Genomic DNA, 59,762 nt, shown 5'->3' on the forward strand with positions numbered 1-59,762 from the left:
TGCAGTACGTGGGCTTTAGCTGTAATCCTGGTATCCGATGTAAGGGAGATGAATCGATGGTGTATTTCACCTGTCGAGATCGTATCATTCGTTTATCTGACATGCGTGGCATATTTATGGTAGGAAAAATACGTACTGGGCATAGGAATCTTATCCAAAAAGTTCCACCATGCAGCACTATGATACATAGCCGGGAAGTGACACCCGAAGAACCAACAACTTCGGGTAATGTGGCATTGGGTTCAACTGGACAGGTAGGCTTCTGCTGGTAGCGCCGACAGCTTATCTGACGTGAGAGCTGCACGTTATCGCGCGGCGCGACTCGGTATCGCCGGGCAAACACTAGGCGTCGTTTAAATCCTGATACCATTCCGATTGTGGTAAGCTGTCGGAAAGATTGGTGCGAGCAGCGCGCCGCCCCGCGGCCGCTGCCAGCCAGAAGCTCGGCCGCTCAGAGGCGGCCGTCTGCCGACGCGAGCAGCGAGGTGCGCGCGCGCCGCAGCTCTCGGCGCCGCTCGGCGGTCCGTGACCTTGACCGGAGCTGACCTCCGCGACTGGGTGCGGTATCATCGAGTGCACAGGTAAGCCGGGGGTGGGAGAGCCGTGTGCCGAGCATGTCTCGCTGCAAGTCGCCAGCAGGTGCTGCTGCTGCTCCGTCGTCGTCGCAGTCGAAAGTGTCCCTGCGGCTGTGATCCACGGTGTGACCTTGAGGCAGTTGACCTTTGGCGTAGACCTCGACGATTCTCTCAAAGCCCACGGAGGGTGACGAGTGAGTTATTGCTGCACCTTTTGCCTAGTAGCATGATTCCTACTAGTGTCACGTTGTAAGAGCATTTGCAGCTACGTGAGATGTTTGCTGTTTTTCCCAGATACATTCGCTGCAGTCACAGGATGGCAAGAAGTTTGGCTGACCGAAACCGTATGCATGTTAACTTCAAATCGCTTGTGATATGGCTAGATATAGGAGAATTCTAAGACAACATGTAATTCAAAGTTGCTGGGCTGTTACTAGGAATATAAAACTGGATTGCATACTACTGGATTGACCATGTTACTGGACATTTCGAAGGCGTTGTGCCTCCCATTCGATTGGCGAAAACTATTTTCAGCGCTTAGCAGGGTCTTCATGTGTTTGCATCCTAAGCAAACTTAATGGCATACGTGAGAATGCATCAGGCTGGCTTTACTTTTCTCTTGCATCTGTTCTCCCGAAGCGGTTCATCCTCTTCTAACGTTCGTTACCACCGAGGCCAGTTTTTTGCAAGTGCTGGCGTGCGATCTTTTTGGTTCGGTGATTCGCACATTTTTTTTGGCACGCAGTATTACCGTTCCGCGGTTGTTAGGATTCATCAGTTAGGACATAGGCTAAAGGAGACAGACATCACATATGCTGCAAATCACAAGCATGTGGTGATAACGTGAAAAGCACCCCGTGTTGCGAAAGTGCCGTCTAGTTGCCCGACAGAACCAATCACGCGGCACTGAGCCACGCGCGCTATGTCGGTGTTTGCCTAATTCGGGATCTGGCATTTTCCTGGAGTATATCACGCAACTATATCTTCGATGTACGCAACCATTTCGTGGTTCGATGTGGGAGGGTTAAAATGCACATTGCGAAAATATCAGTGGTGAAGTTATAAGAATCATACTTGAAGTGAAGTACATCGGACCACTCCATGTTATGCGCTTGTTACGTCACTTACGTAAAATGTCTCGTCATACTTTTTTTAACTCGTCATTCAAGTTTTTTAACTCCAGCATTACTTGGAGGTTTGCAATATGCGCACTTTTTTGTTGAAGTGACTACTCTTCCCATAGATTAAACTTCTTTCCTTCGCCTTTCAAAATAGGTGCGGAGCGTCACACCTGCGACTGAGGCGTATCGGCATGCGTCACGCTCTTGGAAAGAGCATCAAGACTGATGTGTCCGTTCTAGCACGCGGAATATCACCTAGCGCCACGGCTGCTGCTTCCTTTCACAAGTTTCGACAACCATCCATTTGAACGCCGGAAGCAAAGTGGCATGCATACGAAAGAAAAGCATACCCTCCGGAGGGAATGTGGTGCCGGGCTCTAGGATAGAGCCATCACCAACTTTGTGTTTGAAGGAGCGGGGTTATATTTGGAGATGTTATGTTTAAAACAACAAATACTAAAATGTTTTGAGCCATGCAGTAAACTATACTTACATTCTATGCTAGGAGCTATTATTATGACCATATTGCCTTTCAGTGTATGAGGTGAAGGCTAAGAGATCCATGAAAGGTCAACCTTTAACTGACCTTTTGGTTTATTGAAGGTTGAATATTGTCAGAATAAAAGTTTCAATAAGAATCCACAATGTCCAACTTTGATAACAAATCAAAATGCTAAGAACAGAACCTGAAAAGTTATATGCAATGGTTGATATATATATATATATATATATATATATATATATATATATCAAAGTTAAGGGTTATCTTAGGGTCCGTTCCTTCAAATACACTGGCAGGGCATGGAAGTGGCTGGGATGGTGAGTTCTGAAATTTCTTCTGATACTCTCAACGCCTGATTCGAAAACTGAACGGGCTGAGATAATCTCATTCAAACTCAAGTGCAGAAGTACAGTGTACCTAGCAAGGTTTTGGATTTTATTGGGAAGCTCTGCATTATATCAACTCGAAACACGCTAGTGGATGCCTATAAACTTGATGCATCTTGTGCATATTGTAAATATAATTTGCTATGTATTCAAATTAATATAATTTGCTGTGATACATCCAAACAGCGGTAAGCAAAACATACACTCAAACACACACACACACACACACACACACACACACACACACACACACACACACCACACACACACACACACACACAGGTAGGAAGCGTGATGGAAACACCACATAAGACGCCCCAAATCCAACTGCACCTTGCTATCATGACGAGTTTTTTTGTTGTTCCCAGCGTTACAAGCAGACTCGTATGGATAAAAAGGCAATCATCCATTTATTGTGATCGATTTCTTACGTTTTATCTTTTTTAGAAATAGTCAATTCGGTTTTTCGGTTTGATTTTGAATTCAGGGGATGCTGTTCATGTTAACGCCACATCGATAATGGTAGCACCATGCACCTGTGGCGATAAATCCTGCCCAAATAACCAAAGGGCAGGGTTTATGGGTTAATCTGCGCCTTACGCCCACCTGCTTATCCACTGCATGAGGACATCGAGCAGCATTGAGCTAGCCAGACAAGCGTGCTCTTCACTGATACCGCAGGGGAGGTGACGTGTGATGCAGCGAGGGGACTTAGCTCGTAACTGAACACCCGCCATTGCCGGTCAAGGGTGCTCGATAACGTCTATGACGAGCATCTTCAACGTCTCCAAGACCAATGTACAAACCAATGTGGTCTAACTTCATTCACGCAGTTCTGTGGAAGTCAAAGCTCTGGACGTATTATCGCGGCACGCTTAAATGGTATCCAGCGGACTTCAGGCGGCTGTTTCTCAGTGACTACCACCGGAGGGAGCCCACCTGTTTGTGAGACAGGACCGGTTGTGGTGCACGACGCGCGCGCTGTGCGCTTGCCGTGCCGTGCCGTCTCGTGGTTCTGGCGTCACGTTACGCCTCCGGTGGCCAAGGAAAAGGCGCCTCCGTGAAACAACGCCCCCACAGAACTCTTGCAATGCTACCGCTGGCGCGCTGTCAGTGATGTAGTGATGCATAGTTTTGATAAAGTTTGGTGGAATCCATGCGTCATCATTACCGGCGTCACCGCGGTACCGCGCTGCGTCGTCGGCGCCGCGGCCATCGCGTGCAGCCACAACACCCACGTTCCCTGATGACGCAATTCGCTGTTCAGCGCAGCGCCACATCGACCACCGTACGCCGCCGGCGCCTTGCGGACAGCACTTCCCAGCTGTCTGCAGCCGTTATGGAGGGCGTGTCAGCCGGCCGGCGCCGATGCCCCCGGGGCTCCTGGCGGCACCGCGCCGGCACCTCTCTCGCGCGTCGACCGTCGCCGGCCGCCTGATACGCTGCGATAGCGGCATATCCCATGACGGGCGGCGCGATATTCGTCATGACAAAGCGCTCGGTAAATAGTCGAGGCATGCGTGGAGGGAGCACTGCCGGCGGTACAGTGTGCCCGGCGCGGCTGCCGAAGGAGCCGCAGCGTGGCTGGGGGCGCAATATGGCGAGGTGGCCTGAAGCGGTCTCGAGTGAGAGGGTTGTACCAAGGCCTAGCGGCGTAGTTTCGTCGAGCTGTACTGGCCGGACGACTTTTGACAGTGTGGTCTTCTCAGCTGCATAGCCATTCTTGCAAACTTGTCAGCTCCATCCCTCGGCTCGATTCTCTGTAGAATGACCATAAAATAGTCGACAATGTCGCGGAAGCATTTGTGAATGATAATGACAAGGATTTTGTGCAAGACATAGATGCTGGTTTTGTTTGACACGCACCCGGCTGGCCGGTTGGATAGTCTTCGCTCGGGTGCGGGTCAATTTGACCCCCGCTGAGATATCGAGAGCTAAGAGAGCTAGAGACACCAAATTTATAGGGTGTATTGACCTGTACGTGAACTATCTTAGTTCAGACTTTCAGGTTTTTAGGTCATGACCTTCGAGTCAAAGAAGGTCAAACTAGGTCAAAGTTCAGATTTGTTTCCAAAGGTCCCCTAGAACCTAGGCAACTGTTCTAACTAAAAAGTTACACGCTCTGGTAAGGTCCCTGTTTGACCTTTAAAAGCCGTGGTGACCAAAATGATATGAGACTGCCTTTAGTTTTGCATTTGGATAAGCGACAAAGAGTACGCTAGGCAGTATGTTCCTAAAAACAAAGTGTTGACCTGGGTCATTCTAGGTCAGTGACCCATGCTGACCTTATAAAAAGTTCATGGAAGGTGTATAATGTGGTTCCTAATATCAATATATTCGAAATGAGTACCAGAACCCACCCCACACAGCAAGCCCGAGAGTAACAAAACTGGTTGGTTTTGACCTTAGTCTGGCCTTTATACCTGACTCTAGGTCAATGTTATTTGTTTATTCAGTCGTTGTGTTGCCTAAGGAGGTATTTTAGATATGTATGGCTTCGTCTAACACTCAGTTGTTCGAGCGGATTGAACGTTTTCCTAGATATTGCTTTCGCTGAAACCATGGCCTGACTTTGACCTTCCATAGGTCAGCGGCCTTGCAAGGTACATCTAAATTTGTAATGCCCGACGATCCGCTATTTAATTGCCTACAGCTATGCAACATTTTGCGCGGCTACGCCGCACCGTTCGGAAACCATTCAGGGAAAACCTTGGGAGGGGGTCAATTCGACCCCCACCCGAGCGCGTGTTAATTAATGGCCAGCAGGCAGTTATGCCCTCTAGAAGTAAACTTATCGCCATCCATTTATCGCAGTTCCGTGCTACTGTTGGCAACTAGAAATACATTGCGTCAACAGTTTACGATGTCGAATTGCGGGTGTTTACAAGCGGCACGACCAGGCGTTAATTCCCGTAACATTCCAATTGAGGCTGGGTATATATAACCCCCCATTCCCCTGGCGTGCTCGGGTCAGGTTGCCACATTGTCAAACAGATGGAGATCGCTTGTTCAAACCACGTCCAAATCTCGATCCCGGCATTATAACGACCTGGGACAAGCTCAGACGGACGGAGGATGCGTCGGACGACCGCTGGCGCTGGCGCACGCGCCTCGCAACGCGTGCATCCGGTCAGGCACTTACGGGTGCAAGGCTAGTTATCCGCCAGTTTTGGGGGCGTTTTTAGGATTGATGTCAGAGCTCGGCTATCGTAGCAGGCAAAGACTCGAAGGAACCAACTGCACGTCGCGAGCGAATGCTCGGCGTACAAGTAATGGGTGATGCTTACACTGTTCGAACCATGGGTGCGTCTGTTATCGACGGGAAATTGGCCGATGTCACTTTTTCCGAAACTGACCACATGCAATATGCTATGACTCAAACTGAGAAAGGTTAGGTAATAAAAACTGTGTAGGCATGCAGCCGAGTTCATTGTGGTTACATCACCACTCACAAAGTTTGCGTATTTTTCATAATACCCAGAAGTAAAATGTTCCAAAATGTGTGGCTTCTTAGCTGACAATTGCGATGACTCGCCAGATTCAAGGGCAGACACTATAGCCTTACGCCCGAACACTAAACACCGGTGTATCTCTGTCCGCCAGACACCTTAAAAAAACGGATATGGAATGCAATGATAATGCCTATGTGAGGGGGTTCCCAATACATCGTTCAGGTATGTGTTGGTGTTATTCAAGTGGCCATAATGCTCATTTCTGTCACTTTTGAGTGCATTTGCGAGGAACATCATGCATATAGATAAGACAATACTAATATTGCCTTGCCTTGCCTTGCCATATTGTCTTATATTAATGCCTTATTCCTTGAAGAATAACAAGAAGAACTTCCATTCTTATGGTTATTCTTCGAGGAATAAAGCTATTAGTATTGTCTTATCCGTAGTACTAACTTCTGTTCTCACCTCGCTTATCTCGCACCGCAAAAGGTGTTGTACACGTGCATGTTATCTGAATAAAACAGGGATGTAGCTTCGCATAATAATTGGGAGGGGAAAGAGCGAGCAAGGAAAATTGCAAGGCAACCTCAAAAATACGCAAAAAAGTCGATGGGGCACTGAAGCCACCGACTGATTAGGAAACTACAGCCCTGGACAGGAGACATGAGAAGCAAAAGTAACATAACAATGGCATATTCAAGCTCCGAAATGAGATCACCCCAGATATGATTGTCATTGACCGGCGGCCCCGACTTGTAGCGGCTCAGTATGAACATGCAGCCGAACGCGGATACCTGGGGTTGTCCGTAAAGAATGCATGCTTTCTGTCGTGTAAAAATAATGCTGTTTTTGTCCCACTGCACGTGCACGCGTTCTTGGTGGAAATCAAGCGCGTCCGCGTGTGTTACACTCGATCGTGCCAGCGGCCATTCGCTTCACGACATTGCATTTGCTCGGTTCCACAGTTAGCAGCTAGTCCATGCGCTTCAGAGAACATCATCCAATCAGGGCCTGCCCCCTCCCCCCCCCCCCCCCCCCCCTAACGTCTCTAAATCACGGCCCGGCCGCCTGCCGCCTCGCGCCGCCGACCCAGCCCGCCTACGCGGCGCGCGAGTGCTCCGAACGAGCACGCGCGTGACAGATGGCGCTGGCGACGCTGACGCAAAGGAGCCGGCGCCGGCGGCGACCGACTGCGGGTCAGAGGTCAGGCCGCTGCCAATGCCCGCGGGGCAGGTTACTGAGCCGTCTGGGCTCGGTCACTGGCGTCGCCGCCGGACAGCCGCTGGACAGGTGAATTGATGGCGGTCGCGCCGGCCGGTGTCGAATTGCCAGGATCAGGAAATAAGTACTGCAATGCGCTCTGCCGCGGACAGATGTCCATTTGGGGTGCCACAACAGACGGCGGCTATGATCAGTATCAGTATCGAAGGAATTTGGGCTACGTAAAATCGATGGTCTCCGATGACATGGTGGACCGGCGCGTCCAATGTTTCCGACATTTCACAAACTGATAGTGCCATAGTACTAGTGCATATGTCATATGTCACTACGCACGATGTTACAGTTTAGATGACTGTCAGAGAGAAACGCGGTTAAAACTAGTGTTTTTTAGTTTTACTACTCGCTATATTCTAAGATGGCTTGGTGCTCGTAGCAATGTAAGGCATGAATCATACGATGGAAATAGGATGACATTGAAATAATTGTATACGCTTTAGTCATTAAGCAAGAGGGCCCTGTCACTGAATTGTCCTTCACGCACCTTCGTCACATAGTCCGAAAATTCATTTTGAAATACCTCTTATGGAACAACTGCAACTATTTCACTATTATAAGATCATCTTCATTCAAAAGTCGTTACATTGTTTCGATAGCTTTGATTGCAATATTGTAATTTTTACCAAATCAGTCTCCTTGCCACTGGATGATGTGTAACGATTGGCACACGGCGGCCTATATTGTTCACTTGCTCTGGCAAGTTTTAAAAAGGGATGGATTCGACTGGGAGTCGACAGTCGCCAATCCAGCACTCTCTCGCCCCTCTCGCCCTCTATGATCCAGTCGTCAATCCAGCACTATCTCGCCCCTCTCGCCCTCTATGAATCAGTCGCCAGTATCGAGTTCTCTGGATGCCAATGAGGCAGATTTGCTCGCTCCGCACCACGCAAGGCGGTCCGATCTGGACCGAAGCATAATGAAAGCCGTCGCCTCTCGCTACGTTTTTTCAGAACTTATGGGATTGCGGGGGTTTACCACCGGCGATTCTCGAGTTATTCGTGGCCAAATCGCAGTTTCGCGGTATTATGTAAGGTGTGTCGCATAAATTAAAGACTTGACTCTGAATTCACAAAAGTTTAGAAGCGTTTTGTCATATTACAGAACATGGACATCGCAAAATGCATGTTCCCTCGTATTCCTGACTCAACAAGTTTACTTTGGTCTGATAAGCGAACTGAACAGGAAACCAAAACTACAAGAGAAGAGAAAGTGGACAAAGTGGACCAAATATGGGAAGAGACCATTTTGTTGGCATGTCTTCTGGGTAGGCTGGGCCATATTTCTGCTCAGCCACCTCACGATTCGATTTGCAAGACTGCCCCCAGTTTGATTCTAAACATGCACTGCATTCTGCAAGAACCAGGACATTCTCTTTCCGGAGGGGACTACAGCGCGGGCCGGCTTGCTCTCAGGACATTGAATTCGCACATACGTTTGGATTTTAATAATAAACCACATGGTGGATAAGCATTGTTTTCTTGTGTGGCTACTCGTTTCAGCCCTTTCCAACAGCTGTACTTACGCTTTTTCAAGTGACGCATGCCGGTAAAAGTGTCAAGCAGTTATTTTAGCGCCATTCTATGACGCCACGCGGAAAGCTGGTTCCCTAGTTCTTTTCATTTGGATGAAACGAAGGTCAGCTGAATTTCATTCAATACATGACAACTACATAGAAAAATGCATCACTAAACCAATAATTCATGACCCTCGTATTTCAGCCTGCACTGCCACCGATGCGGTACTTTAGTCACGCGATGCTCGTATGCCCTCGGCCGGTCGCTCCACGCAGTTCCCAGGGGCATGCGTTTGGGTGAGATGAAAATTTCCAGGGCTCTCAAAGTCGATTGCTGGTATTCCTTTGGGAAGAGTAGCGTTGAATTTGCTGCGCATTTGGTAGGCAGATCAAACATACTTAACACAGACCAAAGCCAACGAATCTATGGCATGCGCTATGGTTGGGGTGAACTTTCGCACACGAACGCGGCGAGCTACACTAATACGGTATTGCACGATTCTTGTGGTGTGCGTGTGTGCGTGTGTGTGTGGTGTGTGTGTGTGTATGTGTGTATGCGTTTGTGTGTGTGTGTGTGGTGTGTGTGCGTGTGCGTGTGCGTGTGCGTGTGCGTGTGCGTGTGCGTGTGCGTGTGCGTGTGCGTGTGCTGTGTGTGTGTGTGTGTGTGTGTTGTGTGTGTGTGTGTGTGTGTGTGTGTGTGTGTGTGTGTGTGTGTGTGTGTGTGTGTGTGTGTGTGTGTGTGTGTGTGTGTGTGTGTGTGTGTCAAAAGCCTTGCATGCTGGTATCGCGGGGAAATTTAGACCTGCACCCCGCTTTCTCACCGGCAAATCCTCGAATGGCTACGCTTGAAGCAAGCACAATGTCGACACAGCTGCCGAGACGGACGTCCAGAGTTTGAAAAGACAGGAGACAGGTTATCACACATCGTTAACGGCGGGGCAACGACGGTGGAGTGTCGTCCGCTCGATAGCAGACATTCGGACGGGCCAATGCTGTGTTATCCATATCTTAAATGTAGCTCCTTTCTTCACTGATGCTGGATTGCCACCTGACGAGCACTGATGCTGAGAGATAACGAGTACGGACTTCATGGCAATCCCACTGAAAAGTTGCTTACAAATGTGCAGTGCCTACAGCCTTGCAGTGCGTGAAACTTACGGCACATATATTGATCATATAGATGGAATCTTGAAGCTTTGGGTGGGAATCAAGGCATTTCTTAACACGCGCCCGGGTGACCGGTTGGATGTCCTTCGCTCGGGTGGAGGGTCAATTTGATCCCCGAGATCTCGGGAACTAAGAGACCTAGATAAACAAAATTTACAGGGTGTCTTGACCTGTACGTGAACTCACTTAGGGCGAAGTCTGAGGTTCATAGGTGTTTGAACGTTTGGGGCAAAAAAGGTAAAACAAGGTCAAATTCCAGGCTGGTCCTACAAAGGGCCCCTAGAAAGAACCTAGACAACTGTTCTAAGCAAAAGCTCACACACTCATTTGGGTCAGTGACCTTGTTGGACCTTTTGAAGGTCATGGTAGCCAATTTCACACAAGACCGCTTCGATTTTTGCATTTGGATAAACGACAAATATTACGCTAGGCAGTATGTTCCTGACAAAAAAATGTTGACCTGGATCATTCTAGATCAGTGACCTATTCTGACCTTTAAAAAGTCTAGGAAGGTATATAATTTGGCTCCTGTTATCAATAAATTCGAAATGAGCACCAGGAACTATCCCATACAGCAAGCGTCAGAGAATTAAGACAGTTTGGTTATAACCTTGGTCTGACCCTCGTATTTGACCTTAGGTCGATGTAATTTGTTCATTCCATTGTTGTGTTGTCTTAGAAAGTACCTCAGAGATGTATGGTTTCGCCCAACACTTCGTTGTTTTATCAGATTGAACGATTCTCTAGAAATTGACTTCGCTGAAACCATCGCCTGACTTTGATCTACCATAGGTCAGTGACCGTATAAGGCACGTATCAATTTTTGATGCCTGACGACTTGTTATTCAATCGTCTACAGCTATGCAGAATTTGGCGCGGCCACACCGCGCCGTTCGGAAACCACTTCGGAGAAACCCTCGTGGGACATCAATTGGACCCCTACAAGAGTTAACGGGTCAAAAAGTTAACGTGTTAAAAAATGCAGGCTGATGGCGTCCCCCAGACGTAACGCGCGCTCACAATCCAGACGGCACAGCAAGCCAGGCTAAAACGATCATGCCGCTGATTTGTATACATAGCATCGCCCAGTGCTGTTTATCTGGGTAAATGTAGGCAAGCCCAGAGGCGGACATATTTTTGACCTGTTTGTTTGGTCTAGGGTCCGCTGCAAAGACGTCCCCAGATTTCTATAGAAATGAAAACAAAGCTCGCAGCGGAGGCCATAGCAAGGCCATGTTCAACACATGCCAAAGAGAGTATGTCCTTCTGACGTGCATTCAGGACAAATGGCATCCTGAACATCAGCCATACGTTCTTCACTGATTCACTAAAATGAGCAGATGTCGTTGTTTCCACCCCACCGAGCAAGGTCATCTCTATCCTCTCCATGGGTCCCTGGCCCCATTACCATCAACAATCAGGACCATATAGTTTTGTTTTCTTCTGCTGCCGTCTGGGTCCTTCCACTGCACTGTGGGTAGCGCGGACAAGTGCGTGACACGCGCTACTGGCCACCGTTCCCCAGATAATCGCCTCAAACCCTCAAGTCAGTCATTCACCTGTTGCAGCCAGTCTGGACCAACTGTAGATGCCGCCTGACGAATAAATAGCATGTTCTTCGCAATGTAGCAGGGTGCCGATTTTTCCCTCTTGAGCCGAAATAATGCATCAAAACCCATTTCAATACGCGTGGTGCAGCCCATTGCATATTTACGTAGGCATTTTTATAGCATGACATATCATGTGGAACATGGTTAACATGGTTGCACCTCGATCTGGCAGGAGGTTACCAACTTTGAAGTTCTGTGATCTTCCGTAACGCTATCTGAAACCTCAGAGACAACTTTACAAGAGACGATAGGGATGCATTTGTGGGCAACTGTGCACACCACATATACATAAAAAGCTAAAACATTGAGGTTATTTTACAAAATACTAGAAGTGTAGCTGCTTTCCAATTAACGGAAAGCTTCCACCCACGCTCAGAGTTAGTCAGCTTCGCACACGATGCACGGAAAGTGGAGCTGGATGACTCGAGGTGCAGGAAGAGCATTTTGACATCTTGATAGCTTTGAACAGCACCGGTGGATGCCCGTGACGCGGTGTGGCGGTCGGTGGCCAATCAGCTTCGAAATTGGCGCTTTCGCATACGCCAGTAGTGGCCAATCATGGAACAGAAGTTTGAAACGGACCAGAGCCGATGCGACAGTCCTCCGCAGATAGGCTATGTGGATGACATCATGCAAATGTGCTCAAACCATAGTGTGCGGTATTTGAGTGGTAATGGCCTGACTGACATGTTTTGATTTACTTAAAGTTTGATGGAATTTGGAGAAAAACTGGCTTCTCAGTCAGACCACGATGCATCTATCATAATTATACGCGAGCAGTTACATTTTTACCAAATGAACAGAGTTTTTCCTTTTAATAGACAAATTTGTCGCCGTCTGGTGAAGAAGACTGCCATTCTAAATCTGTCGTTGGTGATCCTAAGTGGCGTTATGCTAAACGTCTAATGGGATCAGGGTTCCTTACTGGGCTTCTCGCTGCTACTGCCCCTGGGTGCCATGCGGAAGTGGCAGAGACATTGGAGACGAGCCGGTGCGGCAGTGTCACAGGAAGGGCTCTCGCTCTGGGAAGTGCATGGACACCGGCTGAATTCCCATGGACAGGTGTGCATCAATTAGCTGAGAGTGTCAGCGTCATTGTCTTGTGTTTCCGATGTTCGTAAGTTTTATATGTAGTTATTTGTGAGGGTCTGGCTCCACGGCCCGCGCTCTTCATGATTTTGCGTTTTATGAATTATTTTTTTAAAAGATTTCGTCTTTATAAGAATGCCCTTTTCGAGTTTTTTTTTTGTGTCCTCAGCATGCTTTTTCACGTTTGTGGTCACGTTTGCCAGTATCTACATGCCTGGCATCCGATGGCAACTTTAACGAGAAGCTTTGACGGGTTGTCCAGCCCATAGCGAGCAAATCATAATTGCTTGTCGTAGATCCGTCTCCGCCTTTTTAATTACTTGTCATGGTCGATCGCCTCCGCCTCCTGCGGCTGTTGCTTCTGTGGCGCGCTGACAGCGTGGGCGGCACGCTCAGCGAGCCTGCTGGGCGCGTACGACACCTGTTGCATCGGGACCAGAGATGGCGAATACCATACACGCGCGGGAGTGTGTGGCAGCCTCGCGCGGGAGCCGGACCCGAACACGCACAGCGTTCACTTCCGGATGTGCGTCGACGAATTCTACAAGCCCTTCACCGTCATGTCCTACAAATTACGGAAACAGTGCACGGATATGCGTTATCTCATCTCCCCAGGAGAGCGTTTAACCGCCCCGCTGGAGTTCCTCGCTGCTGGCGGTTCGATGAGGGCGGTGGATGAATTTTACCGTACCAGATCCGCCACCATCCGGAAGATCATCCGTAATTCGGGTGATGACCGATCATCCTAGTCATCCTTGATCATCAAATCATCAATTATTTATGTCATTTATGTATAATGATAGTCATCATCCGAACCACCTGTGATTATTAAGCATACCCCGTTGTTGCATTGATACCAGCGGTGTACCTTCCTATTCAGCTGGGGGCTCCAGCTCCCCCCTCCCCCCGACCCTTCCAGAAGCTTAAGGCTTTTTGAGAATACCTTTCCACATATAATACCTTCGAGAATACCAATACCTTTCCGGCATGCAATTGATCGCGTCCAAATTTTCAGCACTCATGAGGGCGTCTATTATGTGTGTTTTGAGGCCAGAGAAGTGTCCCTAGCTTTTCTGGTTTCGGAGCAGCGATGGATTTTGAGGAATGCTGCGCGGCGATCTACGGCCGGCACGAATCGACGCGCCCCAGCCAACGATGCGGCGAAGCGCGTGCTGCGGGCCGATAATGCTACAATAACGGAGCCATATATCATAAGATATCCCCAAAACACGTAAAAATATATATAATTGCCCTCAAACTGGAGTAAGGGACAGGTCTGTTCAGTTTTTGTGCCTGCTCGAAACATGGCCTCGTATGTATGATGTCATCGAGCTGAAAAGGCAATTTTCAGGGAAAAATTGCCTTTGACCTAGCATAATGGGGTCCATAATTGACCGAACAACGCAAAACTAATATCAGTCGCGATATCCCGTTAAGAACAATCCGCCCGTGCTTTTTGTTTGGCTTTATTGTGATTAGTGTGAAAAGGTCAAGCAGAGATTACACTGTTCGACCCCATCTATCGATCCCCTTAACAGTTCGCGTTATGAAAAATGGCGGATCAGGGCGAGGGTAAATAGCAGGAAATGGTACAGGTCTTGGAAGAACAAGCTTGTTCGCGCCACCTGAGCGTAGGTACAATCTTTTTTCATTCACCAGCTCCCCCCATCCGTTAAGCGCAACTACGCCGCTGAGAGATATCTACGCCCGACCTACAGTGTCTTTTTTGCGGATTCACTTTTTCAGCCATTTTATGAATGTTTCCTGACAAACTATGTTCTTGTCTGGCATTGCCTCAAGTCGTGAAAGCCCTGGAAATTTGGAGAAACGATAGTCTTTGAGCAAATTGAATCGTCAGACCGATCAGTGCATGTCCCATTTTCCATAAATATAGCACACCTGCAGATTAAGACGCGTACCTTGCAGAATTTTGCTATCTTAAACTGGAACTTTTTTGCTGCAGTGCAGCTACATAACAACTCTGTGCTGTTCACGGAGTCACCAAACGTATAGACTTGATGGACACAACGGCGGCTCACCTAGCACACAACAGTCTCCAACATGGAAAACTAGATGAATGAATACGCAAAGGTTTCCGTCGCAACAAAGCGAAATAGGTATCACAACTGGTCAACGTATGCCAGCCATGAAAATGAAGATGATACCGAAGCGTTTAAACGGAAAGACGCTTTCCATGCCATTCTCTTTTCCAAACTTCTGCCTTCCTGGACGCTTTTTCATGTTTTCGTCTTTGCCAACACACACTTTGCAGTTTCGTTATTCTGAGAACGCGTTATCGCTTTTTTGACCAAGCTTTTTCAATTTGTTTTAAGTTTAGAGAGTCTTCAGTTTAGCGTGGAGCCAGCTCTGTGTTTTTCTGTGGAACGAAAAGTTATTTTGATGCTGAGGAAACGCAAAAGTATGAACAATCGTGTTCAGATTATGAAAAAAGCGTCTCCAGGAGCCAGTGCCTAAAACGGATATGTTGAGAAGCGAAGAAATGCAAATAATGTGATGCTGACACCTTTTCGAATGTGTTGCTTTCGCGTGCTTTTTATAGACATGGTTATCAATTGCACGTAATTCCTGTTGGCTCTTACGTCTTTTCGTGTATCTGATAACCAAATAACGCATAAAAGCTTAGCTATAATCATTGCCTGCAGATCATAGCATTTCTTGGTAAAACCGGCTATTAAAAATTAGCTGATGACGAATTTCCTGTTAATATCCTATCACTATGCCTAACCGTACCTTTCCTGAGAAAACATGCTGCTCGACGCAATCAGTTGTGTGCATGCAAACAAACCGATAAAAGCCACCCTGAAGCTTGCGTTGCATGGCGTGAGCAAAGGGCTGCCTGACCAAGAGGATGTCTAGTTCTAAAATCATGTGACCTGGGCCGGTTTTTGTCCGACAATTTACCGAAAGCATGTCTTTATGTACATCAAAAATATCTTAAACTGCCGCACATCGTTATATTCAGTCCAGCATCACAAGTTTCTGAAATAAAGCGCTTCAGTTCAAGGACAAATGATTTTAGAACACTCGAGCTTTCTCCGTCAGTTGCCAAATCTTGCATAAAAATACGTTTTTTGGAGCTGTGCGTACTTTACGTGAAGCAACCCGGTCCTATATTTCAGTTCTAATCTTATTTCGCTCTTGGATTGCACAAGAATTTCATGGGACGAAAATCTCATACCTGGCGCGGACTAGGACCTTTAGCTATTGATATGAGGGTCTTAATTGTAAGCCCCGGCCAGGGTGCGCTGCGCTGTCGTAAAATCTAACTGCATAAATCTGAGACTAGCAGAATGCGTAAAGGCGAGTTGAAGATGTGACGTTAATGATGATTGTAACCTTGCTCTGCAGATACTTGATGTGAGCATGACGCTCAGCGAGGTGCTGCAAGACGTCGCCCAAGGACTGGGAGGACTGGCTTCGTGGACGTTCGAGAAGTTCTGGGAAGCATGGCACTTCTTCTGGATTTGGCTGGGTTTTCAAAAGCCAGGTAAGCGCTGCATCTAGAGGTCATGTCTGCTAGCGGTGATAATGACGTTGAGCCCGAGGTGAAACACATCACGTTTTGAGATCTTATCTCATTAACGTCTCGTTCCCATCATGGATGCACTTGGGACTAAAAAAAAACGGAAGCAAATCTCTGCAGTGTTCGCCAGGCGACTATGCTTTACCCAAACATTTAATTTGTGTTACGTGCAATCACCTACAGAAATTGAAAGCTTCGTGAAAAGGCAGTCATGCAAGTTAATTTTTTTCAGCTAGCACTGTCAAATAGAAGCATGATCTTCATAGTCAACAGCTAGTGCTGACAGCGCATTGCATTAAAATCCCGTTGTAATTTTGCCCGACGCAACCTTAAAAAAAAAACTAGAGGCATTCAGGGCCACCTAACATTTGAGGTTCATCTGCATATTCGGGTTTGAAATCAAAGACCTTGCAATCATCACACCACAGCGAAACGGCCTGCCTGCGTTGCACAATTTCACAACTGAACCGTCTCAAGCTGTGCGATGGATGAATCTGATCTTCATACGGAGGATGCCGCTCAGTGGCAATGGTGGGAGGTCCTTTTGCTCAAACTAGGCGTCTGAATGTGTGCTCTATTTGAGTGTATCACAGTTTTAGACCCACTGTCGTTGTCACGTTGTTGAGGCGTTGAGGCGTGGTAAAAGCATCTTTTGTGATGCCTCGTGTCAAGCGGATCTTAGCGGCACGTTGCTTGGCAACAGAACAGACAGACAGAGATGTAGAGTATAAGCACGACGTCACCAACCTGGAGGGGGGGGGGGGGGAGGTACGAGGGTCTCGGACGCGGAGAATTGCGATGTATAGCCAAATCGTGTCTGAGTCACGAAAAATAACTGTCCAGGAGGCAGCACCAACAGGTAGATACTGAACAGGCGAACTTACCTCATGCTCTGCCATGCACCGCGCACTGAGCCGGAAAAACTGCTGCATGTAGCGGTCAAGAACAGGTATAGTGATTCCAATCACATCGAGTGTTCAGGTTGGAGCAAAATAGTGACAGGTCAAACCTGTGGTTGTATTGGTGTTTTTCGAAAGCAACGATTGTTATAACACTTCTTTAAGCTCACACCTGAGGTATGGTCGGTTTTTTCCAAATGCAATAACTGTATGCAACACTTTATAAACGTATCAGCCGCTTGTATGATATTGCTCACAAAAAAACGCGTGGCTTATAGTCATGCAGTGCTGTTTGGTTCGGGGCATGTGGATGTTAAAGGCTGGTCACAAAAGGACATCAATCAATTATTCACATAAGTTGTTTTTATGCCAGCGTGGGATGAAGGATAGACCACTCTAATTGTTAACCAATGTTGCGATGTAACCTTCACAGAACGCTGTATTACAACTTTTGTTGATGCGGTGGCCACGAACACTAAGCTCATGCCGAAATGAGAAGCTAAAGCTTAACGATTTTAATACGTCAGCGTTGGGTGTGCCATGCTCAGAAGAGGTTGCTAGAATAAGGTACTGTGTTTTATTATTGTAATGCCAACAAGGCTGTGACGATTCATAACCAGGTTTTTGAGGCAGAAAAGATGGCAAGAACACATCAAGCGAGAACTTCTGGTGGTGTGGGGAATAGACATACCGAACAAGGGGAACAACCAAATCGTTACGCGAGATCTTCTGCCAGGAGCTTTTGGTGCCAGCGTCCAAAAATAAGACTGTTCCAGTCACAGGAATAAGGTGTTTGATGTCCTTACGCCACGTGAATCCGCCCCGATAGAATTAGATCAAAAATTGCACAATGCTGTTGAAAAAGGGATGTTTCGTCATAGCAGAAACTAGAACAACTACAGAAGCTTGGTATCGAAATATTTTCCGACTATCCATACTGATAACTGACGCCACCTTTGTTCATGCATAAAAACGCCCATGAAATAGCGTACTTGCTGATGCACGTGACATCGGCCGTCAGAAAAAAAGAAAACCTTCATCAGTTGCTAAAAGGCTGATCTCAGACAAATTTTCGCTGCAGTACCTCTAATGTAATTACCAAGCACCTCTACATATGTCATCTTCCTATTTGCACGCATTTTACGTGTTACTGGCGTCTTTTTCATTATTAAAGATCTTCGATGCTTTGTAGGGAACATGACATTGTTTTCGAAGTCTTTTGACGTGACCCATATAACAGCTAAATACTCAAGGTCATTTCTCCGTTGGACCAGGATCCGCCTTTTTCAGCCCATGCGCATCATACCTTACTAAACAGTACTTGGTCTTGATGCAAGCAATCCGCAATTAGCTCAACTCAGTCAGACATCGGCCGGGTAAAATAATGAGAAAACTGTAAAAACGAGACGGTCTTTGACGCCCCAAAGCTTTTTCCGGAATGGTTTCCGAACGGCGCGGCGTAGCTGCGCCAAAGTATGCATAGCTGTAGAGCATTGAATAGCGGATCGTTTGGTAATAACAATTTAGATGCACCTTGTAAGGTCGCTTGCCTACGGCAGGTCAAAGTCAGGTCATGTATTCAGCGAAATCATTTTGTACGTAATCGTTTAATCTGATGCAACAACGAAGTGTTAGTCAAAACCACACATCTCTGAGATACTTTCTTAGGTAACACAACGATTGAATGAGCAAATTATGTTGACTTAGGGTCAAGTGCGGAGGTCAGACTTAGGTCAAAACTAGCCCGTTTCATTTTAGTAGGGCTTGCTGTATGGGTTGGCTTCTGGTGCTCATTTCAAATTTATTGGCAACAGGAACCGCATTATAAATGTTCCACGAACTTCTTAAAAGTCAGAATAGGTCACTGACCTAAAATGACTCAGGTCAACGTTTTGTTTTTAGAGACATATGCTTGACGTAATATTTGTCGGTTATTCGAACGCAAAACTCAAACCGGTCTTGCACGACTTTAATTACCGTTACCTTTGAAAGGTCATATAAGTTCATTGATCTTAAATAAATCTGTAATATTTTGGTTAGAGCAGATATCTAGGTTCTGTGGGCATTTTGGACACCAGCCTGAAGCTTGCCCTTGTTTGACCTTACTCGATCCGAAGGCCATGACCTAGGAACCTCAAGCTTTGACATAAGGGAGCCCACGTACAGGCCAATGCACTCTGTGAATTGGGTTTCCCTAGCTCTCTTAGTTTCTGAGATCTCACGGGGGATCAAACTGACCCCTAACCAACCGGCCACCCGGGCGCGTGTTAAGAACAGTTCGGTCGGGCTCAGACATTCAGCAACACTTCGCCATTCAGCCAAGTCCAGAACGTTTCAGCTTCAACGGTGGGGAACATAGCTCATCAAATCAAAGGAGTCCAGCATGGTCTCGCGCAAAGAATTGATGAAACCCGCATAAAACCCCATATACGTAACCCCATATACGCCTATATAGCGGTTAAATATCAGTAAGATGATAACGTTTGTCTGTAGTGATGATGATTGGGGTTATAGGGCGCGCCGACTTCTCAGGTCATTTTGCGCCCACACGTTGGTCGGTAAAAGACGTTGGACAGTAAAAGCTCCGGAGGTGGATGAAAGCCGGACAAGTCAGACAGAAACTTGTGCTGCGTGAATGTCATTGCACTGCCATCCCGAATTCGGTCTTGAGAACCTGCAATCACCACCTCGATCAATAGTCGGTTAGCAAACAATAAGCCGCGGCCGGCGGCGGCGCGCCAAGCACGTGACGGCCTCCCCCTAGCTGCTGTTGGTCGGCTTCCGCAATAAGGGAGAAGCGGTGCCTCCGGCCTTTCCCCAGAGGCCGATGTCACCGCTGCGCCTGTTCGCGGCCTGCCGCTATGGCTGGCTGCTCATACAGCATCGTTCATTAAAATCCGCGTCCAACAAGTGTCCTCGCCATTTGTAGCGCCAACGCCGCTAGCTCGGTGTACCGTAAACGCACGCCCAATGTCGACCACTTGCACCCATAACCCAGACACAGATCAACGCACCCTCACGCATTATATCATATTTGTCAGGTCGTGAAGTCCATGCATTTCCGGTGGGCAGCTTACAGCTGCTATTGGTGCTGGCGGGTGCTGCGATGACCCGGTGGACTGTTTCAGCGGGGTAATGGTGATTGCAGCATGACGCGGCGCTTTCTGTCCTGACCGTGACGTCATGGCAGGCTCTGTCCCGACCGTGACCACGGCGGGCTCTGTCCTGACCGTGACGTCATGGCCGGCTCTGTCCTGACCGTGACGTTGTGGCCGGCTCTGTCCTGACCGTGACGTTGTGGCCGGCTCTGTCCTGACCGTGATGTTGTGGCCGGCTCTGTCCTGACCGTGACGTTGTGGCCGGCTTCATCCTGACCGTGACGTCACGGCCGGCTCTGTCCTGACCGTGACGTCATGGCCGGCTCTGTCCTGACTGTGACGTCATAGCCGGCCCTGTCCTGACCGTAACGTCATGGACGGCCCTGTCCTGACCGTGACGTTGTGGACGGCTTCATCCTGACCGTGACGTCATGGCCGGCTCCATCCTGACCGTGGCTACAGCGGGCTCCATCCTGACTGTGACCTGGCCTCTTTGCCCCGCAGCGCTGGCCGGGCCCGACCGGCGCGAGCTGCTGGAGTGGGTGCGGCTGCACCTGCCGACCGCGCCGCCAGCCAACTTCGGCGCCGACTGGGCCGACGGCGTGGCGCTGTTGCGGCTGGTCGGGGCGGTGTCGCCCGCCGCCGAGCCGCCGGCGCCCGCCGCCGACCGGCCCATCGAGAACGTCAACAGCGCCCTGCGCCTGGCCCGCCTCGACCTCCACGTGCTGCCGGTCAGTCGCCGCCCGCAGAGATTCGTGGGTTCGCGGCGCCGCCGAGGAGCGGGTCGAGCGCGGCTTTGCATTGGCGGGAGTCATCTGTGAGCTGTATGTATTTGCTTTTTTTTTGCGCAATGATGCCTGAAATCAATATGCTTTATTGTAGTTCACAGCGAAGGGCGCTTTCGAGGGAGAAATATCGTTTAGTTGCAAACGGCCCAGAAGATAAGTCAATAGTTCGTTGATCCATGCCATGTGACATTCATTGTGTGATGTTGAGCCCATCGCATTGTTTCGGATTGGCGCCGCACGTATTTCGGTCAGGTCAGTGATCTCTTGAGCCCGTTAGTTAGGATTGACTGCACTGCTTGGTGCCTGCGCCGGCAGTTTCATTACTTCGAGTCATCGGTTAAAGTTCCGCGGTATCCACAAAAGCCCTTTGTTAAAAGAGACCCACCGACAATTTATGCGGTAGGGTCGCACGCCTCAGATCAAAAGACTATGGCGAATTGCCAATCGAGGACGCTATAGCACCCTTGCCGTATTCTAGAGATCAATGTATGCAGAAGGTCACCTCGTCGCAATGGCGAGCTGAACCCATCAACACGCACTGTGCTTTCAGGGCAGTGGTAGGGATGTAAGCATCAGGAAAAAGCCGAGGCCATGAAGATTTGATGACGTGAAATGTTTCGAAAATACGAATACTCCACAAAGCTTGCCTGAATATTATTTTCGATCACTTTTACGTAGCATGTTTTTTATTGTTAATCGGCGTGTTTCACCTTGATCGACCACCTTGATTAACGTGCAAACTTTGTGCTTGTCACCACTCAATATACGCATTATGTTTATATCGCGTATATTGCGTGTATCTCTTTTAACAATATACATAATATTTTCATTAAGTGCGGGTCCGGTTATCCCAACATTATCAGTTCGCTTCATATTTTAAAACATTGCGTGCAGTAAATCCTCTGAAAACGTGTTCCTGTCCAGTGACAAGATCCCGCTGAAATACACGCACCGGAGTATTCACCAGACAACGCGACGCAAGGAAGGCTGTTAAAATGAGCAGACACACTGCATCAAGCATGTAAACTTCTCATGTACTCGAAGGGTATGTTCCACATTTGAAGATGCCGAGGCAAGCATCAGATCTAATGAAATAAGCTCACTTATTACTATTGGCATACTTATAAGTGGAAAAGATTGTTCTAGACAACAGAATTTCTCTGGCTAGTAAATACGCTTCTCAATACGTCCTTGTTTGATTACGTCATCCTGCCTTGCACGCCATTGATTGGGAGCTGACTGAAGGCCGTTTATCTGGCAGTCGTTCTCACGAACGTTAGATATAAACCACTCAAAAATGAAACTTTTGGCCTTGATCGTCGTATGGGTTATGGAATGGCTGTATTTGCATGCCGTTATTCTGGCGTCATGGAGGCCTGGGTGGCCTTGAAAAAGTCTTCTCGAAATGGTCTGCACGTCTTCGCGGGCCTGTAGCTCACAAATTCGAGCGGATTAGGTCTTACGAGGGGCGGGCTGTGATATGCACAGAATGATCCTCAAGCTGGCTATTTCAGTTCAAAGCCTCAGACAAACGCAGAACACTCGCTTTAAAGTAAGTTCTAGCAAACATTTGTTCATGTCCATTGCGATATAAGCATGAGACTTTAACTTTCGCAATCACAATATACCATATTTTCTTAGCTTTCCGATGGTTCAAGCTCACATTTTTCTGTCAACATTTCAGATCATTGGGTGTCTGTGTAAGCGTTTGTGAGGGAGCATTCACTCAGCATTGTGTTGAGATATACGCATGCGTGAAATATGACAGATATTTGATGACGAACATGCGTCGAAGGCATCTGCCGTCGTGTCGTTTAACTCTGACGGCGAATGACACGCGTCCATCAGGATCACGTTTGGTAGCGACAGACCCTGATCGTGCATCTGCGGGTGCGGGACAGACCCTGATCGTGCGGGTGCATCTGGAAGGCCCCCGTTATGTCGGCATATCTCGTCGGGGGTCCCCTGTAACCTTGTCGGTGGACTGTCATAGTGAAAATCATGTGTTAAGGGCTCTTTTGCTGTGTCGACAGACCCTGACGGTGACGGACGTGGTGTCGGGCCGGGCAGAGGAGAAGCTAGCCACCTACATCGATGCGTTGCGCGAGGCGAGCGGCCGTCTCCGCCGTCGCCTCTCGCTGACGCAGGAGGCGCCGCTGGCCGCCGAGGAGCGGCCTGCTGACGGCGGCGCCTCGGCGGCCGGTGCCGGCCTGCAGGCTGCGCGGCGCGGTCGGACGGCGCAGTTCAGCGTGCACCTCGCACGCGCCGGCCGGCTGGACGTGCTGGTCGAGATGCGCTCCGCCGCCGGCGACTACTTCAGCCAGCGCCTGACGTCGCGCTCGCCCCCGCGGCGCGAGCTGGACGACGACGCGCTGCTGCCTGCGGCCGGCAGCGCTCGGCCGCGCTCCAACATTCCGGTCGGCTACGTGGTGACGGGAAGGACGGTGCTGCTCAGCTACCGGCCGCCGGCCGTCGGTCCGCTCAGTGTTGCTGTCGTCTGCGGCGGTCAGCATGTGGACGGTAGCCCGTTCCAGGTGGACGTGGAGGAGGAGGAGCGGGCGGAGACGGAGCCCGGCGCACACCGCACACCACTGCGTGTTCTCTCCACTGTCCGGGAGACGTCTGTTGAAGTGGAGGAGACCCCGGTGGACCAGCCCTCAGCTGGTGGTTCAGTCGACTCTCGCCGTCACAGTGACGACGAAACGCATGACATAGCCGGTGGCCAGAAAGTGGAGCTTTTGGCATTCACGCCGGCTGTCGAGAGCAGCACCGAAGAGATCGTCGCCATGGAAGAACAAGAAGCGGGTCCCACTGCGACTGAAAGACCCAAGGAGGTTTCGCGTAACGATCTGGAGTGGAAACCGCCCGGATTTGAGGGGATTACGACCGACAAAGCAATTGATCGGCGACCTACCGACGCTGTGGCGTCCCGAGACGACAACGCTGATGAAGGCACCGCGTCTGAATGCGAAAATTCAAGGCGGCGCTTAATGGATGACAGCATGCGAAGCCCAGCAGACAGCTCGGGCACCGAGTCGGAGACCCGCACACACCTGCCCCGTGCGGAACAGGTCGATGCACAACTTATAGACATCGACAGTCCACCATCAAAGCACGTGGCGGCCGGGCAACAGCCGGCCGATGGGCACGACGAGCCGCCGCGTTCCCTCAGCCCTTTCCCAAATGGAGCGGCACGTAATGAGGCTAATAAAGCGATGCGCTCCGGTCGCATCGACCCCGCCAACAATAATGAACGTATGACCGGGAAGACAGTGGCGTCGCGCGGAGACAAGGCCTCTGAGGAGGTGATCGGGTCACCTCGTAATAGAACACCCCCGCCCTCGCCATCCTCAAACAGAGGAGCCATCGATCCGCGAAAATCCAGCGACGCGCCGCGCCCAGAGACGACGCGCATAGGTGATAAACGTCACCACAAAGCAACAGTCACTGCGTTCGCTGGTGCCGAGGCGCGCGACTCCAGGGCGCCCGAAGAGAACATCGAGCCCTCGCTGGTAGCGTCCGTTATTTCTGACAGCAACGCCGACCCGAACTCAATGGATAAGCCATCACCGGCCTGCAATGAAGCTGCCGTGTCGTCGGAGCGAGAGGATACATTTCACGGGAGTCCCATCGGGAGCGACGATTGGAAGGCGACTCATCGAGTCTCGAAGCCTTCCGCGCCGGGCAGAAAAATCAGCTGGCAAGAACGTCTCGATGTCGCGTGCTGCTTTGATGACAGCCACCCCGCAGACTTCGTGTCGGGGGAAGAAAGCCTTCCGTGTACTCCCTCGCCGTCGCAATACACGCCCAAGCCACCCCTGGTGCGCATGAACACAGCTGATGAACCAATCGTAGCCACGGTTCCCAACTGTGAATCACAAAGAGAGGTCGACATCCATCAAAGACGAAAAGTTTCCCGACAGGAGGGTAAGCGATTTGTTCGAGGTTCAAGCCGTTCAGAAAGCATTTGCAGCCAAGGGAGCGCGGATGACTTAAGTCCTGACGGCATGCTCTCAGCTGTGAAGTTTGCGGAGGAGAGGAAAATATCTGACGACCAAGCTTTCATCTCGGACGAGTTCGAGGTAGTAAAACCATTTGATCGGGCACAGGAAGTTCTCGGACCGAAACAGGACGATGACCATCACGTGAAGGAGCGAAGGCATACCGATCATCCAAGTGAACCGCAGACCCGAAAGATCAGCTTCATCGAAAGGGTAGAGGTGATCCCGGTTCCGCCTGCCTCACCGCTGAACTTGAAGAAGGGAGAAGGATTTGACAGACATCCCAAGCTGGTGATCCAGGATTCCATTGATGAACCTGCGGATTGGATCCACGTTCCCCTTTCAGAGTCAAAGAAGGAGATGCAAGTGCTTGGAAAAGTACACGAGGAAGACATTGGTGAGTCGGAGATGAGCCAGCCTGAGGAGCGGGATCACAATACAGTGGCGTTTCCCGACGATGGCTGCGTTGTCATCCGTGAAGAGCCTGAGCGTACATTTCCGCTCGAAGACAACAACAAGCAGGCAAAAGGCACGGAAGCAGCGCCGGCACAGTGGAGTGAGGGCGGGGAAGAGCGCTCGCATCCAACGCCAATGTCGCAAAAGGAATCATGTGAAGGAGGACAGGGCAGCCAGCATGGTGATGAGTGTGTGGTAGGGCCGATCATCTCCATGTCAGAAAACGCTGCAACTAAAAACGAACAAACGACACCTTTACACGACTCGCACGCCGCACGGAACACTACCGAACCTGCGACTGAGGCTGCTAAGATTGTGGAGACAAGCAAGCACGTGCAAGGGAATAGGATACTCTCCATCTCGTCGACCAGCTCGGACAGCAGCGATTCCGAGCTTCCGAAACCGAAGGAAGTGAGTGAAAGGTCGAGCATGGAGAACGCCGTAACGTGCACTAGGAGGCGTGCGTCAGTGGCAGAACTTGAACGCTCGGGCTCGAGCTCAAGTGAAGAACAAACTGGACCAATGCATGGGAGCATGCCTGAAAGTTGCCCAACAAAGACACGACACGCCGATAAGTCTGGGGACTCAGATTCAGAAGCAAATATATCAAGCCAGAGCCAGAGAGTTGACAGAGATATGTGCGTGTCTGAAGCGCGGACGAGTGCACCTGTCGCTGACAGTTCGTCACAGGAACAGGAAGTGGAAGCCATCTCATGTACCGCCACATTGCTGCAAGCTGACCTGAGTGACGAGGAGGTTGCCGTTGAAGAATTTTTACCATACACCCCCGGTGACGTGACGGAAGTGGCTGAAATAATGAAACCCGACCACCGGGCGGGAACCGGAGTGGGTTCTTCCGTGACGTCATCTGAGGCTGAAGACTTGACGATACCACAGCTTCCGGAACAAAGAGACATCCTACCCGTCTGTGCAAGATCTGCCGATCACGTGCCTGATGAGGATGTCTTCACGCACGAAGATACAGTCGTCCTCCCAGTGCTCGCACGGACACACGAGAGGACTCAGCCTACCGAGGTCACTGATGTTGAGCAGCATGGGGTAAGAGCACCGAACTCAGACGCGTCACATCCACCGCGAGGACATCAGCAGGAGATCACAGCAGACCACGGAAGTGACTCGATCACTGCCACCGCGCCCACTCAGGACTGCATACCTTGTGTCAAGCAGGTGATTGGGAACGTCCCGGTGTTCTCGGCCGCGTCTGAGCTACCTGGTGCGGTAGCCAGTCCAGCTAGCGCGGTCACCGGGTCTGACAAGCATGCAACGGCTGGTCCGCCGCTCAGTCAGAAAGCGGAAAACTTGACACGAGCCCAGCCTGTCACTGACGCGACTCGCCCCACCAGGAAGTACAGCGACTCGTATTCCAATTTCGAGACGCCCAAGGAGTCCAAATACCGGTTGCATGACTCACAGGCACGTAGCAAGGTGTACCTGGGACTGCCGCAGACGCGTCGTCGCGCTGCACAGGCGGTGTTCACCAGCCTCCTGCCGTGCCTCGTTGACACTGACGAGAGGGACCGGTCAGTCGATGCGGACAGGTCCGAAAAGGACAGATCCGACAGCGTTGCGGCTCCTCCTGACACCCAAGAGATTGTTCCAAGCATGCATACCTCTACTGATGACGGTGAACAGACGGGGCGGGAGAGCCAAGTACAGCCAACGGAGGCTGGGATGAAGCGTGCAGATCTGGAGGCCCCATCAGACGCAGTCCTGGAAAAAGGGGTGGTGGAGCTCAGGCTGGCAGGGCCGGATGAAATTGGCAACCAAAACGAGTCGGAACCATACAAGGATAGCCCATATACCGAAAGGCATGTTGGTCGTGCCGAAGCTCCTCCTGTGGTAGGGATGGCGGCAGCCGCGGAGATTGGGAGTACTGACGACGCTATTAATGAGGGCTCAGAAGTCCAGGGCCGCATGAGGGAGCCACCCGGGCAAGCCTTCGGTACGAAAGCGCAAGAGGAAGCACTGCAGACCACTGAGCAGAGCTTCGATGACTCACGCTCGCAGAACATGACTGACTCTGGCTCTTCAGGGAGTGACATCATTACTGACAGCGTCGAACCATTGGTAGGCCCGGCTCCAGTCGATGTTGGGAAGGGGCGGGCCGGTGAAGATCCCAAGGGAAATTTTGTGAAATGTAAGGAAGACAGCATGGCAGTAACAGTGAATATTTTATCTGAGACACCTGAGTATCACAGCGAGGGTCCATCGCCCAATGAAGACCTTGCATATACCAAACCCAAAACGTCGGTTTGCGCAACGCCGCCTATTTGCGAAAGTGAAATTTTGCCGATGTTGCTGGAATGGAACGTAATTCCTGTTGAGGCCGATGACATTTACACTTCTGACCTACCAAAAGACCTGTTGCCCAAGTCGAAACCCCCGGAGAGAACGTCCACTTCGGAGGAGATTCTGGAAATTCAAGATTTTGTTTCGACGGAAGCTGCACCGAACAGTGATTTGTCTCTAAAAGGTGAGGACACCGGAAGTGGCGATCGCCATCCCAAGCCCACTAGCCCAACAAGTGGCAAAGCTCCGTCTCCGACCGAGACGCCGATCGACTCGGCCCTGGACGAATCCGTCTCAGACCGGGTCCACATGTGGGACGAGGTCATCGAGGCTGGCCTGTACCCAACACCAACGGCAGACTTGCGCGAGAGGATCCAGCAGCTGCATCCGGACTCATCAGACCGCGACACTTCGGCTGATCCGGGTGGCTCCGTCAGGCCACCAACCAGCTCCGGATTCCAAGAACCTGGACAAAAACATTTGGACCAGCTGAATGGGTCCCAAAATAAGCCCCAGGAACCAGAAATGACAGATCCGGTACCATCGAAGCACCCTTCAAACGCAGACAATCGCATTCCAAACCAGCACTGCTACGCACAACCCGCACCAGTGCTCAGCAGCGAAAACCCTGCAGTTGCTCGCGCAGCGCCTGCGCGTCTGATCAGTGGTATAGACAGCGAGGAGGCAGCTGAAGCCGGTGCACCAGGAGGAAGTGATGCGTTTGTGGAAACCTTAGTCGATATCAATCCGCGCGAGTGCAAGGGGGCTGAGGTCCTGGAGGGTTCAGGTCCAGAATTAGCGGGCGTCGAGAAGGAAGAAAGCATGCAACCGAATGAGGACGTTCACGCAAAAGCGGATTTTTCTGGAAGCTGCGGTGACCGGTCACGCTCGGGTTGGGAGCCTCGGGGCCTCGCTGAGACAAGTTGGGAGCAATCCCTTGAAAACAGCGCCAGAGAAAGCATGTCGAAAAGACGGGTATCGATAGACCGCAGGGTGGGAAAGTTCAACATCACGTGCATCTTGCGTCCCACTGAGGCGCAGTGTCCCGGCTCTGAGAAGACATGTTCCGCCTCTCCGCCAAAGCGCCACAAGAGATGGCTCAATCTGGAAAACTACACGATCATGTCGCCCCCTATGCCATCCGCGAAGGCACGGGACGCCCCCGTTGATGAAGACTCGAGTCTGACGTCGAAGACTACTGTTTATATGTCTCCGAGGACGCCTCCGAACGCGAGAAAGGAGTTGGTGGCTCTGAAGTGTGTCAAGAACAGCGAGGATAACAGCAGCTTGACGTACCTCCCAGAAATGAAAGACCTGACGCCGGAGATAACAGAAGATGAAGAAAACGTTCATTTAGGAAAGGACACCGGGCCAAAGGGTGAACATGCCAAGAATGTGTCGCACATAGCGGAGAACAAGCACGCAAGCAAGGAAGCTCACCCCAACAGCAGGTTATCACGCAGCGCTGATGCGGAGAGAGGAAATGAAATTCCGTCCAGCGAGATTGAGCTCAACAGCAAGCCAAAACCAGTATCGAATTTTCCTGGTCCAGCGGCATCTAACCAGGAAGGAAGGGCTCCGTTCACCAGCAGGCAAAACACTGCAGATATGAGTGATTTGCAGACGCTCCGAAAATTAAACCAACCGAGGAGTAGCGCAAATTTAGAGCAACGCAAGCAAATGCTGAAGATGGGGAGTGCATCGGACGTCCGAGTAAAAGGTAAACCGGTCACATCACCTTCCGTGGCTCAGAACTCGAACCTCGTTATGTAAAAGCGGACCAAATGTTTGCTTTCAGCCACCAAATGATAACACTCGAAAGAAGGTGAATGTTTCTGGAGTTTGCTGAAGAAACTTACAAGATTCATGTATATATATATATATATATATATATATATATATATATATATATATATATATATATATATACATGAATCTTGTAAGTTGCTTCAACAAAGTCCAGAAACCGTATGCAAAGGCGCTCGGATCTGTACACCGACTGTCGCATAGTGCCCATTCGTGCTTGCGCAAACGTACATGAGCACCGCACGTACTGCAGCTGACATCGTCCTGTGCGTGACGGAGTCTTTCTGACCGCAGCGGTGCCGGCTGTGGCCGTCGGAGGGCATGTCGGCCGACTCCGCGCCATGTTCGAGCAGATGACGGAGTCGGCGCAGAGCCGCGCCCCGCCGCGTGACGGCGCGTCTCTGTACGAGTCGAGGCGCAAGTTCCAGAGCATGATGAACGTGCGGCCGGAGGTGACCTGCGGCAACGACGCGGCCGACCACTTGAAGTCATCGAAGGAGAGGAGCAAGAGCTCGTCGGCGCTGAACCGGGCCGATGACGACTTCACGTCGTCCGCCGCGCACCGCCGGCCTGGCGGGCCACCAGGCCTCCTCAATCGGGACGCGTCCAAAAGCAGCGGCGCACTGTCGTCTCCCGACGTGGCCGGCGAGGCGGCTCTGGCCGAGCACGTGACACTCGACGAGCGCTCGCAGTCGTCACGCGCGCTGGACCGGCTCTCGAAGGACGGGGCAGAGGCACGCCTGGACGCCATCCGGCGCTACTTTGAGGGAATTCGTGATGGCGACATCGCCTCAGGCGACGACACGGAGCTGCTGCTGACGATGGGGCGGCCGGGACCGGGCTTCAGTCGCTCGCTGCCGCGGCTGGACGCCGCCGAGCGGCCGCGCCCCGCGCTTTTCAGCGTCTTCACCGGCAACATCGCCGAGCCGGCGGGCGGCTCACCGCCGGCGCGCGCCGCCGCCGAGCGCGCCGGCAGCTGCAGCAGCTTGGTGGAGCTGGCGCGCCAGCTGCGGCGGCGCGCGGCCGGCGGCGCGCTCTCGCTCGGCGCGCTCTCTGTGCCGCCGCCGCCGCCGACCGAGGCGGCCGAGCAGGGCCCGGCACCGCGATGACGGCGTCGTCCTGTTCGGGCCCGGCTTGTGCCAGGGTACTGTCGATGCCGTCAAACCGCTTCCAGGTGGGTGTCGATTTCAGGTCACGCGCCCCCCGACAGCGCACGCTTCAGCGCTGTATTATGTTGGAAACAGCTCGCGACTCTCAAGAAATGGAGAGAGAAAGAGAGAGAGAGAGAGAGAGAGAGAGAGGAGAGAGAGAGAGAGAGAGAGAGAGAGAGAGAGAGAGAGAGAGAGAGAGAGAGAGATAGAGAGAGAGAGAGAGAGAGAGAGAGAGAGAGAGAGAGAGGAGAGAGAGAGAGAGAGAGAGAGAGAGAGAGAGAGAGAGAGAGAGAGAGAGAGAGAGAGAGAGAGAGAGAGAGGAGAGAGAGAGAGAGAGAGAGAGAGAGAGAGAGAGAGAGAGAGAGAGAGAGAGAGGAGAGAGAGAGAGAGAGAGAGAGAGAGAGAGAGAGAGAGAGAGAGAGAGAGAGAGAGAGAGAGAGAGAGAGAGAGAGAGAGAGAGAGAGAGAGAGAGAGAGAGAGAGAGAGAGAGAGAGAGAGAGAGAGAGAGAGAGAGAGAGAGAGAGAGGAGAGAGAGAGAGAGAGGAGAGAGAGAGAGAGAGAGAGAGAGAGAGAGAGAGAGAGAGAGAGAGAGAGAGAGAGAGAGAGAGAGAGAGAGAGAGAGAGAGAGATGAGCGCCGCCGTGCGCAATTATTTCACATACGCGCCACGCCTTCCGCGTAGACGTCCGGCGTAAACATAACGTATCCGCCGACCCGGAAATGAGGAAATTGTGCGTTAAAGCAAACATAAACATCTCAGTTGGTCGTGCATGGGGACATCGCCGGGAATCAAAATGGGAGCATCGACAGTCATGACACGGCTTACTTTATTCACCGTCGGCATCACTTTGACATCTTCTGGTGAAAGGTTCGCCTTCGGAGGGTTTTACCGTAGCAACTGCTCAAAATGTCCTTTGTGTGCATCGCACACTACGCGACAAACACATAATCATGAGGGCGTAGATACACGAGGCCACACAGCAGACTCGTCGCACATCTAGTTGTGTTCGGTGTATCCGTAAATATTGTACTGGCTCCAGAGCGCGCATGTCAATGACCTTCAGCACCCTTGCTATCTTTCGACCGCAGTCGATTATAGAGAACAATTTGACTAACTATGGGTGCGCGTAAATACTGATATACGGTCGTAGCTGCGTGTGGAAATTGTCTTACGCCATTACTGGTGAACCACTATGAAATCTTCAGATGCTTCATTTTGGCCCCTTTTAGCAGCATTTCGTTACGCATATTTTCCTTTCATATCTTCTCACGCTTGTATTATGAGACATGGGCCGAACTTGGCACCCATGGAACACCCATGCATTACCTATGGGATATAGCAATGTCCAACAAATAACCGATATAACTTAATAAAATAGCCGATATATTTTAATAAAATAGCCGGTATACTTTACCACGGAGGCGGATCTGTTTCACCGTCATGCGCCTATTCGTCATTTGACATTTGCGAATTTCGTTCTAGGTGACCAAAATAATAAAATATCACTCACGAAAAAAGAGAACATGCAATGCAACAATCATGCATGCAATGACGCATGACGAAGCAAAGATACTTCCAGGATGAATGTACCGACTGTTTTGACAGAGCTTACAACATTTCATCGATTTCGCCCCTGTTTGTCCAAGTTCGCGTGCATTCCATATTTTGCACGAAATTGGGTCGTTACTAGATAACGATTGAACTAGCATAACTAATCATTTGACTGCATCGTTCATTATTTTCTATTGCATCTTAAATAATTCTTCCCACACATCGTCTTAAATTAGGTACCTATTGGGTGACAACAAATCCTATGGTGAAAAGTGTTGAAATTTTCTGTGGCGGACTGATCATTCCGCTCTGGGTACTGCCAAGATGCTGTGGCCCCAGGAAATCATAATGGACATTTGCGAATGACTCGTGCATGGTATATTTTATTTTCCTTGTCCTTTGCGCTGCTATTCGCCGCGGCTGACAGTGGTGCAAACCAATATCGTGTGGGAGGCCGCATTTAGCTGGCGGGGGTGTATCTGCAAACAAGTTCGCATGACAAACTGCGAAAGAATCGGAACTAGGAGCTGCTCAAACACACGAAATGGGCGTGAGAATAGAGAGCGTACCGCCGTGACTGGCACGTGACTGACACGGCTACGCCATCGGAGCTGACCTGACCTTTGACGAGCACGGCCGCGTAGCCCATACGGCGCGTGTGATGAGCTGGACAATTGTTATTAGCCTAATGACCGCAGTCGGACACGCTGCAGGAGTCGGATTCTCAGCCACTCAGACCGGCATGGCTCCCTCAGCACACACATAACGGGGCGCCCAGGCGGACTCAATCACGCGTTATTGGCGCCGCGCGCCGCGACGGCCGCCGCCACTCGACGTAATGGGTCGGGCTGCTCTGGTCACAACGGAGATCGGCGGCGCCGTCTGCGGCGCAATCCTCGTTGCATGATGAGACGCCGATCTCGGGGGTGCATGTCCGGCGTCACCTGATACATGCAACCAGGCTTCGTTGCAGAGTGCATCCCGGTTTACTGTCAGGGTGAGGACACCCACGCTATCCGTCTCCTGTCTGCAGCAGTAAGCGTCATTGTCGCGTTTTTGGAGCTCCCACCCTTTGCATCTCGATCAAACGGATATATATATATATATATATATATATATATATACATATACACACACACACACACACACACACATATATATATATATATATATATATATACATATCTTTTGGAATATTCTGGCAGAATTCTTTCTTTGATACATGCTTGATTAAAAATAACTGCTGACTCAGCATAAACGAGCTTTTTGATGCATCGTTCTAGTTTCCGGGCCTTTGACTTTGCGTCATCGCTTAGATTAAAGATGGTTCGCACAAAATTACTCATATATTCATCACTCCTTCCATTCTAACGTTTCGAGATCTTATCTCATCTTCGGAGAAGACTAAACTGTACAAGAAATAAGTTTTGAGTTTTAAAGGTTGAAAAAATTGTGCACTACTGTTGGAAAACATCTTTTAGTACGGAGAACATAAATGAAGCACAACTAATTGAAGTAAGACGGATTGCTATTTTCATCTTCATACATGTAAGAAACACTCATAATGGGAACATCACAAAGACACAATGGGAACACTATTGTCACAATCACATCGGAAGTGCTTGTGACATTGTGACTTGTGACTTGTGTCACAATCACATTCCGATGTGATTGTGACAATAGTGTTCCCATTGTGTCTTTGTGATGTTCCCATTATGAGTGTTTCTTACATGTATGAAGATGAAAATAGCAATCCGTCTTACTTCAATTAGTTGTGCTTCATTTATGTTCTCCGTACTAAAAGATGTTTTCCAACAGTAGTGCACAATTTTTTCAACCTTTAAAACTCAAAACTTATTTCTTGTACAGTTTAGTCTTCTCCGAAGATGAGATAAGATCTCGAAACGTTAGAATGGAAGGAGTGATGAATATATGAGTAATTTTGTGCGAACCATCTTTAATCTAAGCGATGACGCAAAGTCAAAGGCCCGGAAACTAGAACGATGCATCAAAAAGCTCGTTAATGCTGAGTCAGCAGTTATTTTTAATCAAACATATATATATATATATACATATATATATATATATATATGCAGAAATGAACTCCCTAGTCGTGGTAGGTATGATCAGGGGATGCCCATAAGCCATACCCCAAAGGTCGTACGCGGCGGCTGAGAATACCTGTTTCAGGCCTAAAATATGAGCGCGGCGTCACGTGGGAAAAACATCCCAATAAAGAACGCTGGTGCGCTCGAATGGGAAAATGCTTCTGATCTATCTGTTCTGTATGCCAATAACTACAATGATGCATCTATCATGCGCGCAGCGTTGTCCCAGGGATAAGGCCATGCTCTGCTGAGCGATTTGAAGGTGCGCCCACTGCCGCTGGACTGTTCCAGGCAGTGTCTAACAGTCTATAGTCTAACAGTCAGGCTGCTTCATGGACGATACGTCAGAAAAGAGTCCTCAGAAATCCTTGCCAAATAATAGGGCGTCGGGATGTAACCGCAGTGAGCAGACTGTGGTCCGGGAGCTGGCAATGCGCGTTTTAGGCGTGTGCTCAGTATACCATTGCCTCCGTCAACTTATGAGTAAGTTTTTTCCGGTAGCTTTAGTGCACCACTTGCAGATGTATCTATACATATGTACATACGTACAAGTTGATATATATATACAGTTATGCATAAATCTGCATAAATGTATGCATATATATATATATATATATATATATATATATATATATATTCAAGGGCAACTACACATTTAATCGGTTTCTTGCGCATTTGCTCGGCTGTTCTAATTAAATTATTTGTTGCTTTCAGAAAGTTATGAATCAGCTCGCCTATCATCACTTAGTTTAGTTTCAGCTTGATTACGTTTTAAGGATATTATTTCCCCATTCTCAAAGAAATGCAAGACAGCTGGAGGAAAAACATTCGCATATGACGAAAGGCGACGCATGCTCTACGAGACACGATCAAAGATGAACCATTGTGAACAATTATGCATCTGAATATCAAGTCAAGTTACAAAACGCATACAAACACACGTGCATATGAAAGTTGTTTTCACTGTGTGTGAGCAAAACACACGCTTCAGGCATGTATAAAACCTGATACATGTTGCAGGTTCCTAAGTTGAAGAATGCTCGTCTCCGGCTGAGAGTTGTTTTCCATTGTTTTCTTTCTGTTTGCCTCATCAATCTTATACATACTGTGTGGTCTCTACTAGTCTCTCTTCTCGCTATCTCTCTCTCTCTCTATCCTCGATAGCTCTCTCTATCTCTCTCTCTCTCTCCTCTCTCTCTCTTCTCTTCTCTCCCTTCTCTCTCTCTCTCTCTTCTTCTCCTCTCTCTCTCTCTCTCTCTCTCTCTCTCTCTCTCCTCTCTCTCTCGAGTCTATTTAGCAGGTTACCGGTCACGGTGCATAACTCCGGTGGCCGCCTCTTTGATAGACGACCAGTGTCAATCCCTTGACCAAGCTCACAAGGAATTTTGCTCAGGTGCTTTCCCAAAAAATGTTATAAAATCGGGCCAATTGCAGAGTCTTTTCCAAAACAAAATAAATGAATTTCGCAAGATGCCATCCCCCAATGGTGAAAAATCTACCATCAGGTGTGAATGGTACTGAACTGGGCATCCTCAATAATAAACGACAAATGTTGATATTCTAAATATTCAGTCCCATGCCCCATTCACAGCTATACATACGACGCATGTTGCTGGGCAAGGTACCTATGGAAATTGGTCATGTCTTTTCTACATACCTCGACGAACGTATGTATGTAGTAGCTTATATTCACAAACTCACACTGCCCACCTTAGGAATGTTTCATTGAAATAGACCTACACTTACCAGCTCCTCACAATCTCGCCTGCAAAGCACACAACAGGACACGAACCCAGATGATTCGTAATGCTCAATGCTGTACTGGACATTTTAAGACAAATCACGCTACTCTGACAAGACGAAGGTTATACGAGAATATAATGATAACGTCGCTAGTTTTTAATCGACCACTGCATTAAACGTTTTGTCGGTATGTTAATTACGCAAGCTGTTGAGGGCATTCGCGGGGAGCATTATGCCTATAGATAAAATAGTAGTAGTAGCCTTATTTCTCGTAGAAAAAAAACAGAAGAACGAAGAGATAGATGCTTTGATATTTCGGCAACACGCCTTTATCGAAACGAATGTTTCGTCGTTTCCTTTTGGCATGTCGCTAAGATGTGAACTAATCTATCTCTCCATGCTCCTGGTTTTTCTGCGAGTAAACTATTTCTACGGTTTTATCAATATAGTAATTGATAAGATTACTCTTTTGAATCCCCAATAAACACGAATGATGTATAAACCCAGCTGGACAGTTGCATGACTATGTCACGTCAAGCTCACATGAGGAATTTGTTTTCAGTGAAGGGTTAAAGTTGTTTACGCCGAGGAGACAGTGTAGTAAGGACGGTGCACATATTTGTAACTGGAATAGAATGCCGCTTCCAAAAAATTGGAGACAGTGAGGTTGCCCACAAACTGCCCAAACTGTTTCCCGCGAAGCAGTGTTGAAAAGGTCTAGGCCACTAAAAAATATTTGCCTCGTTCAGTGTTGTAATGCGCACAGTCTCATCGCTGTCGGCGTTTCGTAACAGAATATCTTTGATAGATCTTTGAACAATGAGAACATTCAAGTCTTCTTTCATGAAGTGCGGACATTTATACAAGTACATGCTCGTGGGCGAGTGGACGCTGTTTTGCCTTCGAGGGAGAGGAGGGGTGGATCGCTGCATGGATTTAGTTTTCAGGATTCGCTCAGTCCAGTCCGTTCAGTCCGTCTAGTCCAGATCCAATCCACCCGCTCATCTGCCGGCTGATCGCATCTGGCCACTGTGACCTCTTGTGTGTGTGTGTCGCTTACATGAATGTTTGTGTGCCTTGCGGATTTCATGTCTTTTTCTTTATGTGTGTGTGTCTTTTTCTGCACGTTTATATTTTCTAATTGAGCGACCAGCAGCAATCGTGTCCACTCGACGACCGCCCGGATAGATGGACCCTGTTCCCTATGTCCCCCCCCCCTTTCTAAAATAAGCTGACCAGAGGATCGTTTTTTGTTTTGTACAACGGATCTACTGCGGGATGTGTCCGGTGTCCACACATCGCGGCATTACTTGCGTACTGGTGCAATCGCAGGGAATGTAAAACCACCGGGTCTGTCGCAGGCTTCATTATGCGCTTTGGAAGGTGGCATCATTAGTCGTTTCATGTAATAACATATGGGCACGTATGGCCGCTATTTGTGTTCCGTGTTACTACGTAACACAACATAATGAAGCCGGGGCGGGCAAATGCATGGACATAAATAGGAAGGATCTGATAGGCAGGTGGCGAATCGTCTTCTAAATGAAGATCAGTGGAAAGGCGTGCGCTTTGAAATTGGTTTAAGGTCAAACGAGACGGTAATGCTCACCGTATTTGTCCATCTGAAAGGCCCAGTTACATATTTAAAGTGGCCCATGTGGTTAAAAACATTCTTCGATGATGTCTTGGCCATCATCTGCTGATTAGGTGCATTTATTGCCATAAAGCAGCAGAAGCTGGTGTACTTCATCAGAATGTGCCAAAGAGCACTTCGTCAGTTTCTTGGTCAACAACAGTTTTAATGCAACCGGTTTTTCTCGTGATGCAAGTTCTGAAATCGCACAACCTCAGTATAGGAAGGGGAAGATGTGGGCTTGAAATGCCCTGATGTCATCACCACTGAATTTAAGAAATTCTTACCTCGTGTGATAAGACTATCAACAAGGTATTGCTTTGTCACGCAGCGCACAGCAAGATGACATGAAAAGGACGATAACGCGAGAAATATAATTCAGGCACTTCATGCTTGAAAATGCACAGTGAACTTCAACTGCAAATACGCTACCTACATATTTATACGCCTTTAAAGATACGCCTGCTATGGGATATTTTTAGCAAAAAAGGCAAGCTTCCACCCCGAAGCTGTGTCTTTGACCAAGGTAAACATGGACGAAGGATTGCACGCATGTCATAATCAAATAAATCGTTTTTATCAAGATGTTGGAAGTGAAGCTGCCAGCGGAACTTTTCCTGACAGATTTTTGCGTGGAATGTGAAACCCATCATGACAGCGATGGCCAAAACAGCAACGGTGAAAATATGGCGGCGGCTTTCCGTGCCGCCTGCTGGTGGTCACGACCGTGTGGTGACGGTTGGCAGCACCGCCTGCACCGGTGCCGCTCGGCTCCGGTGTCGATTCCGCCTGCTCCACTGTTGATTTCGTCTGTTCCGCTGTCCATTCCGTCTGCCCCGCTGTCGATCCCGTCTGCTCCGCTGTCGATTCCGTCTGCTTCGCTGTCGATCCCGTCTGCTCCGCTCTCTATCCCGCTTGCTCCGCTGTCAATCCCGTGTTCTCCGCTGTCGATTCCGTCTTTTCCGCTGTCAATTCCGTCTGCTTCGCTGTCGATGCCGGCTGCTCCGTGTCGATTCTGTCTGCTCCGCTGTCGATTCCGTCTGCTCCGCTGTCGATTCCGTCCGCCCCGCTGTCGATTCCGCCCGCCCCGTTGTCTATCCCGTCTGCTCTGCTGCCGATTCCGTCTGCTCCGCCCGTAGATTCCGTGTGCTCCGCTCTCCGACCTTAACGCCATCCTTGCCGCGGCCATTAGCCGATCTCGCAGGGACCGACTCGCCGGCTCGTTGGGTCCGCTGGAGCCGGCATCGAGTGGGTGCTGGGGCCACTGGGGCGGGCGGGCCCAGCGCCAAACGGGACCTAGGGACGCAGCGACGTCCCGGGCTCTTCTGAGCGGGTCATCCGCGGTCGGGACGGAGGTGCGGGGCCGGCGCTGGGGGGTCGACCCGCGAGAGCCACACGGTATACTGTGTGAGCGAAGCAACACCCACGCCGCGCGTTGAAGGGAAATGGGTGGTGCGGAATGGGACGACATGCCTCGGCTTTAGCGAAGACACGTTGTTTCAGGTCAGGTCGCTGCGGCGGCGTCACGCCATAACGGGAACCATTTCCACGCATGTGTTGACGACAAGTACTCATGCTTCTTGTTTACGTGTGTGGGGCGATTAGTTTCGCTGTGCGGTTTGTGTGAGAATACCGCATTCGCCTCGCCGTGCTACGAAGCTCGTATCAGTACGATCCCATGGCATGTCGTACCGGCTGACTGTGTGTGTTCCGTTTCAGCTGCTGGTGCCTCTGTCAGAGCACGCCCCACAGAGTGTTCATGTCTACAGCCGCCGCGCCGACGCGAGCACGAGCGCCGAGCTGCGCGACCTGGGCTGCCACTACCACCAGGTGGCCTACCGGTCAGCGAGCCCGGCTGGTACCGCGTGCACGTCCAGCTTAAGGGGAGCGCGCGTGACATCGACCTCATGACCAAGGTGTCGCACTGAAGAGGCGTATGAGGACTGGGACCTCGTGGCCGAGGGGACACGCTGACGACGAGAGCTCTGGAGCCCCTCGTTATCCTGATGTCCAGCACCGATGAGGGACCATGTGTGCTACGAGCGAGACCAATGCGCATTGCTAGCATTGGTCTGGGGGCTTGAACTATCTCCGATAAGGTACGGTGAGGAAGGGCACCAGACTGGGAATGCCGCTTAGACCGTTCATTCAAAGCCTCGCGCGGCGTTGTGCCGTCCGAAGGTCCACCGCCCACTGCTGACGTAAGTGACGACCGCAGCAGTCGGAGGCCGTCGCTCCGGTCAGGCACGAGGGGGCGGGGGGGGGGGGGGGGCCATGCCGAGGTCGCGGCAGACCACACCAGGTGCCCGGAGTGCGGCCCAGGAGTCGGTCGAGCGCCGCCGCAGAGACATCATCTTTTGGCAGGCCCTCTTCAAAGGAAAGGACATTCGGTCGCGCGTGAAACGCAGCCTGCGGCGACCCATCGCCGGAGAAGTGCGTGGGGCACTCTTCACGTGACGAGGCTTGCTTTATGACCAGGGGTGCCTTAAGTGGATGCTCAACTGCGGGGCCATTACAAGGCGGCCCGCACGGGCGTCGTGAAGTTTGCTGGTTCGATGAGGTTGGTGATAAGCTGGCTGGGTGGTGTCGCCACCGCCGAGCCAGCCGTCGAACCTTCGTCGGGTCGTGAGAGGGGTTTTATTAGGCATTTGCTTCTGTTAAAACTTTGTCCACGGTCAACTTCATGGCCGCTAATAGCGAACAATGTCGTCCGATTGTTGCTCACTTGCCGGGTCTGGCGAAACGCTGCACAGAGTTCCCCAGTGCTGTGATGATTTCGCTACGATATACATGTGCGAATAGGTTGTGCTTTTATCGATTTTGTAGGTGGTAATATTCTGTTGGCGTAACGCACCAATAAATGCCGAATGATTGCACGATATGGTGTCTTGACTTGAATCTCTGACCATTTATTGCCACTTTTTTGATACATTCGGAGGAGGCGTGCGATTTTCCAACGCAGCAGCAGCTGTCGGAGTCGCATATCGAAGGTCTGAAAGGAAATGTTTCACATCTCCAGACATCGAAGCAATCATCAGTTATGGAGAAACAGGCTCACGTTTAACTACTGGCGTATTTTTTAAGTGGAAAGGACTGCTCTAGACAGCACAACTCCCTGTTCGGTGAATATGTTTCTAATGCGTCACGGTTTGATCACGTCACCGTACCTTGTACAACATTGGTTAACACGCCCGGGTGGCCGGTTGGATACCCTTCGCTCAGCAGGGGGTCAATTTGAGCCCCCCCCCCCCGAGCCCTCAGAAAGTATCTCAGAAGAAAGTATCTCAGAGATGTGTGGCTTCATCTAACACTTTGCTGTTCTATCAGATTGAACGATTCCCTTGAAATGGACTTTGCTGAGTCCGTGGCCTGACTTTGGCCTGCCGTGGGTTAGCGACCTTACGAGGTGCATGCAATTTTTTATATCACACGGTCCGCTGTTCCATTTCAGACGGCTACGCCGCGCCGTTCGAAAACCATTCTGGAAAAATTTTCGGGGGTTCAAATTGACTCCACCCGCGCGTGTTAAGAGCCAAATGGCGACCGTTATGTCTGGGAGTTGCGCTCACGTAAGCCAGATATGAGCGCCTCGATAACGTATTATTCTAAGTCTTGAACCCCCACCGGCTTACAGAATGGCATGATTTAAATGACGTTATTATGACGTCATTAATGCCAAAGTGACTTTGAAATGCTCTTCCCGATATACTTCTCCCGATTTTCACGGTCATGTAGCTCAGAAACTAGAGGAGCTTAGGTCTTAAGAAGGGCAAAATTGTGAACAGCACCGAAAGATCTTCAAGATGACTGTTTCAGTTCAAAACCCCATATAAATGTGGAACACTCCCTTTAAGCTCGAGCGTATCGACGTGTATGGACCAAAAATGGAGCACATTCGTCTTGGCATACCCAATTTATGGACCTTGCTGCCGGTTTAAATTACACTACGGACATTGCCATTACTTACCATATAGATCAATCACATTAGCGTGTAATTTGCCACGAATATTGCGAGATGGATGGACGGTGGAAGTTGTGAGGATGGAGGAATCGCCTAGCTTAACTGCAGTATATTTGGATCTGAACGATTTGGTTATATGCGTTGTAAATCACGACGGGAAATAACAGTTTGAGTTAAGCAAACCCGCATCTGCCTAAGAAATAGCTAACTGGCTTCACTATACCGTCAGATACAACACCAAAATAATGAAATTAAATGTACGCGCGTGATACCAAAACTTCAAAGTTAGAGAAACAGGTTATTTCTACCAACTTCAGGCAGGATGGACGGAACCGGGTACAGCCGGGTGGAACCAGACGGGATTGGAACGAACCTGCTGTGATCAGACCGAAACCGGACGGAACTGGACGAGATCAGGCGGGTCTGAGGAGGTGGGTAGAATCAGGCGGGACTGTATGGGACCGGATAGGACAGGACGAGACCGGACGGGACGGAAGGGGCCGTCTGTCTGAACGGGGCCGGACGGGACCCAGCCCAGCCCAGCCCGGTCAGCCTCGGTCCGGCTTACCGTCCTTTGGATCCGGTTCTGTATGGTCCCGCATGGACCTGTCTGGTCCCTTTCAGTCCTGTATGACCCCATCCAGTTCCGTCTGATCCCGACCGGTTGCACCCGGTCCAGACCGGTCCCTACCGGTGCCGTCTAGTCCCGTCCGGCCATGCTTGGCTCTGTCCGGTCACGTCCAGTCTGCAAGGTCCCACCAAGGTCCACCTGGTCTCGTCCAGTCTCGCCCGGTCCCGGCCTGGTTTGTCCCTAGCCGTTTGGTCTCGTTCTGTCCCATCTGGTTTCAGCTGTCCCGTTATTTCTTTCATATTCATAATGGCGCGAAATCGACCATCGTTCTTCACACTCAACTGATTTGACACATTCAGCCCCGTTGAATCAAAGAAGCTGATACACAGCATCCTTTTTAAAAGCTCACCATTAAGTTTAATAAAGAGAAAGCGAAGGAATGCATCACCCAAAAAGGAACACAACTAGCTTTTAGCATCAATTGTTTCCCGCAATTGTGAACGCAAGGATGTTCCATTTAAGTGTGTGCACCGTTTATGTTTATCGCTCGTGTTTATCTTGCCAGACCACGTCAGGCAAGCGAAATTACGTGTCCTGTCTCTGAACAGCTCAGAACAACAGAGCACTGGTACTGGAACCACACAAAAGCATGTCACCGCACACTAGCAAGGGAAGGCGTGCGGTCACCTGAGGTAATCACCCACCCGCCCGTGGCGGGCTGGGGTCGAGTCGCTTTAGGCGCCCGCTATTTGCCCCTGACAGGTGGAGCCCGTGCGGCCGGTGGCAGCGGCCGCGCTAAAGGTCACTTGACGTCAGAGTGCAGAGCGAACCGTGCGAGCATTCCGGCATGTTAAGCTTTCGCCACCAGATTCCGCTATTGACCTGGAATCGCACAAACGGCTGGGTGGGGGGGGGGGGGGAGGGTCAGGGCCCACACATCAACCACTCCTGAGCGTGACCTTTGGCCCCAGAAATACATCCACGCAAAAGGTCCGGATACTCGATTTTTAATCAGCAGCTTTGTGTGTCCTTAAACTCGCGTGACACTAAATTTGTTATCTTAACGTACCATAGACAACATTCGATGCATGGACGGACATCCGCTTACAACAACGATTAGGCATTGCAGCGACATTTTGAAGTTCTTACGCCAAGCTTCCATGCTATTCCACAGGCGTTATGCAACGAGCAAAGCCTACCGAAAAATTGTAAAACTAAACGACAAAGTATGTGCACTGTAAAGATTCCAGTGCCAAAGTAAGCACAAGGATTTTCAAGATGCATGCCTTCAAAGAGGCTAGAGCGTATAAAATCATGCGTCCTAAGAATGCGGTGCGGACATTTTTGACACGAGCGTTTCGAGAACAATGTCATATAGAACAATGTCATACAGCCCAGCGTGCTCGCGGAACACGAAGGTAAGCTTGCAGACCTGCTGAAGAATTGTTCGAAATGTGAACAACTGAAAAGATATGAAGGTGTGACATGAATAGGAAATGTTGGAGAACTTGGTATTAGCCAAATTATATTTGTGTTATGCAATTTTAGTACGGTTAGCTAAATGGCATACACGCAAAACATCGGAGATTTGCACAAGCTTATGCTACTGGAGATTAGAAGGTTAACTTTTCAAAACGCTTAAATTACATGGTGCACCGAGACTTACCACGCGCATGGAACCCTCCACCGCGGTTTGCGTGTGCTCGGATGGGCGCAGCGATGCTAATCTCGCAGCCTTGTCAATACCAGCGTCCCGAGACTGTCTACATCGTCAACTCGGGATCCGAGATATTCCAGGATTCCAGGAAAGCATGTTTGCTTGTATCAAAGCTACAATGATTACCACTAAATGAAGCCAAAAACATGATCAAGATCAAGATGCGCTCTTGGGAACCAGAAGTACTGGGTTCGATTCCCAGCGGTGCCTGTCTCTCATGCCAAGCTGAGAGGCAGACGATGCCATAAATGACCTACACTGCTGAATGCGCCGTTAAGCCCAATGTCAATACATTCATATCCGTTTTGTCAAGGATTTAAAAATTTGCGCTTGGGTTCTGCACCTAACAAGCCATATCCAATGCTTATATACAAATTACGTGCATATCGAATTAAATCTGTTTTTTTCCTATCGATGTCACAATTTATACCATACATTGTTGATGTGCAACCAATTGTTGGTGTGTTGTCAATCTACGCGTCCTTTGAGGTCCTGTACGACTGGTCTTTGGGACACCTGAGCAGCAAACAAAATGCATTTGCTGACCTGGCACTACCAGGCCCACTAATGCAGAGCAGGGCAGTGGGACACATCCTGCACCACCCCTGTTTCGAAAGGGAGGTAGGGGCCCCCCGAAAACCCACACAGTGCAAGCCACTCGGTAAGCCGAAGCCAAACATCTTTTTACTGCCTGAAGTCCATACGGTGTGCTGCGCCGTGCGGAGATCCTGCTCTGTGGGGAAACCCGATCCACGGGGAAATCCGTGCCCAACCCAACAGCTGCCCAAAAACTCGTGCAATATTCTGTGGTCTGGAGAAACATGTGCCGCGTTCAAATCATTGGAGTCCTGTAGCCCTCACGGTAGCCGGAGCCAGGGCCAGTGCAGGACCCATCGGACCTTTACTCTCTCCGCCTCATCTGGTTTGGTTTTCGTTGGAGCCCTGTTGACCATCCAATGATCGTTTCAGAGCTATAAAACTGAGGAGGAGACAAATAGTGGGTCGATGGAAAATCAGCATTTCAGACCTGGGCCACAAGATTAGGATTCGATTTCAAAGCTATCACCTTCGCACTGTCGCGGGTTATGAAATACTTTTCGTATGCCATCAGGTTTGGCACGTGAGCTTTGAAACGGAAGCCGTGGTCGTTTCATGGGGCGATCTCCAGCCCAGCTCCAGCTCCGGTGGGCGTTAGGGCTGATGAAGCCTCGAGGAGTCGACTTGGTCTTCAATTCGTTTTATTCTCAAATATGCGAAGGGGTAGTTGAAATAAATTAAGTACCCCTGCCTGCTCATATGCACACTTATTTTCTAAGGTTTTCACTTAAAACAAGTGTTTTGGTGCTCATATCTTGCACGTAGATTTACGAAAGCAAGCGCTGTATTTTTAGTGCATACATCGCGACTTCGTTTTTTTCTTCACTATCGTGATGCCAGGATTGGCCAAATATCAATCCTGGGATCGCAACTGGTTTCGGTCCCGGGATCCCGTAACCGCGGTCCCGGGTCTGTGATGGACATCCCTTGGCGGGGCTGGGGTGCGGTTGCATGACTCACACCCGCAGCATATGCGGAGTAGCGAGACGAACGTGTCGCGAAATCACAAGCTTCAGCGCGAAACGTGGCTCAGAGCACCGAAAAGCCCAACGAAACCTGCCAGTCGTTGAACCTCCCGTGGAAGCAATGCAATGCGCCATCGCTGCTTTTTGGGCATATTCGTAACGGAGGCTCAAGTATCAGATGACCCGGAAGTTAGTCAAGGCTGGCGACGCTAGCTGTGACATCACGGCCACCTCTGTCAGCGTGGTTGGAAGGTCCCCACGCAGTTTGCAGCCCGTCACGGTTCACTTTTCAATGGCAGATGAATTCTCACGACAGCTAACGAGCCCATCGCCACGCAGGAACGTAGACAAAGGGGGGGGGGGGGCCCGGGGATATACCCCCTCCACCTGAGCTAAAAGTGTGTGGTAGATGCGGGCGAATTGCGCGGAAATTCGTTTCAAAGTCACAAGAGTTAAGAGAAAAGATTGGCCTTGATGAAAATATCCCCATAGCGCCAAATTGTGTAGCTCACTGTTGGCCCATGCGAACTGAGAGTCGACACCCAGTGTATGCAGCAGCACCACGCTGATCTCAGATCAGTCAAGTAGCACTTTGTTCCAAAACTGCGCTGAGTCCGGGCTTATAAATCCACTCTTCGCATCAAATGACGTTAGGTTTAAGGAATATTTTTCTCTCGTGGCGTTCAAGTACTCTTATCCGCAAAACTATAATCTAAAAAGCTCCTCAACTTGACCTTTAGAGCCATCGCCCAATTTCTTTATCCAGCTGTGCATTCGTACCATTTGAAAGGACTGCCTACTTTCCGTCCAGGGTCACTGCCACTGTCCATCAGGGCCGCGCAGTATCCCGTGATAATGTTTCATTAGGCATCAGACTTTCATCCATGTCCGCTCCACGGAGGAGAGCGCTTCAAACGCTTCGTCACAATGTGAGGCGGCTCTTGTAACAATGACTGCAATCGCACTTTTTTCGAAATTCTAGGGCTGCATTTGCCACATAGCAAAATGGCTGTTGTCATAATGTTACACAAAATCGGTATCCACACAGACTTGCGTTTTTCATGAAAAGCTCCCGTAATAACTTTCATCGAAGAGGGTGTTCCACATTTTACAGGTTCATGAACTTTCCTAGCTAGAACGTTTACTAGCTATCATGAAGATCATTCGTTGCCGTCCACAGCCCTGCCCTTCTTAAACCCTAAACCCTTCTAGTTTCCAAGCCCCCCCCCCCCCGCCCCGAGTATATGCAAACCAGTTCGGGTAGACTTCTCCATGGTTACACAGGTATCGATAATGCCATAACACCGTCATTGAAGTCCTGTCATTTCCTTAGCCAAGCGACGATCAAGGCCAATAATCATACAGTTGTCAGGCCGTTCATAGCTGGTGTTCGTGAGCATGATTTCGAGATATGACGGTTCCAATTGACTCTTAACCAATGTTGTGCAAAGTGAGATGATGTAACCAAATTGACGTAATGTGTAGCATATTTACCGAATAGCAAAACTGTATTGTCTTGAGTAGCCTTTTCCACTTCAAAGTATGGCGATGGTTACGCGTTAGCTTATTTCATCATACTTGCTGTTTGCTTCAATACCTTCAAATAAAGAACATTCGCTTCAAAGCTCGGGCATTTGCTGTTCGATGTAGAAACATCGTGCTTAGAGTTTCAGAGCGAAGCTACGTGATCCTCCATGGAAGCGCAGTCTTGCCAATCCTTACGCTATCATAATCCATGATGTTTCAGACAACTTACTATATCGCGTGACCTTTACTATTTGCTTTATGCTGACAAACCGGTGCGTAACGAAGCGCGCACATGATAATAAAACACATGGTCGTAAGTCTCTTGGCCATGAACCTTTTGATGACAGCCAGGAGCCAGCCAGGATCTCCTGAACGGCATTGTTCTACTAGGCATGGGCTCAATTGTCTTATGTCACGTGCCACCGCGCTTCACTGCAGGTGACAGTTAACTTTGTGCGAAATTTTAGGACAGGATAGGCAACACGATATACCGCTACGTTTGACAGCGGACAACGTATGCAGGGTTAACGCAACGTGACTTTGCTATCCCCCACTAACGAAGCTCTTTGCGCGCCTTTCACCCGGAGGTAAATCCCCCGCCGCAGACATGAACTGAGACCCGCCAGGCAAAAGCAAAAAACGCGGTCGGAGCGTTCGTCCCAAGAGTGCGGGGAAGTCCGGCGGTCAGCAGTAACGACGATGGGGTCGCGCCAAGAGTGCAGGACGCCGTGCGCACCTCGCGCGACGGAAAGCCTTCTTACGGGGTCGTCCCCGAGATAAAATGACACGCCACGGTCTTCAAGCACACCGCATCTCAGCGTCACCAGCGTGCACGGTTTCCCCGCGGGCGAAGTCAGACAAGCGCTGGTATTCACATCGTCAGCCTGTGCTTTGTCTGCGCGGGAAGTTCGCTCCGATGCCCGGTCCAACACGCATAGCACGATCCGATGCGACGGGCTACAAACAAACGCACTCAGGCGCTGAACCTGGACGACGGGCCTTGTATGGGACCATCGAGCACGTGCGGTACAAGTGCGGAGCCACGATCGCGGCGAGGCGGCACGCACATACCCCGCACGCGGCGCCAGACCGTCGAGACCTGGCCCGGACATAGCTGCGTCCGCGGCGCCCGTGACGCGCTGCCGTGTGTTAGAGCTGTTCACGGGCTGCACCAATCCATGGATTAGACAGCGGTAGTAGCCTTATTCCTCGGAGAAAGACCAGGTGAATGGAGACATAGTTGGGTTAATATTTCGGAAACACGTCTTTATCGAAATGATAGCAGAAGTGAATTCGAAATTTAAATTCACTTCTGCTGTTATTTGTCTATTATGTCTGCCGTGTCTGACTAGTGAATGACGAGTGCGCGTTAATTAACCCTGTGTACCTGTATCCAGGGGTGAGAACATCTTCCGATTTACCGGCTTTGGTCGGTGACAAAAACCGACACATTGGCGAACCAGTTGGTGACAAAATTGTGAAAATGAAAACAAGTTACAACAGACCAGACAATATTACAACAGACCATCCCAGTGAGACGAAACTCAAGGTTAAGTATCGGTATGTGCTCCCTAACTCTTGTAGCGTGAGCTCGTTAGGAGCACATTTCGAAACGCTGACGTTTTTACTGTATGAGCAAGTTGTGCCACAAGGTGTTGTCAAACAGATTACCTTTAAAAGGAGGGTTTTTTTGGCAGGCGACAGAAATATACTGCAACTATATTATGTCAGCGTTGACGTCAAAGATCAGTGGTGACACCATGTCTCTTTCCAGTGCCCATCACATCAGTGTCTTTCACAGATTTCTCAGCCAAGATTCACTTGACATGCTGAATGGTATAAATACCAAATAACTAGGCTTACTTTTAGACGTAAGAATGGTGGCTGGTCACATCATCTTGCGACGAACGTGATCAGTTTGCTAAGCGGCGTGTTAAAGCCAGTCGTGCCATTTGAGACAGATGGGCTCGAATGCTCGCCACATGGTAATCAATTGGGTTCAATGCAAGACTGTAGGCTGCCGTTGGTTGCCTTCGTGTTGTGAAAAGGCGACTGGCTTGAAAAACGCAGCCAATCGTCAGGTTTTTTTTAAGGCGCTGTGCGGCTTTTCTAAGGATCTGCCATGAAGGGCGTCCCTGGCAATAACGTTAACAAGCCTTGTCGATGTAGGAGGCTTGTTTTTTGTTAATACCCTAACTGTAGCTTCAGAGGTTAGCGGGGGACATTGGAGCGGCGCATATCAAGGATGCATCTGGGGCTTCCTGCTCCTGAGGGGTACAGTGGCTTTGAGGTAAGAGGTCGAGCATAGCGTACTAACCGGTCGGCAGGCGTGAGATAAAACCCCTTCAACTGTCATCAACTTGCATATAGAGCTAGATGGAGGCGTTAGGTGTTCAAAATTGTTGTTTGCGTCTGCTGATGCCAAAATCACGTAGGTTTCGTATAAACTGACTGGATTTATGTTTGGAAGTACGAGACCTGAACCAGTAATGCTAGTGAGTTATGCGAAGATACTGAACGTCGCCAACACTTCCAGCTGATTGTACGGTGACGCTACAAAACCAAAAATGATATTGCTTTCAGGTGCGTGTAGAACACGCTATCGTTAAACGTAGGGCTACAGAGATGCGGTTTTGCAAAATGTGTCGGGTTGAGGGAGGTGGGGAGGGGGGGTGGGCGCAGGAAGACAAAAAGAGCTGAGCCGTCCTCCAAAATGCACTCAAAACAGCCGTTAAAACAATTGAGACCAAATGCCCAGGCAGGAACGCCCGCGACTTGCAATGTTCGGGGTCCTTGACACAATGAGGAGATCCTGTGTCGGTCAGGGGCCGCAGTACCTAACAAGAGTTGTGTGGCAGCAAGTGGCCCGAATCTGTCAGGAGCGGTGTTTGAGGGAGCCCGAATCTGTCAGGAACGGTGTTTGGGGGATCCGAAAAGGGACCGACCGGTCTCTTGAGATCAAATATCAAGAGCCCGATTGGAAGGTTGAGGGCTGGCTGCAGGTCACGTTAAGGACTCCGCCCATAAGGTAGTGGTCTCAACTGTTAATGAGAGGACCTTTTCACTAGTTAGCGACCCCTATAACGGAGCATTCCTCTGTTTCGGCCAGAGATTGCCAACACCGAACAGTCGGCTCTGCGTCCGTCTGAGCTCTGGAGGCAAGTTTCTATAGCAGGGGCACGGCCGGGCCCGCGGCATTGGTCGGGGCTCCTGCAACACTATGGGGGTCCTGTATCGCTCAGGCGTCCACAGTGCCAAACAAGGTATTCTGTATCAACTAGGGGCCTCGGGTCAGTCAGAGAAAGATGTGTCGAACAGGGTCGGGGACGGAACTCCAAATGGCAGAGGCCTCTTGCGCTGGTGGGAGTCCTCTGGTAATGAAAGGAAACAAGACAGCTTATGATTGTCCACATTGAAGCAATGGAAGGGTTCTTTGTCAGTAAGAGCCCCCAGAACCGAACGGTGGGCCCTCCGACCCAATTTCAGCATGGGCCCGTTGGGCCGGGGTGGGGTCCATGTCCCAGTCATTGAACCACCTGCAGCGATCATTAATGTTGTTGCGTCAAGGATCAACCGCGGTCTGCGTGGGCCGGAAGGTCTCTCACGTCAGGGAGGGAACCAATGTGATATGATGTATCCCTCTCAGTGTCTCCGGATTGGCCAGAGGATCCCGCCCGTGTCGCTAGTATGGCTGCCGGAAGACACCCCGAGGTGGAATGGAATGGCACTTGAGCCCTTGACCGGGAACAATAATGTACCCCCTAGAGTTCTACCCAAGAAGGACCCATTTCCGGAAAGAAATAAAGGGTCTCGCTAATGTTGAACAGAACTGGTCGAAATGAGTTAAAAAGCGAACGAGGCCATCCCGTGTTTACCTGAGAACGTTTATTCTTTGCGGAATCCACTAGTTGAGCAAATTATCAAATGGTTTGCGCCTGCGCGCCCGCAGTCTGGGAAGCCAGGACAGCCATAGCCTGGATTGCGATTTCCACAAAACCGAATGGCGTTGGTCTCTGCAAGAAACACCAGGCGACGGGTGCCGTGCGCGCGAAAGCGACCGTCGTGGCATGATACTTCCGAATGTTTTAGAAAATTAATTCGTACCGTCTAAAGGTTAGGCTGGGCATATCTTTTTGATATCTTTGATGTTGACCCCTGAACAGATTAACAGCCAAAGCAACGCAAAAAAGGTATTCTACTTTTACTCCTCCAGTTCAACCGCCAGATTCCAGCACCGCTTCGTGGCGCTGTCAAGGCCAATCAATGCAATTCATTAATCTAAAAACAGCAAAGCTGAAAGCGTTCAAAGGTACTTCTGTCAAATCTACGTGTCATGATGCTTCCCCACCCCTTGGCTGCGGCTCAATGTTAGCCCCGGACCCGACGCTGCGTGGTCTACGCCTCCGGAGACTGCAGCGCCTGGCGTCGAGGTTTTCGCGAACATTTGCGAGCGCGCACGCTGCAAACTACGTGACATAGTTTGTATCACCGAACAATGTTGACTGAATGTTGAACATTTCTAGACAAGCACGGCTTGGCCATGTTTATACAAACTGTTGACCCACTTCGATCTAAATTCGCGGAGTCCTTAACATTTATGTGTAGCCCAGATAAGGTTCTGACAAAGTTTCTGAATTCTGTCGGCTAAGAAAAAATTCGCTGAACAGTTGTGAAACAAATAGCGCCGGTGCCGTAGTTAACGCGGTCGTTTAAGGCATTATCTCTTTAATTATTTGACTATAAGATTCAGGCAGTATGAATCTGGCGGTAGCTTCTGGCTTCTGTTCCGGGTAGAAGGTAAAAGTGAAAAATATAAAATAATGTCCCTATAAAAAATGGTCCATATTTGGTGATTTTTGGTGTGGAAGGGGATTTTGCTATCAGAGGGCCCTTTGTCAACCTGTGCCCCTCCCTTGCAAAGGCTTTTGCAGTTTGCCTTTACTGAAATACAGGGCCCATATTGGTTTGGGCAGCCCTTCGTAAAGTATTTGTCCCCCATTTCAAATTCTTGTCCGCCCCTGGCTCGAGCTCAACATGAGAAGACATAAACAATTCAAGAAACAAACAAAAAGCACTCGAGGTAGTTTGCAGTTAATCTTATGATGTTATGTGCATGATTATGATAAATATGAGATCATAATGTATAAATGGCTACTAAATTTGGCCCCGCCTTTAACAACGCAAAAATGTGAAATTTGTCCACACCTATGCATGATACTATGGAAAATGGTGCTAAAGATGTCAACGGTATTAAAACTTACGTGTTTAAGGGAATTGAGAAGCATCGTCAAACATCAACACCATCGATACAGTGGCTATCATAAAATCTCGTGTGGCAGCAGCGCCGGCAGACTGAGACGCCGTGAGCACGGCTACTCCAATGCCGGGTAACAGATACCTCAACAGATGCTTCCTGGCTTCAATCACCGGCCGTCATAGCCGAGTAGCAGCGAGCTGCTGCCGCCTGATGCTCTTAAAACTGGGCGGCATGTTCCAAGGTTATCGGCGTAACTTGATGCTGATTGGTCCACGCATGTATTGGCTCTTTCTCACATGCTCGGCCCGTTTCCTGGCTGTCTGGCGATAAAACCCGCGCTTGTTCTGCGTTTGCCAAAGCCGCCTCTAGTAAAGCCGCCGCCGGTCCTTACGCACGCCGCTTTTTTCTCCGTACGCTCGCTGACGCAGTGGTTATTTATACATTGGTTGGAAGCATGCAGATAGATGAATATCTCCTGACTGGTCCTGTGTCTTTACGTGACTGACACCGTGTCAGTCAGCGTGAAGACGGCTATCCTGGCTTTGACCAATGTTGCTATGACCATCAGTGAAGAATAGGCGGAACCGTGACAGCATTATATCTAGAGCCCGGTGACGTCTCATGCCTCGATGTTCTGAACGTTATGATGAGCTGTGTTGCCTTCATGATTATGCACACATCCATATCTATGAAGTTGCACTGAACGCCCGCTACCCTGAAGCTTTTTTGTGTTGAAGTATTCTGAATGCGCTCAGACGTGTTCCATAGCAAAATGCCTGTTCAGCTCAGTTTTTAATTACCATAACGAATGGATTTTTTAAAAATTTCCGGTTCTCCCCCCCCCCACGAAAATCCTTCGCTGTTGAGAGCGATTTCCCGATTTCCCTCCATTGAGCCTTAGAAGCAAAATGTGCAGCGAGAAACGCAATGGTAAATGCGCAGATGTTAAAAATAGCCGGATTAAAAAAATTCCACTCCATCGTCGCATTAATCTCTTTAAACGGGACCAACCGACTGACCGACGGGACCGACAGATATCTCAGCCAGAGAGGTGGGAGACATTCCCGCACTCGCTCCCGTACACCGCCCCAGGCTATATCGATGCGCCCATTTTGTTCCGGCGGGTGATCTGCCAAACCGGGGCCCAACCTAAACGCCAACTGGCGGCCAGAAGGTCGCTGGATTGACTTTGGGTTAAGTTTTCCGGAGGGCGAAGGTTGTGATGTTCAAAATAAACTGGTAACCGAGGGAGGCAGTTTTAAGTCCATCTGATGTTTCCCAAGTCATAAACAGGCCTTACGCCGTGCCCTTCTTCGGCACAAACACAACGAATCGTCCTCGAATAGCTTGCTTCTTCAGTTCTATGTTACCTTCCAAATAAGGTGGAGTGCAATTTTTTCATTCATTCGCAGCTCCTTGATCTTACTAATCACTACACCCACCAAGCATGCTATGATACATGCGATCTCTCATGCCCGTTTCTACGCGTGCGGGCGTCCGAGCGTTAAAGGTGTACCCCCGGTGACGTCATATGGCGATCTTTGTTGAGAAGTTTGTTATCGGGACGGTTCCAACGCTATCCAATGGTTCAAGAGCAGTTCCGCCTGGTATATGTCGCCTCGGGACCGACATAATTCTGTCAGAGGGCGCCTAATTGGGTTGCAATGGGGCAGAAATTACCCAGTTTCAGGGTGAATGCATCCTAGTTGCTTAACTTCTACCGTTTTGTTCCCACCTGGTCGATTGTAAAGTCAACATCCAGCTACAGCGGGCTGCTAATTAGGACCTGCAGCGTTCATCATGCTTCAGAATGGCTATTTAGAGCTTTGGTACTGTTCCATGCGTGTAAGACGCAGAAGCATAGACATCAAGGGCGGGAAACTCCCCTCCATTCAGCCCACCCACCTTTACTGCTCTTGGCGACAGCAACAGATTCAATATTTTCTCTGAAAAAGTTGCCTGTTGCCCCCCCCCCCCAACTTCCTGGCGCACCAGATAGCCTCTCTCACCCACGTGCTGACTTAGTTGTGACCATACCGCGACTAATGGCTGTATTCATTCAGGTTTGCCCTAATGCGCCGAAGTACCTCGTCTAATTATGTATAACTGTACGGCTCACATTACGGCAAAAAAGCAACATGTCAAGCGGAGAGTGGGACAGTGTTCCCAAATTCATTTTTGGTGGGGTGAGCAAAGTAAAAAAGCTGGAAAGGATGTCGATATCTGATATCAAAACGAGCCTTAAAAATGGCAAGTTTACTGTTGAAATATTACCATGTAATCAGAAAACGTAGGGACGTGCACATTTTTGGTTGAATTTCTTCTAAAGATTGATATATTTCATATTACCATCCACCCCGTGTGTGTGTGTGTGTGTGTGTGTGTGTGTGTGTGGTGTGTGTGTGTGTGTGTGTGTGTGTGTGTGTGTGTGTGTGTGGTGTGTGTGTGTGTGTGTGTGTGTGTGTGTGGTGTGTGTGGTGTGTGTTGCGTGTGTGTGTGTGTGTGTGGTGTGTGTGTGTGTGTGTGTGTGTGGGTGTGTGTGTGTGTGTGTGTATATATATATGTAAATGCAGTCTAGCATTCAATATGCACCAGAGACTGGCGGAATCCTGATCCTGAATCCTGACCATCTTTAAAGAAGTGTTTATGATACGTCATTTACGTAAATCATATCCTGAAACCGTTGTTCTGTGTTTCTGGTAGACGAAAACACCTCTGTTTCTACTTGCTAATGACATTCATAACTTGGGTTCGGGAGAAAAAGGGGCAGGGAATTGATAAATGCTACGACTCACTTATCAGGTACCAGATATTCAACGAGACAACACGTTTCAGTGCCTAACTTAAATTGGTGAGCACTGAATAATCGGCACGCTACCAGCGTAGCGTCCTTTCTTCGAATAAAAATGTGTTACACAAATAAAGAGGCACTGAATAATCGGCATTTACATAGAGACACATTTTTAAAAAATCATCCCCCAAACAGCTTTGTCATGTTAATAGGAATGTCGGCAGCTTTGATTGAGTTGTATTACACCAGCGCCCATAAGGCCAATACCAAATTTCACCAAATTGCTAAGTGCTATAGCACCCTGATCCCTTTAGTTCCCACACACTAAACAATAACATTTTGGACTTTTCCAAAATTATCTGATGGCGGCGAAAAACAGACCAGCATTGACTTACGCTCAGTACTCGTCTCATCCGCATTCAAAGGTGTGCATGGTGCACCATGGTCTTTGAGGTTGGGTGGCCTTCTTGTATACAAGCGGCATGGAAGCGTCCTTAAAGTGACTTATTCACCTAAATGTCATATGTTCCTCAACACCAGACTTTAGAGAAGTTAATCAAGGGCACCATAAATGGGCAAATTTTGGTGGTTGTTCCACCAATGTGCATATTGCATAAATCAAACACTATACCCCTCACCCATCGAGCACTCCATACAAATATGTACGTCCGTTCAAAGCATGACCCGCGTTTTTCCAGGTCGTATCCAGTGCTGATAATTCAAAATCTTGTCATGAAATAGACATCGTCCATTCACATCCGTTTGACATCACGACACTAAAGTCAGTGCAGTGTTCCATAACTCGCATAAAACAACTTGATATTTCAAGGACTTGTAGAAAACAATGACGCGCGTTCTTTGATCACGGTTTTTTAACAAATGATCAGATAGAAAAAAGTAGGGTGCAGGTACGGGTGGCACTTCAACGCAGTAATGACGAATGGAAATATATTGGATTACATCTTAATTATATCATGGAAGCATTAATAGCTTATCCTCCAATTACACAGAATAGTTAGAACAAAAACATCTAGCTCGTCTAATCTCTAATCTAACTCGAATCTGTCATCTAACTCGCAAAAAGCATCTTTTAAACCGACCCCTACTCATCTGAAAAAATGACGCCAGAAACCACCACAAATGCGTGGTGCAACGAAAAATAAAAATGTACATGTGAAAACACGGTCATTTTGACTCAGATTTTCTGGACTACATGACCAAACTCCAAGCTATCTTTTCATATGCCCAAGAGCTTCGTCCATTCTTGCTGACAGACGTAAGCGAGTGCCGTGTCGAGGATGACAATCGATATCGGCAATCGGCAATCCCAGCCTTTTTCTATGCTGATGGAACCTGTCAATGCTTGTTGCATTATTGTCATCAAATATTGTTCAGCTTTAGTATGTTTTTGTACGTGAGCTAACAATACACGTTCTGTAGACATGCAGCTCATTTCAATTCGCCATGGACTAAAACAAAGATCCATTTGGACCTCAGGATTGTGTCATGATTCACAGATCAGGTCAGGCTAAATACATACAGGTTGAGACATGCAGGATGCACAATATGATGGCTTCAGAGAGTAGGCATCATCTTCTCCATTTTCTGAGGGCGACATTTTGCAGCATGTAGGATATGATAGATGATGGGCCCTGGTTCTTCTGTTGGGTCACCTAAGATGCAAAGTCGGATTGTAGTCATTGAATGCATCACATGGTGCAAACATTGCCCATATCAAAGGTGGCAAATGTAACCCATAGGCCAAATGCTTTGTTAAGTTCTGAATGGCAGTTAATGGTGCCCTCAGAAAAATTTTTATCAATTTGACTGGTTTTGTGGTGGAGAGGATGAAAGAAAAGGTTTTGTGAGGATGCATGAAAAACAAGAAAAGGTGTCATTTTCCACCCACATGTCAGAGAAATTTAACACTGGAATGGGCCAGGGGGGGGGGGAGGCAAACGCCGCGCCCAGATCAAAGCAGCCAAGTCAACTCCCACTTCCACTTGGCCAAATTTCCATACACGATTCACATCTCATGTTGCCATTGAACATGTTTTTATATAAAAAAGTGTCACAGTGTCTAGTTCAAGAGAGCAGTCCCCTGTCCAAAGATATCTTATGGTCAACCACAAGGCAATTCACTAAAAGTCTGACGTTCTCACTGAGCTCCACCCCACCCCTCCCCCTTAAGATACCCGGCTGTGCTCCTGTTTTCGATCTCTTGATCACTTCTGACCAACGTTCGCTGTGGGCTCCTCAGCGATATTGTGGATCACGGATGTCTTGAAAGCTCCACCTGGAACTAGAAGACCAGAGCACTGGTTTGCGATGATATTCATAAAACCTTAATTTTCTGTTTCACTTATGAGTTTTGGAGGGCATGAAATGTAATCAGCTGCAAGTCTCCATCAGTTAGTTGTCTCGTATTCCATTTCAAGCTCAAGATTTTTGTATTTTAAGATGATTCCTGACCCCCCCCCCCCTTCCTATCGTTGCTGTATGTTCTATTGTCCAACCGACACATATTAAGCATGGAAACTGAACACATAGGTAGACTGTAACGGCTTTAGTTATTCTGGCAAGCGCATCATTAACTCTGATGATTATGTGAGTGAAATCAATATATCCCATAATTGGTGTGCTGTATCTGGTAGCAGACGACTGACAGTAGAAGCTGCCTGATTTTAAGGTCTCGATGTCGTACAGCCCGCATCAGTTCCATCGACTGGCAGCAACAACAAGGTCATACAAACTGATTTGAACTTAAAATGTTATTGGCGTTTCCAGGAGCGCATTGCTGTGGTTTTTCTGTTTTCACGTTGGCTGATTTTTCCCAAATGCATAATCTTGCCTTCGCCGTTTATTTGTGCTCACAAAGCTTGTAAAAATACAGATAGGACGCCATTTCCTATGCAATGCACTCAGCGCAGATCTTCGGCATATTCAGTAAAGGTTGCCAGTTTGTGTGGTTGCCGTGCCATTAGGAAGGCACGCTTTGTGCACTGACGGTGGACAGCTAGTAGTCCACCTAGATGACCATCCCTAGTTTCATTGTCCTCTCAGGCAGCTTTAAAAAGCGGATCTCCGCGCGCTGCACCATCGTGCGCTTCCCGTCATGCATGGCCAGCACCTCACGGTCCGGCTCCTCTCGGTCCAGCCCAGAGTTTTGGCTGTTGCTTCTGCAGTGGCGAGAGCCTGACGGTCCGGCTCCTGTCGGTCCAGCCCAGAGTTTTGACTGCTGTTTCTGTAGCGGCCAGCGCCTGACGGCCAGCGCCAGTCCGGCTCCTCCCGGTTCAGCACTGAGTTTTGGCTGTTGTTTCTGCAGCGGCGAGAGCCTGGCGTGAGGCGACGTCTGGCGGACGGTCACATGAGTCACATGAGGATCTCTTGTTTCCTGGCATCCGGCACGTCAGGCTTCGTCCTCGCCGTCTCCCGTAGTCGGATAACGGCGGATTTTGTATAGATTATTATTATGCGCAATAAACGCACGATGCCTAAGCCAAAATGCGAAGGCAAAGTATTGGCAGAGTATGTAGCCATGACCATGGATTACTATTGTCGAGGCCCAGAGATACTCATGACCCTTGCATGCTTTTGCACTCTTCTCTACTGTAGCTGTGTGCGATGGTTTTTTTACTGACCCTCGCTCTGATGGGCCCACCGTGCCCATCAGAGCTAGTATACATACAAATGAATGCATGGAATTTTCCCTGTAAACACTGGTTAATGTGTCGTTTAATATCACAGATTTGATTTCTGTGCCTGTGAGCAATTTTTTTTGAGTATGTTGCAGCAGTGGTAGCAAAAAGGGCTATTTGATTTGAGGTACTGTGTTTTGAAGTGTATTACAGCCGGATCGCGTATGAATTGAGAAATAACGCACGATATGTTTGAGGTGCTGCGTGAATTATTACTGCGAGTGAATTTACATGGTACCGTAAGAATCTTTTGATTAGATTCATACTCGCGTGAGTTTTGATACCCAATCGGCCACTGGTCTGAAATTACATAAGTGCTCTCCATTCTGGTTTGGAGCCGGAGCAAAGTCGTCTTGTGTGCTGGCACCTCTATGAATTTGTTGAAGGAAAGCACATAAATAAGCTGAGGTGTGCCATACCTGTTACTTTATGACGACAATCACAACCTTTAATTCAGGAGGTCATGGCCCTCTAGACATGACAGGCCCCTAGACATGACAAAATGGCTTAAGGCTACACCGCAATATAGCCAATCAAATAATATCCAAAATATGCCCAAATCACTCAAAGGCGGTTAAAGGGAGAGAGCTGAAGGAAAGGATATAAGTTACACCCATGGCTGCCGCGTTATCTGCGATGGACAGTGGAAATGTGCTTCTCCGCGCGCTAAGTGACAGTGCAGCGCAAATGACCTCCCGGTTTGTCATGGGTACTACGCAGCGGCGTGTTTAGAACGGTATCAACGAGAGGTGGTACCATAGCTAGTTCTGAGCAAACCGGCCTCGTCTGTTGAACGAGTGGTTTGGCGCTCGGTAGATCAATGAGCACAATGGGCCCGTCCGTGATTATAGGCATCATACTGCTGGATTTCGAAGCGTCGATTGTTAACGCTAT

General features: G+C 49.3%; 1 long non-coding RNA gene across 1 annotated transcript; it reads left to right on the top strand.

Annotated features, from left to right (window-relative positions):
- Nucleotides 1-484: 484 nt before the first annotated feature.
- LOC119098475 (uncharacterized) lies at nucleotides 485-20,821 on the top strand. The gene is made up of 3 exons (XR_005094242.1): nucleotides 485-581; nucleotides 16,066-16,204; nucleotides 20,742-20,821. It is a non-coding gene; the product is annotated as an uncharacterized LOC119098475 (long non-coding RNA).
- Nucleotides 20,822-59,762: the final 38,941 nt, after the last annotated feature.

This window comes from Pollicipes pollicipes, unplaced genomic scaffold (assembly GCF_011947565.3).
Source record: "Pollicipes pollicipes isolate AB1234 unplaced genomic scaffold, Ppol_2.1 Scaffold_4740;HRSCAF=5597_pilon_pilon_pilon, whole genome shotgun sequence".
NCBI classification, from domain to species: Eukaryota; Metazoa; Arthropoda; class Thecostraca; order Pollicipedomorpha; family Pollicipedidae; genus Pollicipes; species Pollicipes pollicipes.